At 45.1% G+C, this 72,089-nt stretch overlaps 2 protein-coding genes and 1 pseudogene across 3 annotated transcripts; 1 reads left to right on the top strand and 2 right to left on the bottom strand.

Moving 5' to 3' along the window:
- Positions 1-1,966: 1,966 nt before the first annotated feature.
- On the top strand, positions 1,967-10,842 carry LOC121567696 (28S ribosomal protein S22, mitochondrial-like). Of its 2 annotated transcripts, XM_041877917.1 has the most exons (8): positions 1,967-2,101; positions 7,136-7,296; positions 7,453-7,617; positions 7,827-8,054; positions 8,172-8,317; positions 8,480-8,588; positions 8,708-8,828; positions 8,873-10,842. In XM_041877917.1, the coding sequence occupies exons 1-7, from the start codon at positions 1,987-1,989 to the stop codon at positions 8,795-8,797; spliced, it is 1,014 nt and encodes a 337-aa protein (XP_041733851.1). In that variant the 5' UTR covers positions 1,967-1,986; the 3' UTR covers positions 8,798-8,828; positions 8,873-10,842. The 2 variants fall into 2 exon arrangements, with proteins under 2 accessions (XP_041733851.1, XP_041733850.1); XM_041877916.1 differs by having other exon boundaries at positions 8,708-10,842.
- A 3,015-nt stretch (positions 10,843-13,857) lies between these two features.
- Positions 13,858-29,077, bottom strand: LOC121568104 (annotated as a pseudogene).
- Positions 29,078-31,911: 2,834 nt separating this feature from the next.
- On the bottom strand, positions 31,912-34,920 carry LOC121568323 (retinol-binding protein 2). The gene is made up of 4 exons (XM_041878878.2): positions 34,744-34,920; positions 33,242-33,420; positions 32,363-32,464; positions 31,912-32,103 (listed from the first exon to the last, which is right to left on the bottom strand). The coding sequence occupies exons 1-4, from the start codon at positions 34,814-34,816 to the stop codon at positions 32,050-32,052; spliced, it is 408 nt and encodes a 135-aa protein (XP_041734812.1). The 5' UTR covers positions 34,817-34,920; the 3' UTR covers positions 31,912-32,049.
- Between the last annotated feature and the right edge of the window lie 37,169 nt (positions 34,921-72,089).

Consider the following 72,089-nt stretch of genomic DNA (forward strand, 5'->3'; position numbering starts at 1 on the left):
ATCAGAAATGCAGAAATCATTTTACCATCTCTCTCTCCCTCTCTCTCCTTCGCTCTCTCTCTCCCTCTCTCTTCTTCACTCTCCCTCCCTCTCTCTCCCTCTCTCTCCTTTGCTCTCCCTCTCTCTCCCTCTCTCTCCTTCGCTCTCGCCGTCCCTCCCAGGGCATTCAGTTGTGCGTAGCAGGATTAGAGCTGTCAGCAGGGCGACAGCTGCGTACATCTGGAGCCGTAGGCCCCTTACAGCTCAATCCTCACGTCATTTCATACAGCTTGCTACAGCTGCACCACTGTCTGCCCTGCTATACTCTGCCGTGCTACACATCACCTCATTACTGACAAACACACACCTTTACCCTGCTCTATCTTACATCCCCCATCTACTGTCCAGCCCTTCCCAGGGGGAAGGATTTATGTGTGACACATGCTGTTTTTGATGATGACGCACAGATAGGTAGCTCTGGTTTCATGACTGTATAATATGGTGGTGGCTTGTTTGTGTGTGTGTGTGTGTGTCTGTCTGTCTGTCTGTCTGTCTGTCTGTCTGTCTGTCTGTCTGTCTGTCTGTCTGTCTGTCTGTCTGTCTGTCTGTCTGTGTGTGTGTGTGTGTGTGTGTGTGTGTGTGTGTGTGTGTGTCTGTCTGTCTGTCTGTCTGTCTGCCTGCCTGTCTGTCTGTCTGTCTGTCTGTCTGTCTGTCTTCATCTGTCTGTGTGTCTGTGTGTGTGTGTGTGTGTGTGTGTGTGTGTGTGTGTGTGTGTGTGTGTGTGTGTGCGCACGCCGTGGGCTCACTGTGCGAGATAGCCACCTGGTCTGACATAATCCCTCTCTAGAAGGATCTTAGCAGTGATCAAGGCTTCACTCCTACATGTTACCAGGGACGACCAGAGAATGTCTGCCAAAGCTAGCTTATTCTTTCTCTCTGAATAGATACTCAACATCCAAAAACAGATTCTCTTTGGTTTCGCTCTCCTTCTATTGTGGAATACACTATAGTGTACAATCAAAATTAAATTGCCTACCATTATAGAACTTTCCATTCAGTTGCTGACTTATGGGTAAGAATAAATAATTATCTAATAATAATGTTTGTGACTTCCTTAAAGTTTTCATACAAAAATATTGCTCTGGAATCTATGCCACGATCATTTATTACTAAGAATGTTTCAAAAATACTTGGAGATAATTTTTCACGAACCAAATCATAAGGTGTTTGAGAGTAAATCTGTGCTAATATGCAACGTTAAGTGTGTTTTCTTCTACATGAGAAAGGGTTTTGTATGACTGCATGAGAAAGTGTGTGTGTTCCTATCATCTATCCAGACAGATTTCTCAGCTATCTATCAGACAATGCAGGAACACATTGTAACGATGGTGTAGGAATGTCTAGTACTCTGACTCAAAGCTATGCCTCAAGGATAAGCAGACATCACACGGCAGTGCAGAAAAACAACCAAATTGCTGAATATAGGAATATCTGAATTCTTACAGCAGACACAATTCTACCATGCCGAGAGAAGGCAAGAGACTTGTTGCTATTTTTTAAGCCTGGGTGCTAACATGTTGAGACCAATGACATCTAAAAGGAATATATTTTTTATTTTATTTATTTTAATAATGAGAAAAGACTGTGTATTGGTCAGACAAACATAATACATGTTTATGGTACTTACAATTTGAGGATAATACTAAATTCCTTATTCATTTGACATTTTAGTCATTCAGCAGACGCTCTTATCCAGAGCGACTTACAGTAGTGAGTGAATACATTTTTGTACTTACTCCAACCTAGGACTACGGTACATGTCAGAGTTTCATGAGCATCACCACTTTAACAACTTGCAAGTGGACACAGAAGAAATGATCAATTAGCGCCATCTGGTGAACATCCTTTAAAAAACACTCACACAATTGAAAGACTCCATCTCCCATGATTCCCCAATTTCTACGTCGTATGTAATAGGTGACGTCAGTCGACGAGGTGGCTACAAACATGGCCGCACGGTGCCTATTTAGGAGCTATTCTCGGGTCAAAAATGTCGACCAAAACACACGAATACTTGTCAGATGTAGCAGAAGGATGCTGTGCAGTGTACCGTCTGACAGCAGTAAGTCGTTTATTTACAATTTGTCGTCACACTGAGAAATGGGAGCTCTACAACTGACCTTGTAGCATGTGCAGCTATTGTTATCTACTGTTAGCTGCCTATGCGAAAACTTAGCTGTCGTTCACTTTTCAGCATTTGAATCACTTGAATGGTACTGGTAGCTAGTTGTTATCCTTGAAGCTATTTACACACATGTTGACAAGAACATACATCTATCCAGCGTTCAAAACTGGGAACTCGGAAAAGCATCATTAGCATTAATTTAGCATAAACTACTAGTGCTTTAAAGACTGTCAAATCATGACGTCAGTGATCTTCAGGTCGGAAAGACGGAGCTCTTGTTAGACGCCAGAGTTTTCGACATTTTCCGACTTGGAAACGATCTTTGCCATTCGGATTTCGTTTTTTATAATAATAATATGCCATTTAGCAGACGTTTTTATCCAAAGCGACTTACAGTCATGCGTGCATAATTTTTTTTGTGTATGGGTGGTCCCGGGGATCGAACCCACTACCTTGGCGTTACAAGCGCCGTGCTATACCAGTTGAGCTCCGAGTTACGAGTTGTCTTGAACGCTCGGATGTCGGAGATTTCCGAGATCTGGGTTCCCAGTGTGACAGCAATCAGACTCGGGGCATTTTACATTTACATTTTAGTTATTTAGCAGACGCTCTTATCCAGAGCGACTTACAGTTAGTGAATACATACATTTTTCATAGTGCCCCCCCACTAATTCCTATAATTTACACTGTTAAATAACAGAATGTAAGAACAATATTTTTTCTAAAGAAATGTTTCATTTTGTCATTATAATAAGGTTGGTAACAATGTGACAATATTTGTGGAAATCTGTTGCAGCTCAAGTCGACTACAAAACCCGCAATGCTCTCTCTATGGGCTGGCTGGCTAGCTAGGTAGCTAGCTAGCAAACGTAGTTACACACAATAGTACTAAAGTCAATATCAGCATGTGAAGTAGCTAGTTCGCTGTAAAATCGCCTAATCAAACTGCACTATCAATTTAGGAGTCTACAATCTCGCCATGTTCAACCTGCAGATCGATGTGCTTCGCAGAGTGGCGCCTGACATTCCCAATGGCACCCTGGACTGAAGAGGCAGACAAATATGAGAAATGTGGTGGACCCTCTGTTAAGTTACATGTTTTTCGAGGTAGGAGTATTGCAAAAAATATGATCAATGGCTCATTCATGAGAAGAAAACTTCCCACTTTATGACATCGGCCAGGATTGAAATCTGACATATGATAGACGTTTTCACGATCTAAAAGTCAAATTCCTATTATACTGAACAAAAAAATAAACGCAACTGTTTCAAAGATTTTACTGAGGTACAGTTCACATGAGTAAATTTGAAATAAATGCAGTAGGCCCTAATCTATGGATTTCACATGACTGTGAATACAGATATGCATCTGGTTGGTCAGATACCTTTCAAAAAATGGTCCTCACAATGGGCCTCAGGGTCTCCTCACTGTATTTTGGTGCATTCAAATTGCCATTGATAAAATGCAATTGTGTTTGTTGTCCGTAGTTTATGCCTGCCCATACCATAACCCCACCGCCACCATGGGGCACTCTGTTCACAACGTTGACATCAGCAAACCGCTCGCCCACACAACGCCATACAGGTGGTTGTGAGGCTGGTTGTAGGTACTGCCAAATTCTCTAAAATGACGTTGGAGGCGACTTATGGTAGAGAAATGAACATGACATTATCCGGTAACAGCTCTGGTGGACATTCCTGCGGTCACCATGCCAATTGCACGCTCCCTCAACTTGAGACATCTGTGGCATTGTTGTGACAAAACTGCACATTTGAGTGGCCTTTTATTGATGGAGTATCTTGGTAAAGGAGAAATGCTCACTAACGGGGAATGTAAACACATTTGTGCACAACATTTGAGAGAAATAAGCTTTTTGTGCATATGGAACATTTCAGGGATGTTTTATTTTAGCTCATGAAACATGGGACCAACAGTTTACGTGTTGCATTTATATTTTTGTTCAGTGTAACTTCCAGTGTAGTGAGAGCAGCTTTATCACAATACTACATCAGAATGGCCAAATGTCTGCCTGCTTGGATGGCAATAGCTCAGATACACATGAAGTGACCCTGGGAATCGATAGAACGTTGATCAGATATGCCCCAAAACAGTATAACATTCAAAATGGTTGAGTCTTTCCTTTTTAAGATCAAATCAAATGTTATTGGTCACATACACATTTAGCAGATGTTATTGCGGGTGTAGCGAAATGCTTGTGTTCCTAGCTCCAACAGTGCAGTAGTATCTAACCATTCACAACAATACACACAAATCTAAAAGGAAAATAATGGAATTAATAAATATATAAATATTAGGACGAGCAATGTCGGAGTGGCATTAACTATAATACAGTATATACATATGAGATGAGTAAAGCAGTATGTTAACATTATTAAAGTGACTAGTGTTCCATTTTTAAAGTGACCAGTGATTTCATGTCTATGTACATAGGGCAGCAGCCTCTAGGGTGCAGGGTTGAGTAACCGGGTGGTAGCCGGCTAGTGACAGTGACTAAGTTCAGGGCAGGGTACTGGGTGGAGGCCGGCTAGTGATCGCTATTTAACAGTCTTATGGCCTTGAGATGGAAGCTGTTTTTCAGTCTCTCGGTCCCAGCTTTGATGCACCTGTACTGACCTCGTCTTCTGGATGATAGCGGGGTGAACAGGCTGTGGCTCGGGTGGTTGACGTCCTTGATTTGTTCAGTGACTGGCTTCAATATAGCGACTTTTGTAACTCACCCAAAAATGCAGGGATACACTTTTTCCCAAAATCATTATCCCACTGGGCCAGAATGACCTCGGGCATGATCATTGGAGCAAGGCTTGAAAGACACGTCGCCGGAGCTACTTCATCCCTAAGTCAAAAATATACCTACAGTGGGGAGAACAAGTATTTGATACACTGCCGATTTTGCAGGTTTTCCTACTTAAAAAGCACGTAGAGGTCTGTAATTTTTATCATAGGTACACTTCAACTGTGAGAGACGGAATCTAAAACAAAAATCCAGAAAATCACATTGTATGATTTTTAAGTAATTAATTTGCATTTTATTGCATGACATAAGTATTTGATCACCTACCAACCAGTAAGAATTCCGGCTCTCACAGACCTGTTAGTTTTTCTTTAAGAAGCCCTCCTGTTCTCCACTCATTACCTGTATTAACTGCACCTGTTTGAACTCGTTACCTGTATAAAAGACACCTGTCCACACACTCAATCAAACAGACTCCAACCTCTCCACAATGGCCAAGACCAGAGAGCTGTGTAAGGACATCAGGGATAACATTGTAGACCTGCACAAGGCTGGGATGGGCTACAGGACAATAGGCAAGCAGCTTGGTGAGAAGGCAACAACTGTTGGCGCAATTATTAGAAAATGGAAGAAGTTCAAGATGACAGTCAATCACCCTCGGTCTGGGGCTCCATGCAAGATCTCACCTCGTGGGGCATCAATGATCATGAGGAAGGTGAGGGATCAGCCCAGAACTACACGGCAGGACCTGGTCAATGACCTGAAGAGAGCTGGGACCACAGTCTCAAAGAAAACCATTAGTAACACACTATGCCGTCATGGATTAAAATCCTGCAGCGCACGCAAGGTCCCCCTGCTCAAGCCAGCGCATGTCCAGGCCCATCTGAAGTTTGCCAATGACCATCTGGATGATCCAGAGGAGGAATGGGAGAAGGTCATGTGGTCTGATGAGACAAAAATAGAGCTTTTTGGTCTAAACTCCACTCGCCGTGTTTGGAGGAAGAAGGATGAGTACAACCCCAAGAACACCATCCCAACGTGAAGCGTGGAAGTGGAAACATCATTCTTTGGAGATGCTTTTCTGCAAAGGGGACAGGACGACTGCACCGTATTGAGGGGAGGATGGATTGGGGCCGTGTATCGCGAGATCTTGGCCAGAAACCTCCTTCCCTCAGTAAGAGCATTGAAGATGGGTCATGGCTGGGTCTTCCAGCATGACAACGACCCGAAACACACAGCCAGGGCAACTAAGGAGTGGCTCCGTAAGAAGCATCTCAAGGTCCTGGAGTGGCCTAGCCAGTCTCCAGACCTGAACCCAATAGAAAATCTTTGGAGGGAGCTGAAAGTCCGTATTGCCCAGCGACAGCCCCGAAACCTGAAGGATCTGGATAAGGTCTGTATGGAGGTGTGGGCCAAAATCCCTGCTGCAGTGTGTGCAAACCTGGTCAAGACCTACAGGAAACGTATGATCTCTGTAATTGCAAACAAAGGTTTCTGTACCAAATATTAAGTTCTGCTTTTCTGATGTATCAAATACTTAAGTCATGCAATAAAATGCAAATTAATTACTTAAAAATCATACAATGTGATTTTCTGGATTTTTGTTTTAGATTCCGTCTCTCACAGTGTACCTATGATAAAAATTACAGACCTCTACATGCTTTGTAAGTAGGAAAACCTGCAAAATCGGCAGTGTATCAAATACTTGTTCTCCCCACTGTATATTTACAATTTATCTTCATCCTCAGTTTGATTTCTGATCTTTAAGTACTGAGTCCATCTTAAGATTCTTTGGAGAACACGTAACAATGATGTAACAATCATTCCAGTAGTTGAAGATTGATAAGTGCAATTATGAAAAATATCTAGAATAATAATAATATGCCATTTAGCAGACGCTTTTATCCAAAGCGACTTACAGTCATGCGTGCATAAATTTTTAGGTATGGGTGGTCCCGGGGATCGAACCCACTACCCTGGCGTTACAAGCACCATGCTCTACCAATTGAGCTACAGAGGCTTGTATTCAGGAGAAGAAGGTTTGTACATACAATCTTTGGTTTGTACTTGGCGCCATTCTTCCTGTTTCTCGTCATCAGTGAGATCACTTCCTGTGTCAATATGCGCAGTGTGACTAGCTCTGATGCAGGTCGTACCTGCAGATCCGAGACCAGAGCTAGCTTCATCCATCTCTGAAGAGTCATTCATTTGTTTCTAGGTTCTCCAGATGCCCATGTGAAGCCCCAGTTTATGGATGCAGAGGTGCAGGACATCCTAACCAGAATCACAGGCTTGGACCTGGAGAAGGTGTTCAGACCCATCAAACAGGAGCTGAAGCCCCCCACGTACAAACTCATGACAGATGCACAGCTGGAGGAGGTACGGACACACACACAGTAGGTCAGATAGTTTGTCATGTAGAGTAGGGAATGGGTCTACAACATCTGCTGCAACATTCTGAAGATTTCAGTTGGCAGATGATATCTCTGTACAGCTAGTGTCAGTCTTGTTAATGTGTCAGTGTTTGTGTTGTAGGCGACCCAGAGTGCCAGAGAGCAGGCCCAGAGGCTGCTGAAGATGCCTCCAGTGCTGCCGGAGAGGAAGCCCATCAACGATGTCCTGTCTGAGGACAAGATCCTGGAGGGCATGGACACAGCCAAATACGTCTTCACTGACATCACCTTCAACATACCGCACAGGGTAGGAGAGAGAGGAAGAGAGTGTGTTTGTGTCCACCAACGTTATATTCAACATACACCACAGGCAAAGTGTGTGTAATGGTTTGTGTCCATCAACAAAAATGTTGGTTATCATTTACAATGATAATGCCTCAAACAATTTAGTGCTCATTTGTCTTCTCACTGTCAAGTTTGGTTCTCTCTTCCATGGTTGTCTCCTGGTGTTTCCAGGAGCGGTTCATAGTGATCCGGGAACCCACTGGGATTCTGAGGAAGGCATCGTGGGAGGAGAGAGACAGGATCCTGCAGGTCTACTTCCCTAAAGGGGCCCGCAGGCTCACAGCACCCCCTGTCTTCCAGGAGGAGAGCCTGAAGGTGGTGTTTGGCCAGGATCGTCATGAAGATGTGTTGGATCTGTGCCAGGTCCAGTTTGAACCTGACTCCTCAGAATACATCAGGGTAAAAGACCACTGCCTTCACACTCCTCAACAGGCTGTCCAGATGTATGGTTAAGTTATTATTACCCATTAGCAGTTAGTAAAACCCTCTCCCTATTGGCTGTGCTCTGTTGTCCAGGTGCATGCAGCTACCTATGAGGATCTAGAGAAGATGGGGAAGTATGATCTGCTACGCTCCACCAGACATTTTGGTGGCCTGGTCTGGTACCTGGTCAATGCCAGGAGGGTGGACGGACTCATCATAGACATGCTGCAGGAAGACCTGTGAGTGTCTGTGTGTGTTAGAGCAGGGGTTCCCAACCTTTCTCGGTTACTGTACCACCCCTGAAGTACCCCCTCATGTGCATTTTATCAGTTAGCCTATGGTCTCATTAATCTTCTCAAGTACCCCCTGTGGATAGGCCAAGTAACCCCAGGTTGTTCTAGGTTGCAGGATGCAGTGAGTCTGGTGGGTCTGTTCAACAAGGTCCATCCACACAGTGAGATAGCCCAGGAGGCCTCCAGCCAACAGGCTTCAGGACTGGACCTGCTCAAGGTGGGGCCCAATCAGCAGACACTAGTGTATCTCAGGACCTGATTGATAGGTTGATGCACCAGTAGCCATGATACCCAGTAAACCCTTTGTTTAACCTCTGTGTGTCTGTTCCTCACCAGATCTACGCCAAGCGGGAGTCCCAGAGGGCAGGATACATAGAGCTGGCCCTGCAGGCCTACGAACAGACCTCCGCAGAGAGCTCCGTCTGACCGTTCCATGCATCACCACACATAACCACAGGAGAGCTCCGTCTGACCGTCATGCATCACCACACATAACCACAGGAGAGCTCCGTCTGACCGTCATGCATCACCACACATAACCACAGGAGAGCTCCATCTGACCGTCATGCATCACCACACATAACCACAGGAGAGCTCCGTCTGACCGTCATGCATCACCACACATAACCACAGGAGAGCTCCGTCTGACCGTCATGCATCACCACACATAACCACAGGAGAGCTCCGTCTGACCGTCATGCATCACCACACATAACCACAGGAGAGCTCCGTCTGACCGTCATGCATCACCACACATAACCACAGGAGAGCTCCGTCTGACCGTCATGCATCACCACACATAACCACAGGAGAGCTCCGTCTGACCGTCATGCATCACCACACATAACCACAGGAGAGCTCCGTCTGACCGTCATGCATCACCACACATAACCACAGGAGAGCTCCGTCTGACCGTCATGCATCACCACAGGAGAGCTCTGTCACATCACAGCAGAGCTCCGTCTGACCGTCATGCATCACCACACATAACCACAGGAGAGCTCCGTCTGACCATCATGCATCACCACACATAACCACAGGAGAGCTCCGTCTGACCGTCATGCATCACCACAGGAGAGCTCTGTCACATCACAGCAGAGCTCCGTCTGACCGCCATGCATAACCACAGGAGAGCTTTGTCACATCACAGCAGAGCTCCGTCTGACCGTCATGCATCACCACAGGAGAGCTCTGTCACATCACAGCAGAGCTCCGTCTGACCGCCATGCATAACCACAGGAGAGCTTTGTCACATCACAGCAGAGCTCCGTCTGACCGTCATGCATCACCACAGGAGAGCTCTGTCACATCACAGAAGAGCTCCGTCTGACCGTCATGCATCACCACACATAACCACAGGAGAGCTCCGTCTGACCGTCATGCATAACCACAGGAGAGCTTTGTCACATCACAGCAGAGCTCCGTCTGACCGTCATGCATCACCACAGGAGAGCTCTGTCACATCACAGCAGAGCTCCGTCTGACCGTCATGCATCACCACAGGAGAGCTCTGTCACATCACAGCAGAGCTCCGTCTGACCGTCATGCATCACCACAGGAGAGCTCTGTCACATCACAGCAGAGCTCCGTCTGACCGTCATGCATAACCACAGGAGAGCTTTGTCACATCACAGCAGAGCTCCGTCTGACCGTCCCATGCATCACCACACATAACCACAGGAGAGCTCCGTCTGACTGTCATGCATCACCACAGGAGAGCTCTGTCACATCACAGCAGAGCTCCGTCTGACCGTCATGCATCACCACACATAACCACAGGAGAGCTCCGTCTGACCGTCATGCATCACCACACATAACCACAGCAGAGCTCCGTCTGACCGTCATGCATCACCACACATAACCACAGCAGAGCTCCGTCTGACCGTCATGCATCACCATGCATCACCACAGGAGAGCTCTGTCACATCACAGCAGAGCTCCGTCTGACCGTCATGCATCACCACAGGAGAGCTCTGTCACATCACAGCAGAGCTCCGTCTGACCGTCATGCATCACCACACCTAACCACAGGAGAGCTCTGTCACATCACAGCAGAGCTCCGTCTGACCGTCCCATACACCTCACACCCACAACAACAAACCAACGGTGCTGTGACATTATCTCCAATGGCCTGCCTATCCATGACCCAAACTTTCATCAACTGGACAGTTTCGGTAAGCAAAGAGAATAACTTTGTCCCTGAACTATGGAGCTCATATGAACCACTTGCAAGCCAAGTGTCCATTGGCAATGAATGGCATCAAAATGTGCACATAATTGGGGTGCGCCAAGCTTCAGTCTTCTATCATTTGGTGGAAGGGCACACGATGCAGTGCAGATATTCACTTATGCATTTCAACGTTGTCATTTGTCCATAACCTTAATCATACTGTATCTCAACATTGGATCTGACTGTAAGCTGTTTAATTATCATGATTTATGTACATACAAAATACAAATGTTTATATACATTCTCTCTCATTTATTGAATCTGAATTATTCCTAGGGCCTGATTCAGACAAACACTTGTCATCTTTATTGAGTTGATAACATTTAATTCCCTTTTCTAGACCAGTCATACAGAAAAGGGCATGATCTCAGACATACATAAGGCACTTGGATTCACATCTATAACAATGAAGTAGGTCCCCTATAAAAACAGAAAGGCATAAGGCACTAGACCAGGGTTCTTCAATTCCGGTCCTGGAGGGCCGAAACACTTCTGTTTTTTATTTCTACCTGGTAGTTAATTGCACTCACCTGGTGTCCCAGGTCTGAATTAGCCCCTGATTAGAAGGAGAGGATGAAAAACAGAGGTGTTTCGGCCCTCCAGGACCGGAATTGAAGAACCCTGCACTAGACTATGACAGAGCAGCATGCTTGCCAATACATTTAGGAGGTATACTGGAGACGAGCTCATCACCTGTGGAGAGGACCTAACCTAACTAATGAAAGATACCACTAGCTAACCAGGCTTGGGTCTAAGAGGTACTGTAGTGTAGAGAAGTAAACTATTCCCATCTTCTGTGAGGATAAGGCAAACATTTCAAACCCATGACCCCTCTGGTTCACACTAAGTGTCATTCTATACTGTAGGTCAATGTGACAGTTGGATGATTAGGTACTGTACAAAAGATTTCAAAACCAGGGTGTATTCATTAGTTGGATTCTGTTGCTAAATGTTTTGCAACGGGAAACGTTTACTCTAGGAAGCAAACAGAATGAAATGGGGAGGGACTTACCTGAATTTGTCCAATAGAAACTTGTTTTCCATTTGGAGGAAACTGTTTCCATTGCAAAAACATTTTGCAACAGACCAATTTTTTTGCTACGAAATCTGACTAATGAATACACCCCAGGGTTCAGCATTTGCGAAACCAGAAATTGATTTGACACAGTAAATATGTACCTGTTCAATAAGAAAGATAATTTTTGTTTCCCGTTTCAAAACATTTCCTGCGTTTGTTCCTAATGAATGGGACCATGTCCATCCCATTCTCACCCAAAGTATTCTACAAACTCCCTCGCATGGTGTTTCACAGTTCGAGTATAAAGACAGAAAGACTAACTCCTCCAGCCCACATTTCACCAGTTTCACTGTAAAGGTAAAAACATCCCCCCTCCCCCACACACACTCCCTTTCACTAGGAGTATGAACAACACTATGTATTTTTTGGTCATTTTAAGGACATTTCTCCACCAAGCCTTTCAGTCGTCTAAGAAGTCGTCGTCCAGGTTAAGGTCTGTGGTGTCCTCGTCCAGATCAAAGTTGTCCAGGTCCAGATCGTCAAGGCCCTGGAGGGAAAAGCAATGTATATGAGTGATGAGTCAGTGGAAGACTAGGTGTGGGCGAGGGTGAAGTACTTTGCTGGTACATTATGTTGTCCCTCAACATTCCTATAGAGTACATCATTATTCAATATCAAACATCAAAAGGTGATTTCCAATCTAGATTAGCATTCTAAATACTATGTAAGTCATGACAGGATGTTTAGACTCTGGTTAGGTTTACCTCCTCATCATTCCATTTATCATTCAGGTCCAGCAGGTCCATGGATGCTGCTTCTACCTCTACTGCTGCATGGGCTGCCTCCTCCACTCCTTTACCCTCTAAGGGGGCAGCTAGAGGGTCTGCAGGGCCTGGCTCTGGGCCTGGTGGAACCACCTGGGTAGGGGCTGGTAGGGGCTCTACTGCTGGGGCTGCTGCAGCCTGGTCCTCTACGGCTGGGGTTGGAGCTGGATCTATGGCTGGGGCTAGGTCTATGAGTGGTGCTGGGGCTAGGTCTATGACTGGTGCTAAGGCTATATCTATGAGTGGGGTTGAGCCGAGGGCTAGGGGTTAGGACAGGGGTAAGGTCTATGACTGGGGGTAGGACAGGGGTAAGGTCTATGACTGGGGTTAGGACAGGGGTAAGGTCTATGACTGGGGCTAAGACTGGGGTAGGGTCTAGGACTGGGGTAGGGTCTAGGACTGGGTTAAGGTCTAGGACTGGGGTAGGGTTTAGGACTGGGGCTAGGACTGGGGTAGGGTTTAGGACTGGGGCTAATAATGGGGTAGATTTTAGGACTGGGGCTAGGACTGGGGTAGGGTCTATGACGGGCTAGGACTGGGGTAGGGTTTAGGACTGGGGTAGGGTCTATGACTAGGGCTGGACTGGGGTAGGGTTTAGGACTGGGGTAGGGTCTAGGACTGGGGTAGGGTCTAGGACTGGGGTAGGGTTTAGGACTGGGGCTAGGACTGGGGTAGGGTTTAGGACTGGGGCTAGGACTGGGGTAGGGTTTAGGACTGGGGCTAGGACTGGGGTAGGGTTTAGGACGGGTAAGGTTGATGACTGGGGTAGGGTTTAGGACTGGGGTAGGGTTTAGGACTGGGGTAGGGTTTAGGACTGGGGCTAGGACTGGGGTAGGGTTTAGGACTGGGGCTAGGACTGGGGAAAGGTGGGTAAGGTTGATGACTGGGGTAGGGTTTAGGACTGGGGTAGGGTTTAGGACTGGGGTAGGGTTTAGGACTGGGGCTAGGACTGGGGTAGGGTTTAGGACGGGCTAGGACTGGGGTAGGGTTTAGGACTGGGGCTAGGACTGGGGTAGGGTTTAGGACTGGGGCTAGGACTGGGGTAGGGTTTAGGACTGGGGCTAGGACTGGGGTAGGGTTTAGGACGGGTAAGGTTGATGACTGGGGTAGGGTTTAGGACTGGGGTAGGGTTTAGGACTGGGGTAGGGTTTAGGACTGGGGCTAGGACTGGGGTAGGGTTTAGGACTGGGGCTAGGACTGGGGAAAGGTGGGTAAGGTTGATGACTGGGGTAGGGTTTAGGACTGGGGTAGGGTTTAGGACTGGGGTAGGGTTTAGGACTGGGGCTAGGACTGGGGTAGGGTTTAGAACTGGGGCTAGGACTGGGGTAAGGTCTATGGCTGTGGCTCGGACTGGGGTGGGGTTTAGGACTGGGGTAGAGTCTATGGCTGGGGCTATACTGGGGTAGGGTTTAGGACTGGGGCTAGGACAGGGGCTGGGTTTAGGACTGGGGCTAGGACTGGGGTAGGGTTTAGGACTGGGGTAGGGTCTATGACTGGGGCTAGGACTGGGGTAGGGTTTAGAACATAGAACAGTGATAATAGCATATTTTAATTGAGAATGACACAGTTGACAAATCACACTGAATGGTTGTGTCTAAACTAGTGGTTATGTAAGTAGGACTATATACAACAGCTGTGGCCATGTCCAGTATTCCTGTAGGTGTGAGATTCCAGACTTTACCTCTGGTTCAGCCGGCACTACTTTTGGAACATAGCCTGCAGATTCCTCCAGGACATTCCTATCCTCATTGGGCTGCAGAGTGGAGAGGCAGAGCAGTGAGTGGAGAGGCAGAGCAGTGAGTGGAGAGGCAGAGCAGTGAGTGGAGAGGCAGAGCAGTGAGTGGAGAGGCAGAGCAGTGAGTGGAGAGGCAGAGCAGTGAGTGGAGAGGCAGAAGAGCACAGTACCACATACAACAGTATTACAACAGTACTATTCCAAGTACAGGTACAAGACTTATACTATTATAATAAGCATTGTTATAATATTATTTATTTGACTAGAAAACAAGGGCAGAGGTATAAAGGCGTTATGGTAACTGTAAAGTACTGACTTGTCTCAAATGATTGACCTGTATTTTACTGGTGGTCGCACACATTGAGCACCTTCATCAGTGCATCGTATGTATCTATAGTGATCTGCTGGTATTGCACCACTAGGTGTCACTAATACACTACAGTAACATAACTACTGAACAAAAATATAAACGCAACATGCAACAATTTCAAAGATTTTACTGAGTTACAGTTCATATAAGGAAATAAGTCAATTTAAATAAATTCATTAGGCCCTAATCAATGGATTTCACATGACTGGGAATACAGTTGGTCACATATACCTTTAAAAAAACGTAGGCGTGTGGATCAGAAAACCAGTCCGTTTCTGGTGTGACCACCATTTGCCTCATGCAGTGCGACATCTCCTTCGCATAGAGTTGATCAGGCTGTTGATTGTGGCCTGTGGAATGTTGTCCTACTCCTCTTCAATGGCTGTGCGAAGTTGCTGGATATTGGCGGGAACTGGAACACATACACGTCGATCCAGAGCATTCCAAACATGCTCAATGGGTGACATGTCTGGTGAGTATGCAGGCCATGCAAGAACTGGGACATTGTCAGCTTCCGGGAATTGTGTACAGATCCTTACGACATGGGGCCGTGCATTATCATGCTGAAACCTGAGGTGATGGCGGCAGATGAATGGCATGACAATGGGCCTCAGGATCTTGTCACTGTATTTTTGTGCATTGAAATTGCCATCGATAAAATGCAATTGTGTTTGTTGTCTGTAGCTTATGCCTGCCCATACCATAACCCCACCGCCACCATGGGGCACTCTGTTCACAATGTTGACATCAGCAAACTGCTCACCCACACAACGCCATACACAAGATTTGTGGTTTTGAGGCCGGTTGGACGTACTGCCAAATTCTCTATAATGAAGTTGGAGGCGGCTTATGGTAGATAAATTAACATTCAATTATCTGGCAACAGATCTGGTGGACATTCCTACAGTCAGCATGCCAATTGCACCCTACCTCAAAACTTGAGACATCTGTGGCATTGTGTTGTGTGAATAAACTGCACATTTTAGAGTGGCCTTTTATTGTCCCCAGCACAAGGTGCACCTGTGTAATGACATTGCCGTTTAATCAGCTTCTTGATATGCCACACCTGTCAGATGGATAGATTATTTTGGCAAAGGAGAAATGCTCACTAACAGGGAAGTAAACAAATGTGTGCACAAAATCTAAGGGAAATAAGCTTTTTGTGCGTATGGAACATTTCTGGGATCTTTTATTTCAGTTCATGAAACATGGGCCCAACACTTTACATGTTGCATTTATATTTTTGTTCAGTGTAAGATGGAAAGAACATGTTCAATCAGGGTCGTGTTAAATAGGTATGAAACAGAAAAAAAATGCTCCAAAACATTTGCAAACGTTTTGCCACAATGTGCCAAAGATGTGTGTGTGTATCTACTCACGGTGATAAGGGGGTACTCTGCGGCGGGCCTCAGCCTGACGTGGGTCTCCTTCAGGTTGTCTTCGGCCAGGAAGGCCTCCTCTAGGCCGGAGAACAGGTTGCTGTAGTCTGTAGGTCGGCCAACGCATCAGCTGCCTTCTGATTCACCTTCCCCAGACTCTCCTTCCACAGCTTCACCACTCTGGAGGCACAGAGAAAGGAGGTCAGTACAGACACACATGCTGGCACAAAGACGTACACACACACACACACACACACACACACACACACACACAGTGCTGTGCAGGTTAGAGTTTCTGGAGGCAGCTCTGCAGAGTGGTCACTAGCTGGTATAGCCACAAAGTCATAAAATCAGATTTTAAACCTAATTCTAACCTTAACCATAATGCTAACCCAAATACTTAACCTTAAATTAAGACCCATTTTTTTTGTTTCAATAAATTTTTACAATATAGCCAATTTTGACGTTTCCGCTAGATGGGCCAGCTGCAATTGATCAGTTCTGCCTGCAGGGCAAGATTCATGATAATAAACGTCAACCTGCCAGTGCTGTACCTAGACACATGGCTGGACAGGTATGTTCTGCCTCTGGCAGCCGGCTGGTTTTAACGAGGAGCTCCAGACATTTGTCCAGTCTGGAAGGAATAAACAGAACAGAAATTTGGAGATAAAATGATTAATGATGAAACCAATGACATTGACACATACAGATCTAGATCATAAACTTATAAAGCGCACCAAGATCCAATAATGAATTATCAATGATTAAACGATAAGAACAATGTATTGACAGATGATGATGATGATGATGATGATGATGTACATAGAAAAGTTCAACCTAATCACCGGCCAGTACTCTCTGCTCACTCCTCCTCATCTCTCTCTGTAACATCCACCCCCACACCCTTCTCTCCCTAAACACACTTACTTCCCCTGGAGGAAATAGGTGAGGAAAGCCACGTTGGTCTTGCCGTCTCTCTCTGCCCCCTCTGCCAGCTTGCCCACCATGCTGGCGTTGCCCGAGGCTGTGGCCAGCAGCAGCAGCCCTCCATAGTCCTGGTCATTGTGCAGACAGTCCTGGGCCAGGCCAAACTGGCACTTAGTGGTGGCCAGCTCTGCCAGCTGCTTCCACTTCTGCTCCGACTGGAGGGCACCGTGCCAGGGAGAGATGAGAAGAGGATATGTGGAGAGAGAGAGAAAGGGAGGGGGAACAGGTAGGCCATGTTAGAAAGACATTCATCACAAACACAGAATAGAAGACATATTCCCTATGCTTTTGATTAGTTAAAAATATAAGATATATCATTTCCTACAGTTATTCTCATGTCATCTTATAATGTACAGTATGTCTCCAAATATGTATCCAAATTTGTCTCCAAATATCCACATTTGGCCCTACATTTCTCAATTATTACCTTGCATTCCAAGACTGCTATAATTCCCAGTTTGTCAACATTTTTCCCAGTCTTTCCCTTTACGTGATGTCTCACCTCGGCTTCTACAGCCAGCTGGTAGGTGATCTTCAGTTCTACTAGCTGCAGAGCCAACTCAAACCTGTGTTCTGAGTCTGTGGACACAGCCAGGGCCTGCTGCCTGAAACCCTGTAGAGAGAGAGAGAGATAAGAGAAAGGGTTACACACACACACACACACACACACACACACACACACACACACACACACACACACACACACAGTGTGTGTTAAGACACATACCAATGTAAAAATACACCCACCCTCCCAGTCTCACCTGTTTCTCTGGTCCTCATCTCTTTAGGGATTGTGGGCAGGATACTGTCGGCCATCCCAAAGTCCCTCCTCATTACAGCAGTCTGATGCTCCAGCATCGACACCAGCAGAGAGTAAGTGACGATGTTCAGCTCCTTATTTACATTGACATTTTAGTCATTTAGCAGACGCTCTTATCCAGAGCCACTTACAGTTAGTGAATGCATACATGTTTTTTTTGTGTTTTTTTCATACTGGCCCCCTGTGGGAAACGAACCCACATGCCTGCCGGCCAAACCCTCCCCTACCTTGGACGACGCTGGACCAATTGTGCGCCGCCCATGGGTCTCCCGGTCGCGGCCGGCTGCGACAGAGCCTGGACTCGAACCAGGATCTCTAGTGGCACAGCTAGCACTGCGATGCAGTGCCTTAGACCACTGATCCCCTCTTATCACCCAGGTACAGACGGTCATCCTTAGGGATGTAGCCCAAAAGGCACATTGTTCTATAGCAGACAGACAGGGAGTCAATACAACACCAATATTTTAGACCGACAGGTACAGTACATAGTTCTATAGCAGACAGACAGGGAGTCAATACAACACCAGTATTTTAGACCGACAGGTACAGTACATAGTTCTATAGAGAAAGGTTGGGTTGTTGTGGAGAGGGGTTTAGAGGAGGGTTGGGTCGTTGTGGAGAGGGGTTTAGAGGAGGGTTGGGTCGTTGTGGAGAGTGGTTTAGAGGAGGGTTGGGTCGTTGTGGAGAGGGGTTTAGAGGAGGGTTGGGTCGTTGTGGAGAGGGGGTTACAGGAGGGTTGGGTCGTTGTGGAGAGGGGTTTAGAGGAGGGTTGGGTCGTTGTGGAGAGGGGTTTAGAGGAGGGTTGGGTCATTGTGGAGAGGGGGTTACAGGAGGGTTGGGTCGCAGTGGGGAGGAGGTTACAGGAGGGTTGGGTCGCTGTGGGGAGGAGGTTAGAGGAAGGTTGGGTCGTTGTGGAGAGTGGTTTAGAGGAGGGTTGGGTCGTTGTGGAGAGGGGTTTAGAGGAGGGTTGGGTCGTTGTGGAGAGGGGGTTACAGGAGGGTTGGGTCGTTGTGGAGAGGGGTTTAGAGGAGGGTTGGGTCGTTGTGGAGAGGGGTTTAGAGGAGGATTGGGTCGTTGTGGAGAGGGGTTTAGAGGAGGGTTGGGTCGTTGTGGAGATGGGTTTAGAGGATGGTTGGGTCATTGTGGAGAGGGGGTTACAGGAGGGTTGGGTCGCAGTGGGGAGGAGGTTACAGGAGGGTTGGGTCGCTGTGGGGAGGAGGTTAGAGGAGGGTTGGATCGTTGTGGAGAGGGGGTTACAGGAGGGTTGGGTCGTTGTGGAGAGGGGGTTACAGGAGGGTTGGGTCGTTATGGAGAGGGGTTTAGAGGAGGGTTGGGTCGCTGTGGGGAGGAGGTTACAGGAGGGTTGGGTCGCTGTGGGGAGGAGGTTAGAGGAGGGTTGGATCGCTGTGGGGAGGGGGTTAGAGAAGGGTTGGGTCGCTGTGCGGAGGAGGTTAGAGGAGGGTTGGGTCGCTGTGAGTGGCTTCTCACCCTCTGCTTGTTGACAAGGATTGACCTGAGCTAGGTGCTGCCTGGACCTGCTATAATCTGTAAATGGCCACTTGTCTGAAAGTTGATCTGATCAAAAGTGGATTATTAACAGTTTAACTACTGTAGCCGACTCACATGTTTAGGCTGGATCTCAATGCGGCTGGACCAGTTCTGTGTTCTCCCAGTTGTAGAAGGCCAGACCATTCAATGACCTCATGCCCAGCAATAACCCACCATGGATACCTGTAGGGGATGACACATACATATAGTTAGTTATAACACATCAGCATATCATCTACATGTACCTGCATGCACACGCACACACACAGAGGGAGTCAGTTGACCAGATACTGGATCAAATCTGATGTGTTTGTCTCACCTTTTGCCCCAAAATCTGGTTTAAAAGACTTCTTCTCCTTGAAGTTCTTGAAGATTTTGTCCATGCTGGTGCTCTCCCGAGTAGCATACCTGCCATAGAAACAAAAGCGGTTAAGTCAGCCTGACCAGACTAAACCATGGATGGTCCATAGAGGACTTGTATGAGTGGTCAGGTTGCGGTTGACTTGACTTACTCTGAGGAGTCGTGGGCCCAGACAAACTCCTGTGCTGAACCGAAGCTCTTGTTCCTCAGGGCCATCGCAGTGTAGATAATGTACTCTCCATCCCCACACACCACCACAAACCTGCAGCACACACACACACATACACACACACACACACACACACACACACTAGTTAGTGTGTGATCAGACACCAGTGGAGGCTGCTGAGGGGAGGACAGCTCATAGTAATAGCTGGAATGGAGTCAATGGAATGGAATGGTATCAATCACATGTAAACCACTCCATTTCAGCAATTATGATGAGCCGTCCTCCCCCTCAGCAGCCTCCACTGACACACACACACACATATACTGTATATTTGTGGTCCTGTAAGGCTCAGTTGGTAGAGCATGACGCTTGCAACACCAGGATTGTGGGTTCGATTCCCGGGGCCACCCATAAATAAAAATGTATGCACGCATGACTGTAAGTCGCTTTGAGCATCTGCTACGCTAAATGACATACTGTGTGTGTGTATACAGTCGTGGTCAAAAGTTTTGAGAATGACACAAGTATTGGTCTTCACAAAGTTCGCTGCTTCAGTGTTATGAGATATTTTTGTCAGATGTTACTATGGTATACTGAAGGATAATTACAAGCATTCCATAAATGTCAAAGGCTTTTATTGACAATTACATTAAGTTTATGCAAAGAGTCAATATTTGCAGTGTTGACCCTTCTTTTTCAAGACCTCTGCAATCCGCCCTGGCATGCTGTCAATTAACTTCTGGGCCACATCCTGACTGATGGCAGCCCATTCTTGCATAATCAATGCTTGGAGTTTGTCAGAATTTGTGGGTTTTTGTTTGTCCACCCGCCTCTTGAGGATCGACCACAAGTTCTCAATGGGATTAAGGTCTGGGGAGTTTCCTGGCCATGGACCCAAAATGTCGATGTTTTGTTCTTAGATATCACTTTTGCCTTATGGCAAGGTGCTCCATCATGCTGGAAAAGGCATTGGTCGTCACCAAACTGTTCTTGGATGGTTGGGAAAAGTTGCTCTTGGAGGATGTGTTGCTACCATTCTTTATTCATGGCTGTGTTCTTAGGCAAAATTGTGAGTGAGCCCACTCCCTAGGCTGAGAAGCAACCCCACACATTAATGGTCTCAGGATGCTTTACTGTTGGCATGACACAGGACTGATGGTAGCGCTCACCTTGTCTTATCCTGACAAGGTGTTTTCCGGATGCCCCAAACAATCGGAAAGGGGATTCAGAGAAAATGACTTTACCCCAGTCCTCAGCAGTCCAATCCCTGTACCTTTTGCAGAAAATCAGACTGTCCCTGATGTTTTTCCTGGAGAGAAGTGGCTTCTTTGCTGCCCTTATTGACACCAGGCCATCCTCCAAAGGTCTTCGCCTCACTGTGCGTGCAGATGCACTCACACCTGCCTGCTGCCATTCCTGAGCAAGCTCTGCACTGGTGGTGCCCCGATCCCACAGCTGAATCAACTTTAGAAGACGGTCCTGGTGCTTGCTGGACTTTCTTGGGCGCCCTGACGCCTTCTTCACAACAATTGAACCTCTCTCGTTGAAGTTCTTGATGATCCGATAAATGGTTGATTTAGGTGCAATCTTACTAGCAGCAATATCCTTGCCTGTGAAGCCCTTTTTGTGCAAAGCAATGATGACGGCACGTGTTTCCTTGCAGGTAACCATGGTTAACAGAGGAAGAACAATGATTTCAAGCACCACCCTCTTTTTAAAGCTTCCAGTCTGTTATTCTAACTCAATCAGCATGACAGAATGATCTCCAGCCTTGTCCTCGTCAACACTCTCACCTGTGTTAACGAGAGAATCACTGACATGATGGCAGCTGGTCCTTTTGTGGCAGGGCTGAAATGCAGTGGTAATGTTTTTTGGGGATGAAGTTCATTTTCATGGCAAAGAGGGACTTTGCAATTAATTGCAATTCATCTGATCACTCTTCATGACATTCTGGAGTATATGCAAATTGCCATCATCATAACTGAGGCAGCAGACTTTGTGAAAATTAGTATTTGTGTCATTCTCAAAACTTTTGACCACGACTGTATACAGTACCAGTCAAAAGTTTGAACACACCTACTCATTCAAGGGTTTTTCTTTATTTTTACTATTTTCTACATTGTAGAATAATAGTGAAGACATCAACTATGAAATAACACATATGGAATCATGTAGTAACCAAGAAAGTGTTAAACAAATCAAAATACATTTTATATTTGAGATTCTTCAAAGTAGCCACCCTTTGCCTTGATGACAGCTTTGCACACTCTTGGCATTCTCTCAACCAGCTTCATGAGGTAGTCACCTGGAATGCATTTCAATTAACAGGTGTGCCTTGTTAAAAGTTAATTTGTGGAATTTCTTTCCTTCTTAATGCGTTTGAGCCAATCAGTTCTGTTGTGACAAGGAATAGCCCTATTTGGGCTATCTACAGAAGATAGCCCTATTTGGTAAAAGACCAAGTCCATGCTATGGCATGAACAGCTCAAATAAGCAAAGAGAAACGACAGTCCATCATTACTTTAAGGCATGAAAGTCAGTCAATCAAGAAAATGTCAAGAACTTTGTAAGTTTCTTCACGTGCAGTCGCAAAAACCATCAAGAGCTATGATGAAACTGGCTCTCATGAGGACCGCTACAGAAAAGGCTAAGTTCATTAGAGTTACCAGCCTCAGAAATTGCAGCCCAAATAAATGCTTCACAGAGTTCAAGTAACAGACACATCTCAACATCAACTGTTCAGAGGAGACTGCGTGAATCAGGCCTTCATGGTCAAATTGCTGCAAAGAAACCACTACTAAAGGACACCAATAAGAAGAAGAGACTTGCTTGGGCCAAGACACACGAGCAATGGACATTAGACCAGTGGAAATCTGTCCTTTGGTCTGATGAGTACAAATTTGTGATTTTTGGTTCCAACCCCCGTGTCTTTGAGACGCAGAGTAGGTGAACGGATGATCGCCTCATGTGTGATTCCCACCGTGAGGCATGGAAGAGGAGGTGTGATGGTGTGGGGGTGCTTTGCTGGTGATACTGTCAGTGATTTATTCAGAATTCAAGGCACACTTAACCAGCATGGCTACTACAGCATTCTACAGTGATACGCCATCCCATCTGGTTTGCACTTAGTGGGTCTATCATTTGTTTTTCAACAGGACAATGACCCAAAACACACCTCCAGGCTGTGTAAGGGCTATTTGACCAAGAAGGAGAGTGATGGAGTGCTGCATCAGATGACCTGGCCTCCACAATCACCCGACCTCAAACCAATTGAGATGGTTTGGGATGAGTTGGACCGCAGAGTGAAGGAAAAGCAGCCAACAAGTGCTCAGCATATGTGGGAACTCCTTCAAGACTGTTGGAAAAGCGTTCCTCATGAAGCTTGTTGAGAGAATGCCAAGAGTGTGCAAAGCTGTCATCAAGGCAAAGGTTACTACATGATTCCATATGTGTTATTTCATAGTTTTGATGTCTTCACTTTCATTTTACAATGTAGAAAATAGTAAAAATAAAGAAAAACCATTGAATGAGTAGGTGTGTCCAAACTTTTGACTGGTACTTTATATACACACACACTTTTTTACATTTGATGAGCAACTAGTACACACATGCACACAAACATGGTAGCACACGCACACACTGACCTGCCATTGGGGTTGTGCTGGATGGTCTGGGGATAGATCTCACAGCTGCCCATGTCTTTGACAGCCAGGGACAGCCTCTCTCCATCCTGTATCTCAGCCTCTCCCATGGCCTTCAGGTTGTCACCTCAGAGTGTTTGGCCCACATTATCTTACCGTTAGAGTCCATAGACATGGCTGGCTCCTCACGGCCCAACTGAGGGAGGGAGGGAGGGAGGGAGGGGGAGATGGGTAAGGGGGTGAGGAGAGAGTGGGAGGGAGGGGGGAGATGGGGAAGGGGGTGAGGAGAGAGAGGGAGGGAGGGGGGAGATGGGGAAGGGGGTGAGGAGAGAGAGGGAGGGAGGGGGGAGATGGGGAAGGGGGGTGAGGAGAGAGAGGGAGAAGAGGGGGGAGAGAGTGAAGAAGAGAAGGAGTGATGTTAAATCATAATATTTCAACTTGTGCTGAACATAGAACTTGGACATACATGGGTGATATGTAGGCCTCCAGAATCAAACTGATCCTGTATGAAAACAATACAAACATTCTATATGATTGCCAACAGTACTAATAATCTGATCACTGACACCACACTGTTCTAGATGTGAAGTTTAGAGTTTCCTTAAGTTGGTACCTTGATGATGATGCTGCCTTCATCATATCCCAGCGCCACACTGTTGGCGCCTCGCTGGCCACACACACACCACACACGCTCCATCCCATAGTTCAGTGTGTTCTCCAGGCGGTACGTGCTGGAATGCCAGACTCTCACTATGCCTGTATGTCCATTAGGAGACGAAAGATGGGAGGAGCGAAAGAGTTACATGTGAGAGGGTGGTCAAACATAAAGGATCCAGGGAAGACAGGAACTAGTCAACATGACAATAAAACACCATGTTATTACCATGGTACAATGTTACAACTGTAAAATGGTATTACTATGATATAACATAGGTAAACACTTTGTTATTCCATTCCAAAGGGATAAGGTAAACACTACACTACCCACCGTCCTCAGAGCCAGTGAGGATGATTGGCAGCTCAGGGTGAAAGCTGACACAGGACACATTCTGGGCATGGCCCTCTAGAGTTTGCACACATGTCTTATTCTGGAGGTAGTGGAGAGGAATAGAGTAGAATCAGTCAACTCAATATATATATGATCACTAGTACAGACGCGTAACACCTCAAGTGGTGCTTGTGTGTATCTTCTGATCTGGAAAGTGTGTGTGGTGTGCATATGCATATGTGTGTTTCATTCTGTGTTTGAGAGTGTGTGAAAAACTATGTGTACATGTGTATATAAACTGTGTGTACATGTGCATATAAACTGTGTACCTGGTAGTCCCAGATCTTGACCAGGTGGTCGTCAGCTCCTGATATAAGGTAGGGCTTGTCCCCTCCACTGTAGTAGTCAATACAGTTTACTCCTTTCTCATGGCCCTCCAGACTGAAGTTAGGGGTGGAAGAACCCAGCTGCCACACCTGCAACAGCCAAGGGCCAAATAATACGTCAGTGTATTACTGAAGTGCAGTGGTAACGACTTACAACAACTGTATATAATTCATGAAACATATATTACACATCTATAAGCACTTCAACATAATAATAATAATAATCAAACCAACAACTGTAGTGCTACAAGCACAAAGATGAGAGTGTGTGTGTGTGTGTGTGTGTGTGTGTGTGTGTGTGTGTGTGTGTGTGTGTGTGTGTGTGTGTGTACTGTATGTACCTTAATGGTCCTGTCCAGGGAGGCGCTGGTGAACTGGTTGTTGTCTTTAGGGTTGATGACAATCTGCATGACATAGTGGGTGTGGCCCTCGAATACCTGACCACACACCCACTTCCTGTCCCAGTCCCACAGCTTGATCAGCATGTAATCTGGACACACACACATGATCATGTTCACAATATTCTATGGTTGATGTTTGTAATTTATGTATGTATGTATGTATGTATGTATGTATGTATGTATAGAGAGCGAGAGAGCGTGAGAGAGAGAAAAAGAGACAGACAGACATAAACACAACATACCACTGCTGGTAAGGATATAAGGTTGTGTTGGGTGGACTGCGATGCAGCGGAGGTAGTCAGAGTGGGCCTCAAACGTGAGCTCTCTCCAGAGTGTTGTAGTTAAACACATGGATCTGCATGTCATCCTGGGGAGGACCAGAGAAGAGCGAGAGAGAGGGTGAGGAGAAGGTGAAGGGAGAGAGGGTGGAGAAGGTCAAAATATTGCATCATTCAGAGAGAGAGATATGAGAAAACACTGAACTCTGAATAGAATAGGATAGATAGATGCATTAAAAGCAGTTATAAGGGTGTTATAACACTTACTGCTCCAGCGATGACCCAGTGCTTCCTGGCCACAAACTTAGCCACTCTCACAGGCAGGTCACACACCTCAAATTTCTTCACCAGGGTCTACACAGACATGGGATTCAAACGAAGCATCAGCCTCATGGTCATCATCATCATAGAGAAACAATCCATTCATATTTCACTCAAGAACATAACCTGCAGCAAGGTCTACAATGAATGAATGAATAAGGGCTGAATCCTAACAAATGAAATGAGAATGAATGTCGTATACCTGTGTCTCGTGGTTCCAGACACAGACACTGCCATTGTACAGGCTGGCAATCATCCATGGTTTAGTTGGGTGCAGGTCCACACTCTTCACACGGTCTGATCGATCGGTCAGCTTCCGCTTGATGTCCAACCGGAGTGACTGAGAGGGACAGAGGGAGAGAACCCAATGTATTAAGTCATAATCTACCTCTTACTCCTCATTTAACCAATACAAGACACAGTATTCTATTTTGATATTAACCAGATGACTCTTTACTCCTATTTATATGCAGATCAGTTGAACGGGAACAAGAAATAAAACATCTGATTTGACAGAGACCAGATTTGAGACAAGTGTGTTTTGAAAGAAACTGGTAGGATGCACTTACCTTTTTAATGTCTGACTATCAATAAAACTTTAAGTATATCCGACCTCTAACAGCTATACGCTTGTAGGCCTACTGTAGATACAACGTTACACAAAGTGGAACCACATCAACTGTTCAGCGTGTGGAGCTGTTTAATATGGGGGCGTGTCTGTTTACTGAAGCTCATTCCACCACATTTGAGGTGCATGAATGACTTGCTCTGATCTGAAAATTCCCAGGAAGTAGCCATTTGCGATAAAGTAGTTTAGAAAAAAGTATTTATATAAAGTTGCAGATTGAAGTACTAGCATATTTTGTAACTGCTCTTAGATTACCAATTGATCGGAGTCTTCATGACTCTTTTGAATACCATATTGTTATTGTTACACTGTTGCCATTTCTCGAGTTTCTGCAATATCTTCAAATGCTCGATCATTCACAACTAGCAAGGCATAAGCTAATTCATTGGATGTGGTGTACATTTACGTTTTCAATCGGTTAACAATCGTAAAAAAAAGCAATACACCTCTCAATGAAAAATAATAGCCTACAGTGGGGAAAAAAAGTATTTAGTCAGCCACCAATTGTGCAAGTTCTCCCACTTAAAAAGATGAGAGAGGCCTGTAATTTTCATCATAGGTACACGTCAACTATGACAGACAAATTGAGAAAAAAAAATCCAGAAAATCACATTGTAGGATTTGTTATGAATTTATTTGCAAATTATGGTGGAAAATAAGTATTTGGTTACCTACAAACAAGCAAGATTTCTGGCTCTCACAGACCTGTAACTTCTTCTTTAAGAGGCTCCTCTGTCCTCCACTCGTTACCTGTATTAATGGCACCTGTTTGAACTTGTTATCAGTATAAAAGACACCTGTCCACAACCTCAAACAGTCACACTCCAAACTCCACTATGGCCAAGACCAAAGAGCTGTCAAAGGACACCAGAAACAAAATTGTAGACCTGCACCAGGCTGGGAAGACTGAATCTGCAATAGGTAAGCAGCTTGGTTTGAAGAAATCAACTGTGGGAGCAATTATTAGGAAATGGAAGACATACAAGACCACTGATAATCTCCCTCGATCTGGGGCTCCACGCAAGATCTCACCCCGTGGGGTCAAAATGATCACAAGAACGGTGAGCAAAAATCCCAGAACCACACGGGGGGACCTAGTGAATGACCTGCAGAGAGCTGGGACCAAAGTAACAAAGCCTACCATCAGTAACACACTACGCCGCCAGGGACTCAAATCCTGCAGTGCCAGACGTGTCCCCCTGCTTAAGCCAGTACATGTCCAGGCCCGTCTGAAGTTTGCTAGAGTGCATTTGGATGATCCAGAAGAGGATTGGGAGAATGTCATATGGTCAGATGAAACCAAAATAGAACTTTTTGGTAAAAACTCAACTCGTCGTGTTTGAGGACAAAGAATGCTGAGTTGCATCCAAAGAACACCATACCTACTGTGAAGCATGGGGGTGGAAACATCATGCTTTGGGGCTGTTTTTCTGCAAAGGGACCAGGACGACTGATCCGTGTAAAGGAAAGAATGAATGGGGCCATGTATCGTGAGATTTTGAGTGAAAACCTCCTTCCATCAGCAAGGGCATTGAAGATGAAACGTGGCTGGGTCTTTCAGCTTGACAATGATCCCAAACACACCGCCCGGGCAACGAAGGAGTGGCTTCGTAAGAAGCATTTCATGGTCCTGGAGTGGCCTAGCCAGTCTCCAGATCTCAACCCCATAGAAAATCTTTGGAGGGAGTTGAAAGTCTGTGTTGCCCAGCGACAGCCCCAAAACATCACTGCTCATGAGGAGATCTGCATGGAGGAATGGGCCAAAATACCAGCAACAGTGTGTGAAAACCTTGTGAAGACTTACAGAAAACGTTTGACCTGTGTCACTGCCAACAAAGGGTATATAACAAAGTATTGAGAAACTTTTGTTATTGACCAAATACTTATTTTCCACCATAATTTGCAAATAAATTCATAAAAAATCCTACAATGTGATTTTCTGGATTTTCTTTCTCATTTTGTCTGTCATAGTTGACGTGTACCTATGATGAAAATTACAGGCCTCTCTCATCTTTTTAAGTGGGAGAACTTGCACAATTGGTGGCTGACTAAATACTTTTTTTCCCCACTGTAAATCTACTGCCCTGAGCGGCGGCAGATCTTCATTCTAAATCTATGTTTTAAGTTCCTTACCATGTTTCCACGTCTGCGGGTAGTGTTTGCTCAAAGTGCCCGGCCACCCTGAGACACAAGTCGGGCTGGTAGACTGGTTTGGAGCGGAGAGTCTTCTTGGCGACGTGGATTCTATGGAGCTTCCTGGCTGCACTTCACAAGATCCGGTAGAGAACTTGTCCAGGCTGTACCTAACATGACCATACTATGCAGTCTGTATGTAGGTTACAGAGAAATGTATGGACGGATGCTGGCTACAGGCAAACTCAGGTAATTGCATGTAGGCTACTTACTCACCCCTTCAAAAAAGATATATATTAATAAAAACGAATAAATGAATGAATAATAAAGATAATAATTAATTTGAACATCTTAAACATTCACAAATGTCCTATTTGTACAAATTATCTCCCTGTTTCCTATGTGTATAAATACACTAACTTGATGACTGAATAGTTTGCAGATGTGTATTAGGCTTACCCTGTACAGTCCATGCAGAGATACATCCATGCTGGTGTTGCAAGAAGCACCTTCCAACCAACTAAGCAATCACATACTTGTGTGATAACAATTAGAATGTTATATGCTCCCAGCTCTATGCTTATGATGCTTTATGGTTGATGTGTTCTACTTTAAATCATTTAACTGCAGCCTCTGTTGAGGTTTTCAAATCAATCAGGTCTTGATAAGAAACCCTGGGTGGTGTGAGGAATCCTCTCCCAGTATTCAAAGTCCACACCTCCTCACTGTTGCATGTTCAAAGGTTCCGTAGACCTGGTGACCTGGTGTTCTGTCAATGATAATCACTTAGATCTGTCCTTGTGAAGTAGGAGAGAAGGTCGCAGGCCTTCACAACCCAACTGATTAACAACGTATACTGTACGCTATTCATATATGTCTTCTTCTGGTCATCTACTGTACAATGTACAATGTTTTCGATTGATAGTTCTGTACTCTCACAATAACATGCTAATTTGAGAAGTTACAGTATGTTATGTTTTTAAAAGTTAATATTGTTTGTGTTTATTTGCAAGTACTGTTACCTATGGTCAATATACACCCATATAAATATTCATTTACAGTTTTTCTCAATTGCTAAAACACTAAACCCTATTGTCTGAACCAAATGCTCAGTTGCCTGAACCCACTGATTGAATCAATCACTCTTTTGGCAAAACCATAAGCACTTTTCACCTGTTTAGACATAACTTGCCAACACATTTTCATTGTGATGCACCCGTGCTGCATAATGGTGAGCACAGGTGACAAAAGTCAAACACAATTAGAGCACATGTGTCACCACTTGAACACAACAACTCAAAATTGATCACACTTGTGGCTAATGATGTGAGGGAACATATACAGTAAGCCAGTTCAGAGAGCACTGGTTTGTGAGGCCCTACAATGGATAGAAATCTGAGAGGAAGAGTTCGTGTGAGAGGAGGTCGAGGTGTTCGAGGTGGTCAGCGAAGACAAAGAACAGTAATATCTGATGAAATCAGAGCTACTGTGATTGACCATGTTCTTGTCCATGGTATGAACATGAGGGAGGCTGGACAAAGGGTACAACCAAACATCAGTAGATTCACTGTGTCCACCATAATCCGAAGATTTAGAGAAGAGAACAGGTAATTACCTTTTTTTGACATTATAGTACAGTATGTAAATGTTGACAGCAATTACTGTATGACATACTATATACTGTACCACAGTATACTGTAAGTAAATATATGTTTCAGTACATCACTGTACCAATGTACTGTAGTATTGTAATGGAGGGTTGGTCTAACTGTTTGTAGGCCTAGTATTCCATGTATATTTTTTGTAACTCCATGTTCTCTTTTTGTAGAATTGAAAGACTGCCACATGGGGGTGGGAGGACAGGTATGTTCTCCCCACACCAAGAGACCCTAATTGTTGATATGGTCCGTGAGAACAATGCCATTAAACTGAGCTAAATTCAGCAGAAGATCATTGAGGACCATTAAAATTTTGAGGGTATCAACAGTGTCAGCCTCTACTGTTGATCGTGTCCTCAAGCGCAACAGACTGAGCATGAAACAGCTATACAGAGTGCCCTTTGATCGCAACTCAGACAGAGTCAAAGAGCAAAGATTCCAGTATGTACAGGTTGGCATATATCCAGACACATTCAATGTTGATTACTCTAAGTAGTGATTTACTGTAGTGGCCTAAATCACTTTTTCCGTATCACTTACAAAACTATATCTATTTCTACAGAGGGTTTTTCAACTGGATGCAATGGAAAGACCCCATCAATACGTCTACATGGATGAAGCTGGGTTTAATCTCACCAAAAGGAGAAGGAGAGGCCGTAATGTGATTGGCCATCGGGCCATTGTTGGTGTTCCTGGGCAGCGTGGTGGCAATGTCACATTATGTGCTGCCATCAGCAATCATGGGGTTGTCCACCATCATGCCAACCTGGGGCCCTACAACACTCACCAGCTCCTCATTTTCCTCAATCACATGCGAGATGCTTTGTTAGGGCAGCAGGATGAGCATCCCATCTATGTTGTTGTTTGGGACAATGTGAGTTTTCACAGAGCCCTCCAGGTTAGAGAGTGGTACAATATGAACCAAGGTTTTATCAATCTTTGCCTTCCACCGTACTCCCCTTTCCTAAACCCCATTGAGGAATTCTTCTCCTCATGGCGGTGGAAGGTATATGAACGCCAACCTTACACCAGGGTAAATCTCCTGCAAGCCATGGGACTTGCCTGTGGTGACATAGGTGTGGAGGCATGCCAAGCCTGGATACGGCATGCCAGGGTTTTTTTCCCCCGTTGCCTGGCCAGACAAAATGTGGCCTGTGATGTGGATGAAGTCCTGTGGCCTGACCCAGTACGGAGACATGATGCTGTGGCTGAGTAATGCACTTATTTGTATATTTTTGTACTTTATTTTTACATGGGCTTACTGTACACAAGTGGCAAACGCACAAGATTTCTGTTTGTTTTTACAAGTGCTACATGTAAATGCACAAGATTTCGGCACATTTAGCCTACAGTGAACAATAAACATTTATTTCTCCAGCTTCATGTCCTGAGCATTGTGTTTTCTATTTTTCTACGTAGTGTTTAGTGACTGTTCAGTAGTGTTTTTTATTTTGATTGACTCGGGGCACGATTTGACAACATAGTTCAGTTTTGAGCACAGATTGAACTGTTTTGAGGTGAAAGTTTGGTTTTGCAAGAAGAGTCTGAGGTTTTGTGAATGTAGCTTGAAAATTGGGTTTTGTGTTCACAGTTAAGAGAAAAGGAGAGCAGCTTTCAAGAAATGTGTCTTAGCAATCGAGAAAAACTGTAATTTATAGACCAAAGTCAATGCATCCCATCTGCTTGGGTTGAATTAAGTATTTATTAAATGTATGTACGATCACATCATAAATACATAACATAATTATGCAGGCAGAAACACATGAAGGTAATGTTACAATAAATAAGGTTATGTCAGATGTTTCAGGGTTTCTTCTTGAATACTTGTTTGCAGACTTTGTCTTCAACGTGGATCTCCTGAAAGAAGAAGAGATGGACAGAAAGACAATGAGACAATCAAATAACATAAACCCTTAAACTCAACTCTGGACCTCGAAGCCAGTTCCACTGCATTTTTTCATTGTTCCCCTTAGAGTTGAGTTTGGGGAATAGAGCTTCTGTTGTCTTAGGTATGAAGAACCTGTAATGTTCTGTATGTTCAAGTTGAAGTCTAGGACATTTCTCTCTCTCTCTTGTCTGTCTCTAACCCCCCTCCCTCCATCTTCCTCTCTCTCACCAGGTATAGCAGGTCTCCTTCTATCCAATGCTTCCAGCCACGGTTGGCCTTCTCTCCCTTCTGCACAGCCACCAACTTGTCTCCATCCCAGGTAACCAGTGTCTGAAGAACACACACATACACACACACACACACAACAGTCAGCGTACCGTAGACACACATTTGCCCAAATGCCCCACAGCTACGATATCAGGCCGGTAGCATAGACTAGACGTAACATAGTAAATGAAAATCTGGGACACTCAAATTAGTATATGTTACGTTTGGCATTGTTACATAAGACAGAAGGTTACTTAAGGCAAAAACAAAAGGAGGGTAGTTGGTCGGGGTGGATGAGTGGGCATATTACGTGAACGTCTGGCAACCGAAAGGTTGTGTGTACTAATTGTAATTCGTAACATATCATACGAATTGTAATTTGTAACATATCATACGAAATGGATGTTGGATATCCATAAATTAATACATACCATACCAAATGTAACATATCATACTAATTTGAGTGTCCCGGATTTTTGCTTGCTATGTTACGTCTACCCCTGAGTCCAGGCTGAATACATTTGTGTATGTTTCCATAAATCCAGGGTCAACAACCCACAGCAGTGCTTATGGCTGTCTATTGTTTTCTAATCTGAGAGAGACTGCACCAAACCTTTTAAGATGCTTGGATTGTGGGCTATGTGTGTGAGGGCTATGTCACCATACCATATGCATTAACAAACTCAGGGGAAAGCAGGAGATGAAAACCTATAAAAAATGGTGGAATAGACTAAAAGGAGAGAACATGATGGAGAGGGTAAAGGTTAGGGTTTGGAGCCGGTTAGGACTGAGTGCAGTGACAGTGTCTCTCTGACGTGGTCATAGTGGTTGTGGTCCTACCTGGATCGTCCTGTTGTCCAGTCCCTTAGTGACCTCCTCAAACTCCTCCCCGACGGTGAAGTTGACCTCGTAGTTCCTGAAGGTGCTCAAGGTTTTGGTCTCGAACTTGTCTCCGTTCTGGACGATCACCTTGGTCTGGGTCAGGTGGGCGGCGATCTTACGGGTGGCAAAGTCAATATCTGGAGGAAACACAGTGAAACAACAATGTAAACATTTAAAGATGTTCTGAGGGTAAAAGGGGGTGCAACTCCTCTCCCAGTCTTGTATTCAAAGTCAATATTAGGAAGGTGTTCCTAATGTTTTGTACACTCAGGATAAATATCAAGTGTGTTTTCATATAGATTGTGTTCACCTTGGTTGGAGAGTGAGGAATGTGTAGTATACATTTTATTGTGCTCCCTTGTGCATAAGCCACCAGTCCTCCTCTTCAGTTATGAGACTCCAGCTCAAGTCCTAGAATTAACATTCCACTCAGGCCAGCTCTGTTGACAGCTCTCATTCACTCTTTAAAAATGGCCTTGTACCAGCAATAGAGCTAAATAAGGTAAATGTGAGCCTGCAAAAGAGACCACCTCTTCCATTTTGATATTCATATTGCATTGGCCACAAAGTGTAAATTCAATTTCTACCCGTCTCTCTTTTTGATGAAGCTCTTTTATTCACCCATCCAAATATTTTTCTCCCTCCCATACGGATGTAATTTTCGATCCGCTCATGGAAATGAGAGAGTGGCACGGAATGAGACGCCTTGGATTTGTTTTTTGGGGGGATTTTCTGGGTTGAGCGGGAGGGATATGAATTGCAGATAAAGTCATGAATAATAAAATACTTGTGGTTGATCAACACCATGCTGAATGGATGGATAGGGGCCTTTGCTTGCCAGCAACATCCCGATGCTGCTTGGCAGAGCTCAGGATGAGATTTTTTATTCTCCGGAATGGGGAGGATAAAAATGCATAAAAGAGTAAATCTATTTTTATTCGACCTGGTAACAAGCAGAAGCCATTCCCACAAACAGTCGAGGTTAAGTCGCCATGACAGCAGCTCAATAAGTAAATGAAGCCGCACTGAATCCTTTCTCTCTCTCTCTCTCTCTCTCTCTCTCTCTCTCTCTCTCTCTCTCTCTCTCTCTCTCTCTCTCTCTCTCTCTCTCTCTCTCTCTCTCTCTCTCTCTCACTCACTCTCTCACACACACTCTCGCTGTCTATCACAATCTCACTCACTAACACACTTAAATAAAGTCTTTACACAAACGTTATCTCCGACATCCCCCTCTCTATCAGACACACTTGTGCACACACACACACACACACACACATTGACATATGCACATACGCACGCACAGACACACGCATGCACACACAACACACTCTTTCTATGTCAATTCCCTCTCTACTCTACACCCCTTCCCTCCCTCCCTCTCCACCGTCTCTCTCTGCATGTCTGTATCTCTCTGGATCTCGGGTCCCTATTTTCCAACAGACATTAGAAGAACAGCTTACCAATGGCCTTCATGATATCCTCAAAGTTCTCATTGGTGACCATCACCCATTGTCCGTTGAAGTCTGCAGGCATCTTGGCACCGGCTGGGTTTGTGTTACTGTGTATGCCCTGTATATGTCTATGGGGATTTTGCTCACACACACACACACACACACGCTGCAAGAGGTAGAGACATATTCTATGGGTCCAACCTTTTATATACAGCCTGTTTACATGTGGAACTGAGGGGCAGGGTTCAACTGATAACACTTTCTCTATTTCTTAGGAAGAGAAGGGGCGGGTGTGTGTGTGTGTGTTTCAAGTGTGGAGGCACTTAGCGTCAGCTAATCCACTGCCTCTTAACAGGCTAGCCGGATCACTTATTCATAGTAATGATGCAGACAGGAAACAAGATGGAGAGCACAAGTTAGAGCAATGAGAGCTAATTCCCCTGTTGCCTGTAAACACAGACACTAAAAAGCAATGCTGAGGAGAAGGTCAGAAAGTCATTTCCGTCTTCTGAAACAATAATAAATATAGACTAGGTTTCCAGTTCAAACACAGAATACACTGAGTGTTCATTTGACTATTTTCTTCATGTTAAGATACAGAGAAATAATGGGAGTCAAAGCAACACACTGGCATTTGCATTTAATCTGCAATCTAGCCTGGTTGCCAGATGTGTACATACTTTAGCCAACTCCTATGCTTTAGCTAAGGAAAACTGGCTAGGGATGGGATTAAAAACAAACAAAAGATAACTGTCGTAAGGTGCATTGTGTCCGTAAAATGTATATAGAGTATGTATAAGCTGGAAGTAGAAGCCTAAGTGTTGTTGTCCATTAGTTTACTCCAATTAGGGGAGGGGTGGGTAGGGTTAGGGGAAAATAATAAAGGAACATATATTTACAAAATATGTATATATATATTTACAAAAAAATATATGGGGGATTGGAAATGATGTAGACAATTATGTTGATGGAATCTACAATCTATCTGCACTATTAAAGCTGATCTATCCCCTAAAATAAAAAAATAAAAAAACATTGGGAAACTGGCTAAAGTATTACAGATCTGGCAATTACCTCTGTAGCTGTAAGTGGTTTGTGGTTGGATTTGCTTTGACTTTAATTATTCCTAATGAATTACAATATCCTACTGTATTTCTGACTTGAAATCCTTTCTCATAATCAATGCCAATGTAAATATGATTTGTGTGTGTGAGTGAGAGAGAGAGCTGATTACTTCGTTATCCCCATAATCTGCTGCACGAGATTTATCATATCAGCAAAGCAGATAGGAAGTGGAGGGAAGGGGGGAGTGGAGACAGAGGGACAGAGAGAGGGACAGAGAGAGACAGAGAGAGAGAGGGACAGAGAGAGGGACAGAGACAGAGACAGAGAGAGGGACAGAGAGAGGGACAGAGACAGAGAGAAAGAGAGGGAGGGACAGAGACAGAGAGAGAGAGAGAGGGACAGAGAGAGGGACAGAGACATCTTCCCCAATATTTGGAACCAAGGACTGATCACCCCATTCAATCAGGTCTTGATAAGAAACCCTGGGTGGTGTGAGGAATCCTCTCCCAGTCTTGTATTCAAAGTCAATATTAGGAAGGTGTTCCTAATGTTTTGTACACTCAGGATAAGTATCAAGTGTGTTTTCATATAGATTGTGTTCACCTTGGTTGGAGAGTGAGGAATGTATATTATACATTTTATTGTGCTCCCTTTTGCATAAGCCATATCTCAGACTGCCCATCTTAATATTTTATTGTTTTTATTAGCCAGTCTGAGATATGGCTTTTTCTTTACAGCTCTGCCTAGTAGGTCAACATCCCGGAGTCGCCTCTTCACTGTTGACATTGAGACTGGTGTTTTGCGGGTACTATTTAATGAAGCTGCCAGATGAGGACCTGTGAGGTGACTGTTTCTCAAACTAGACACTCTAATGTATTTGTCCTCTTGCTCAGTTGTGCACCGGGGCCTCCCACTCCTCTTTCTGTTCTGGTTAGAGCCAGTTTGCGCTGTTCTGTGAAGGGAGTAGTACACAGCATTGTACGAGATCTTCAGTTTATTGGCAATTTTTCGCTTGGAATAGCCTTCATTTCTCAGAACAAGAATAGACTGATGAGTTTCAGAAGAAAGTTATTTGTTTCTGGCCATTTTAAGCCTGTAATCGAACCCACAATTGCTGATGCTCCAGATACTCAACTAGTCTCAAGAAGGCCAGTTTTATTGCTTCTTTAATCAGCACAACCGTTTTCAGCTGTGCTAACATAATTGCAAAAGGGTTTTCTAATCATCAATTAGCCTTTTAAAATGATAAACTTGGATTAGCAAACATAACGTGCCATTGAAACACAGGACTGATGGTTGCTGATAATGGGCCTCTGTACGCCTATGTAGATATTCCATTAAAAATCTGCCGTTTCCAACTACAATAGCCATTTACAACATTAACAATGTCTACACTGTATTTCTGATCAATTTGATGTTATTTTAATGGACAAGAAAATGGCTTTTCTTTCGAAAACAAGGACATTCCTAAGTGACCCCAAACTTTTGAACGGTAGTGTATGTTTCCCATGCCAATAAAGTCCCTTGAATTGAATTGAGAGAGAAAGAGAGATCATGAGCTCATGAGCTCATGGGCTCCTGAGTTTTTCTGTAAAAAATATAATTGTAGTTGGATAAATATAGATAAACTTTGATTTTTTTTCCGCAAGGACTTATACAGGATTCTACCATCTACATCAAGACCTTCAAACCAAATCAAAATTCCATACCTAAAACATTGATTTTGGACAAAATTACCTGAAAGGATTCTTACTACCAAGGACTATCAAGAAAAAACTTCTAACAAACCAAAACCTGCAGAAGAAACACAGCGGAAACCTGGAAATACCATCCAACACAAAACTGAGTGAGGAATGTTCAGTCTGAAGCTACTTCTGAAGCCAAAATGTAAAAGACAATAATCTCTAGATAATTTTGTTATATAGAGCTTAGTAAATAAGGCTACTAAGCTACCAAGCTGCTAGGACAGAACAGACATGGCTGCAACTTCAATTAGCACTGAAGTGTGAAGTGAGAAGTGTGAAAACTCTTGAGCAGGAGAGTTTCACAGCCTCCCCCAACCAAATGCAGAGGCCTTTGAAGCCCCCTGCGCTATTGCTTATCCCTGTACACAGGTCATCACAGTACAGTTACCTCTTGGATATTAAAAATAACACTGCATGGAATAAGTACAAAAATAATCTCCTCAAGGACAATCCAGAGACACTATTTGCTGACTGCTAAAAGAGGGGAATGTAAGCAACTTAATTTTCCACACAGACCATCCCCTGGCATGGCACAGTGCTATAAGAGCACACTACCCCTATGTCAAGAGAGAGGGTATTGGACAAGGGTGGAAACTCAGAATACTAGACATTGAGGAAATTGAAACAACCTCTGTCAACGTGTACAAGTCTGGGACAGTAATGGTGCATGGCATCCTCAAGCAGTTCCAGCAGGACTTTTATGGGATCAAAGAGAAGGGCAGTAGGCGCAGTGGTCTAAGGCACTGCATCGCAGTGCTAGCTGTGCCACTAGAATCCTGGTTCGAATCCAGGCTCTGTCATAGCCGGCCACGACCGGGAGACCCATGGGGCGGCGCACAATTGGCCCAGCGTCGTCCAGGGTAGGGGAGGGAATGGCCGGCAGGGATGTAGCTCAGTTGGTAGAGCATGGCGTTTGCAACGCCAGGGTTGTGGGTTCGATTCCCACGGGGGGCCAGTATGAAAAATAAATAATAAATAATGTATGCACTCACTAACTGTAAGTCACTCTGGATAAGAGCGTCTGCTAAAATGACTAAGAAAGGAAAAGCTCTCTCTCGGTGACGACTCCCCCATCCTGAGTGAGTCTGATCACACCTCTTCAAACTGTCCTGCAGAGGAGGATATATACCCCCCCAGCACTGAACACACCCAGGTCCCACAGCTGCACTGCTCCTCCATTATTGAGAGGATAAATTCACAGAGCTGTAGAGAGATATGGTGGAGCTCAGAGAGCTAGTCCACACAATCCAGACAGAACAGACCCACAAAACAGACCCCCCCAACAAGACCCAGAGGGCTGAAGGTGGAGATGGACAGCTGTCTGAAAGAGCTGGCTGCACTCTGGACTGAGGTGAGAGAACTTAAGGAGGAGAGAGAGGAACACATGGCACAGCTAACAGCACTGAAGGAGGAGGTGAGAAAGCTGAGGTGTGACAGAGAGCAGGACACTCCCCCAGAGAAGCCAGCAGAACAGCCCACCTCAGACCCGGACCACAACCTCAACACCCCAATGGGACAGACAATACAGGACCCACCAACCCAACAGACCCTAGCCCCTCCTAACAGCACCCCTGTCAGCTCCCCCAATAGTCTTCCTGACAACCCCCACACATCCACTGAGGACACACAAAAGCCAGAAATTGTGTTCCTCATTGACTCAAGTGGCAAATACATTCAAGAGAATACACTTTTTCCCAAACACAAAGAGGCTAAACTCTGATGCCCAAACACTAGGCATGCCCTAGAGCTGTTGTCAGAGGACAGACTAGGGTCCCCCAGCCACATTATAATTCACACGGGCACAAATTACCTTAGGGACCAGCAGGAAAGGGTGCCCACAGCACTCAAGTGAGTGATTGAAAAAGCTTCTTCCACTTTCCCCAACGCACAAGTGGTTATCTCCAACCTGCTACCACGAAAATACATTCACCTTGCCACCATACAGCGGGTGAATGCAAGCATTTCCTGGGACTGTATCTCAAAACCTAATGCCTACCTGGCCCACCACTCCACCCTGGACTTGAACAGCCTTTACGACCAGGTCCACCTCTACAAGGCAGCACTCCCAACTTTTGCCAGGACCCTGAAGGACGTCACCCTCAACCGTAGCCCCAGCACCTCACACAGGAGCAACAGAGCAACGGACACCCCACCCAGACCAGCGAGACACCTTCCCAGAACTGCAAGACCTCCTCCCCAAGGACCTGCACTGAGAGAACCCACACCAAGAGGACCTACACCCAGACCACAGCACCACCAGCCACATCCCCACCCCAACCAGTCAATCCCCTCCCGAAACTAACCCTAGCCACACCCTATATAGCCCCCCCCCCAAACCAGTCTTATGCCCCTTCAATCCCTTCTAGACAACTTCCTGGACAAAACATTTCACTGTAATAATGAAGGTGTAAACTTGGCAGTAGAAAGCCTAAACAGTATATTTGACCTTACAGCTTTCCTATCAAATCAAAAAAATTCAAGCAGACAACCTAAGACAATTAACAACAATGGCAAATGGTTTGATGAAGAATGCAAAAACCTAAGAATGAAATTGAGAAACCTATCCAACCAAAAACCTGAGCCTACGCCTTCACTATGGTGAATCACTAAAACAATACAGAAATACACTACGGAAAAAGAAGGAACAGCACGTCTGAAATCAGCTCAATGTAATTGAAAAATCCATAGAATCTAACCACTTCTGGGAAAATTGGAGCACACTAAACAAACAACAACACGAAGAGTTATCTATTCAAAACGGAGATGTGTGGATAAACCACTTCTCCAATCTTTTTGGCTCTATAACAAAGAACAAACAGAAAAAACATATACATGATCAATTACAAATCTTAGAATCAGCTATTAAAGACTACCAGAACCCACTGGATTCTCCAATTACATTGAATGAACTACAGGACAAAATACAAACCCTCCGACCCAAAAAGGCATGTGGTGTTGATGGTATCCTTAATGAAATGATAAAATATGCAGACCACAAATTCCAATTGGCTATACAGTGAGGGAAAAAATATAATTTTAATGGTAGGTTTATTTGAACAGTGAGAGACAGAATAACAACAAAAAAATCCAGAAAAACGCATGTCAAAAATGTTATAAATTGATTTGCATTTTAATGAGGGAATAAGTATTTGACCCCCTCTCAATCAGAAAGATTTCTGGCTCCCAGGTGTCTTTTATACAGGTAACGAGCTGAGATTAGGAGCACACTCTTAAAGGGAGTGCTCCTAATCTCAGTTTGTTACCTGTATAAAAGACACCTGTCCACAGAAGCAATCAATCAATCAGATTCCAAACTCTCCACCATGGCCAAGACCAAAGAGCTCTCCAAGGATGTCAGGGACAAGATTGTAGACCTACACAAGGCTGGAATGGGCTACAAGACCATCGCCAAGCAGCTTGGTGCGAAGGTGACAACAGTTGGTGCGATTATTCGCAAATGGAAGAAACACAAAATAACTGTCAATCTCCCTCGGCCTGGGGCTCCATGCAAGATCTCACCTCGTGGAGTTGCAATGATCATGAGAACGGTGAGGAATCAGCCCAGAACTACACGGGAGGATCTTGTCAATGATTTCAAGGCAGCTGGGACCATAGTCACCAAGAAAACAATTGGTAACACATTACGTCGTGAAGGACTGAAATCCTGCAGCGCCCGCAAGGTCCCCCTGCTCAAGAAAGCACATGTACAGGCCCGTCTGTGACCCCAAGAACACCATCCCCACCATCAAACATGGAGGTGGAAACATTATGCTTTGGGGGTGTTTTTCTGCTAAGGGGAAAGGACAACTTCACCGCATCAAAGGGACGATGGACGGGGCCATGTACCGTCAAATCTTGGGTGAGAACCTCCTTCCCTCAGCCAGGGCATTGAAAATGCGTCGTGGATGGGTATTCCAGCATGACAATGACCCAAAACACACGGCCAAGGCAACAAAGGAGTGGCTCAAGAAGAAGCACATTAAGGTCCTGGAGTGGCCTAGCCAGTCTCCAGACCTTAATCCCATAGAAAGTCTGTGGAGGGAGCTGAAGGTTCGAGTTGCCAAACATCAGCCTCGAAACCTTAATGACTTGGAGAAGATCTGCAAAGAGGAGTGGGACCAAATCCCTCCTGAGATGTGTGCAAACCTGGTGGCCATCTACAAGAAACGTCTGACCTCTGTGATATGCCAACAAGGGTTTTGCCACCAAGTACTAAATCATGTTTTGCAGAGGGGTCAAATACTTATTTCCCTCATTAAAATGCAAATCAATTTATAACATTTTTGACATGCGTTTTTCTGGATTTTTTTGTTGTTATTCTGTCTCTCACTGTTCAAATAAACCTACCATTAAAATTATAGACTGATCATGTCTTTGTCAGTGGGCAAACGTACAAAATCAGCAGGGGATCAAATACTTTTTTCCCTCACTGTACACATATGGACGAGCGATGTTAGAGCGGCATGGACTATGATACCGTAGAATAGTATAGAATACAGTATATACACATGAGATGAGTAATGCAAGATATGCAAACATTATTAAAGTGGCTATTGTTCCATTTCTTAAACCTCTTCATCACGAGGTTCCCCATATCCGGGGTGCTCCTCCCGCAATCTCAAACAATGGCATAGTACGGTTTTTAAACATGTGTGAATACCTGAATGTTATACACTACTGGAACGAGAAGCGTCTCAACTGTGAATCTAGCTAAACTGTTATGTTTACAGTAATGTACATGATGTTTCTGCCATGGTATGTTTACATTAATATGCATGATGTTTCTGCCATGGTATATTTAAAGTAATGTGCATGATGTTTCTGCCATTGTATGTTTACAGTAATGTGCATGATGTTTCTGCCATTGTATGTTTACAGTAATGTGCATGGTATGTTTACAGTAATGTGCATGATGTTTCTGCCATGATATGTTTACAGTAATATCCATGGTATGTTTACAATAATGTGCATAATGTTTCCATAGTATGTTTACAGTAATGTGCATGATGTTTCTGCCTTGGCTCATAGTCATTTAGTATTCCTAATGTGACCTTGAGCTCATAAACACTGCATTAAGACAATAGATAATGCATGAGTTTGGTGTAGAGTGAACCCAGCCACAATCCTATTCCATTAATACATGCAACCAACAACAGCTGAACAACGTCTCTGCATAGATTGTGTTGTATGTACTGGACTCCTGACTGCACAATTAATTTACCTGCGGGGACAGTCAAGTTGTAATTGAATTCAAATTGAAATGGAGCAGTTATTTACAACCCCCGATTATTGCATTTGCATCACATCAAAATAACAGTTTGACAGTTTTACTGTGATGTGAATTGATGTCTTGAGTTGCTTTGAAGGGGACAAAGGTTGATGTCTGAAATATTTTATCATCCCTCTGATAAGATCAAAAGAACACTATTATCATCTGAACTTTCACCCCAGCATTGCCACGTAACTTAGTAAAGTGCACAGAACGGAATTGTTGTCATTCAACTGAGGAAGAGTTTCTTAAACCTAGTACTGACTGAGTAACCTAGCTCTTCCCTTGTTCTGCTTTATTTCCAAATCACAAGCCTGCAGAATCCCCATCCAATTACTTAACCCTCTACTGCACATCGTTGCCCACAGGCAACAGAAAACCTTTTCGATTGGCGAAATGAGCCTATTCGAGCAGTTAGAATCATACCTACTAATAGTGAGGACAGTGGGCTTGAGGACAGGGACAGTGAGGAAGAATGGACCCCATAATCAGGTTTAAGAGACAGTTAAATACTCGTTTATGTCCAACTTGTATTTTCTTATGAAAAGAGTGCTTGTTTCTATTCTGTTTCACTTAATACATGTTCTGAAACGATCCGATTTTCCTTGGTGTTTTAGTACCCTTATGGCACAGTGTTGCCCTGAGGCAACCCAAAAAGATTCTGGGTGTGGGGGGTAAAAGTTAATGTTTTTATTATTGATACAATATCAGAAAGCCTAAATCTTCCAAGGAAATAGGATGGAATATATATATATATATATATATATATATATATATATACAGTGGGGAAAAAAAGTATTTAGTCAGCCACCAATTGTGCAAGTTCTCCCACTTAAAAAGATGAGAGAGGCCTGTAATTTTCATCATAGGTACACGTCAACTATGACAGAGAAAATGAGAAAAAAATATCCAGAAAATCACATTGTAGGATTTTTTATGAATTTATTTGCAAATTATGGTGGAAAATAAGTATTTGGTCACCTACAAACAAGCAAGATTTCTGGCTCTCACAGACCTGTAACTTCTTATTTAAGAGCCTCCTCTGTCCTCCACTCGTTGCCTGTATTAATGGCACCTGTTTGAACTTGTTATCAGTATAAAAGACACCTGTCCACAACCTCAAACAGTCACACTCCAAACTCCACTATGGCCAAGACCAAAGAGCTGTCAAAGGACACCAGAAACAAAATTGTAGACCTGCACCAGGCTGGGAAGACTGAATCTACAATAGGTAAGCAGCTTGGTTTGAAGAAATCAACTGTGGGAGCAATTATTAGGAAATGGAAGACATACAAGACCACTGATAATCTCCCTCGATCTGGGGCTCCACGCAAGATCTCACCCCGTGGGGTCAAAATGATCACAAGAACGGTGAGCAAAAATCCCAGAACCACACGGGGGGACCTAGTGAATGACCTGCAGAGAGCTGGGACCAAAGTAACAAAGCCTACCATCAGTAACACACTACGCCGCCAGGGACTTAAATCCTGCAGTGCAAGACGTGTCCCCCTGCTTAAGCCAGTACATGTCCAGGCCCGTCTGAAGTTTGCTAGAGTGCATTTGGATGATCCAGAAGAGGATTGGGAGAATGTCATATGGTCAGATGAAACCAAAATATAACTTTTTGGTAAAAACTCAACTCGTCGTGTTTGGAGGACAAAGAATGCTGAGTTGCATCCAAAGAACACCATACCTACTGTGAAGCATGGGTGTGGAAACATCATGCTTTGGGGCTGTTTTTCTGCAAAGGGACCAGGACGACTGATCCGTGTAAAGGAAAGAATGAATGGGGCCATGTATCGTGAGATTTTGAGTGAAAACCTCCTTCCATCAGCAAGAGCATTGAAGATGAAACGCAGCTGGGTCTTTCAGCATGACAATGATCCCAAACACACCGCCCGGGCAACGAAGGAGTGGCTTCGTAAGAAGCATTTCAAGGTCCTGGAGTGGCCTAGCCAGTCTCCAGATCTCAACCCCATAGAACATCTTTGGAGGGAGTTGAAAGTCCGTGTTGCCCAGCGACAGCCCCAAAACATCACTGCTCTAGAGGAGATCTGCATGGAGGAATGGGCCAAAATACCAGCAACAGTGTGTGAAAACCTTGTGAAGACTTACAGAAAACGTTTGACCTGTGTCATTGCCAACATAGGGTATATAACAAAGTATTGAGAAACTTTTGTTATTGACCAAATAATTATTTTCCACCATAATTTGCAAATAAATTCATTAAAAATCCTACAATGTGATTTTCTGGAAAAAAAAATCTAATTTTGTCTGTCATAGTTGACGTGTACCTATGATGAAAATTACAGGCCTCTCTCATCTTTTTAAGTGGGAGAACTTGCACAATTGGTGGCTGACTAAATACTTTTTTTCCCCACTGTATATATATAATATATATATATATATATATATATATATATATATATATATATATATATATATATATATATATATATATATATATATATATATACGCTACCAGTCAAAAGTTTGGACATACCTACTTACTATTTTTTACATTGTAGAATAATAGTGAAGACATCAAAACTATGAAATAACACATATGGAATCATGTAGTAAACAAAAAAGTGTTAAACAAATCAAAATATATTTTATATTTAGAATAAGCCACCCTTTGTCTTGATGACAGCTTTGCACACTCTTGGCATTCTCTCAACCAGCTTAACCTGGAATGCTTTTCCAACAGTCTTGAAGGAGTTCCCACATATGCTGAGCACTTGTTGGCTGCTTTTCCTTCACTCTGCAGTCCGACTCATCCCAAACCATCTCAATTGGGTTGAGGTCGGGGGATTGTGGAGACCAGGTCATCTGATGCAGCACTCCATCACTCTCCTTCTTGGTCAAATAGCCCTTACACAACCTGGAGGTGTGTTGGGTCATTGTCCTGTTGAAAAACAGACGGGATGGCGTATCGCTGCAGAATGCTGTAGTACACATGCTGGTTAAGTGTGCCTTGAATTCTAGATAAATCACAGACAGTGATAACACCTCCTCCTCCATGCTTTACGGTGGGAAATACAAATGCGGAGATCATCCGTTCACCCACACCGCGTCTCACAAAGACACAGCGGTTGGAACCAAAAATCTCCAATTTGGACTCCAGACCAAAGGATACATTTCCACCGGTCTAATGTCCATTGATCGTGTTTCTTGGCCCAAGCAGGTCTCTTCTTCTTATTGGTGTCCTTTAGTAGTGGTTTCTTTGCAGCAATTCGACCATGAAGGCCTTATTCACACAGTCCCCTCTGAACAGTTGATGTTGAGATGTGTCTGTTACTTGAACTCTGTGAAGCATTTATTTGGGCTGCAATTTCTGAAGCTGGTAACTCTATTGAACTTATCCTCTGCAGCAGAGGTAACACTGGGTCTTCCATTCCTATGGCGGTCCTCATGAGAGCCAGTTTAATCATAGAGCTTTTATTTTTATTTATATTTATTTCACCTTTATTTAACCAGGTAAGCCAGTTGAGAACAAGTTCTCACTTACAACTGCGACCTGGCCAAGATAAAGCAAAGCAGTGCGATAAAAACAACAACACAGAGTTACATATGGGGTTAAAAAAACATAAAGTCAAAAAATACAACAGAAAATATACATACAGTGTGTGCAAATGTAGCAAGTTATGGAGGTAAGGCAATACATAGGCTATAGTGCAAAATAATTACAATTATTATTAACACTGGAATGATAGATGTGCAAGAGATGATGTGCAAATAGAGATACTGGGGTGCAAAAGAGCAAAATAAATAACAATATAGGGATGAGGTAGTTGGGTGGGCTAATTTCAGATGGGCTGTGTACAGGTGCAGTGATCGGTAAGGTGCTCTGACAACTGATGCTTAAAGTTAGTGAGGGAGATAAGAGTCTCCAACTTCAGAGATTTTTGCAATTCGTTCCAGTCATTGGCGGCAGAGAACTGGAAGGAATGGCGGCCAAAGGAGGTGTTGGCTTTGGGGATGACCAGTGAGATATACCTGCTGGAGCGCAGACTACGGGTGGGTGCTGCTATGGTGACCAATGAGCTAAGATAAGGTGGGGATTTGCCTAGCAGTGATTTATAGATGGCCTGGAGCCATTGGGTTTGACGACGAACATGTAGTGAGGACCAGCCAACAAGAGCGTACAGGTCACAGTGGTGGGTAGTGTATGGGGCTTTGGAGACAAAACGGATGGCACTGTGATAGACTACATCCAATTTGCTGAGTAGAGTGTTGGAGGCTATTTTGTAAATGACATCGCCAAAGTCAAGGATCGGTAGGATAGTCAGTTTTACGAGGGCATGTTTGGCAGCATGAGTGAAGGAGGCTTTGTCGCGAAATAGGAAGCCGATTCTAGATTTAACTTTGGATTGGAGATTCTTAATGTGAGTCTGGAAGGAGAGTTTACAGTCTAACCAGACACCTAGGTATTTGTAGTTGTCTACATACTCTAGGTCAGACCCGTCGAGAGTAGTGATTCTAGTCGGGTGGGCGGGTGCCAGCAGCGTTCGATTGAAGAGCATGCATTTAGTTTTACTAGTGTTTAAGAGCAGTTGGAGGCTACTGAAGGAGTGTTGTATGGCATTGAAGCTCGTTTGGAGGTTTGTTAACACAGTGTCCAATGAAGGGCCAGATGTATACAAAATGGTGTCGTCTGCGTAGAGGTGGATCTGAGAGTCACCAGCAGCAAGAGCTTGATGGTTTTTGAGACTGCACTTGAAGAATCTTTCAAAGTTCTGGAAATGTTCCATATTGATTGACCTTCATGTCTTAAAGTAATGATGGACTGTCGTTTCTTTTCTCTTTGCTTATTTGAGCTGTTCTTGCCATAACATGGACTTGGTCTTTTACCAAATAGGGCTATATTCTGTATACCACCCCTACCTTGTCACAACACAACTGATTGGCTCAAATGCATTAAGAAGGAAAGAAATTCCACAAATTAACTTTTAAGAAGGCACACCTGTTAATTGAAATGCATTCCAGGTGACTACCTCATGAAGCTGGTTGAGAGAATGCCAAGAGTGTGCAAAGCTGTCATCAAGGCAAAGGGTGGCTATTTGGAAAATCTCAAATCTCAAATATATTTTGATTTGTTTAACACTTTTTTGGTTACTACATGATTCCATATGTGTTATTTCATAGTTTTGATGTCTTCACTATTATTCTACAATGTAGTAAAAATAAAGAAAAACCCTTGAATGAGTAGGTGTGTCCAAACATTTGACTGGTACTGTATATACATTTTAAAATCAGAATGTGTACAGTAGAGGGTTCATATTAATTAGGTGATTATATTTGCCTATTTCACACATGTACAAGTGTGTATTAATACACATGCGTGAATAGACACCCTCAGAGAGTGGGGTCATAGCCAGGTTCTGACCCTGGAGCAATTAGGGTTAAGTGCTTAATGGCACATAGACACATTTTTCACCTTGTCAGCTCGGGGAGTCAAACTAGCGACCTTCTGGTTACTACCCCAACACCATAACCGCTAGGCTACCTGCTAGCCGTACCGTATTTTGTGCAATAGCCTCCTACTTTTTGTTGCAGACTGGGCTCACCAGCAACTTCAATGCCAAACATGGATTGTTCTATCTTTTAACCACACGAGGGTGGTATTGTAACACGGAAAACAAGTCCTTTTTACTTGTCGTCGTATGCTCTTCACATGCTCAGACTTTCTATCGCTCTGTCTCACTCTCATACACAGATACGCACACACGCACACACACACACATGCCACACCGCCAGAACGTCTTCCTCCATCAATCACTTTATCAAGGCCATCTGTGTATGGTGGGTGGGCCAGGGTGAGTTGATTATAGGGCACAAAGCCTTTCAGCCCACTCTACATATTCATGGTCTAAAACAGGAGTCTGCTTTCATAACCCATCTAATGGACTGGCTGCAAATTTGACATCTCTCTCTCTCTCTCTCTCTCTCTCTCTCTCTCTCTCTCTCTCTCTCTCTCTCTCTCTCTGTACATTATAGAAAGCTTTTTTTCCCATCTCTTCACTTCCTGCGTATTTCTCTCTGTCTTTGTGTTTCTTCTTGCTAGCTGTGTTGCGGCTTTCGTTTTGGAAGCATCAAAGATCATTGGTGTAAAGTAACTAAGTAAAAATACTTTATAGTACTACTTAAGTATTTTTTTGCAGCGGTAACTTTACTTTACTATTTATATTTTTGACCATTTTTACTTTTACTCCACTACATTCCTAAAGAAAATATGTACATTTTACATCCATACATTTTCCCTGACACCCCAAAAACACTTGTTACATTTAGAAGGCTTAGCAGGATAACGTGGTCATTTTTTAAATGTTCTTCTTTATGTTTAAGAGAGCTGTTCTGTGGCCACCCACGGTCTCCCTAATAGAAATGTTATTCTAGCTGTGCGCTCAGATGCCACAATGACAATCAAAGGTCTCCAATGTGCCGGTACAGTACAATAGAACAGAATTTCTTTCATTCTCAGGAATGCAGGAGGCTGGTCCAAAATCATCAACTTTCAACTGCTCTATGCCCCATCAGAGAGGTCTGACATAGCTGTAGAAAGCCAAAGTTTTCATAGTACATGCACATGCGCACACACGTACACATGCGCACACACGCATGTATAGATGTAGGATCTTAATTTGAGCCAGTTTGCTACAGCAGGAAATGTGAATTGTTATGTGGATTATAATTCATGGCATTTTTTTGAAGGGGATGATAATTCTTTCATTAGGGCAAATCAAGTCTGACAATTTAAATTCAAAATTATAAACTTTAGAAGGCTTTTAAAACCACAAATATACTACAAGTTTGCATTTTCTGATGTGCAGGAAAATTCTCAGCAAGAAAAGTGATCAAATTAAGATCCTACATCTCTATGTGTGTGTCTGTGTGTGTATGTCTAAAAGAGAGGGGGACGATTGGCAAGAGACTAAAGTGGGAGTGGTTCACATAATATTTCTGTGTCATTTCAAAGGCTAAAACATTATGGGGCCATACGAACATAAGCAACCATTTCAAGTTAAATGCATTCTCCAGCTCAAAATGCGTATCAGCCAATTAAAATCGTTGATTTACTTGCATGTGACAGAACGCTAAATTGTAGCTGGTCCCAGCTGCATCAGCCTATCACAGATCTTAGATTTCATTCCCACTAACCAATGGCATTTCTTTAAATAGGTCAACCTTGGCCACTAGAGGGATATTTTAAACCTACAAATTCAAATGAAGGCAATATCTCAATTTCATACTCCTCGCGTCAAATAATGCACATGTGACAAAGCAGATGATTATAAAAATGCATATTAAATATTGTAGGCCTACATTTAGGTGTACACGTCCATGTAATATAGCCTATGCGATATGCTTATTAGGGAATAGCAGGGTGTTTGTGTGCAAGACTGAGGTAGCTCCTTAAATTTTGGAAATTCATTCTTAATTTTCAAGCTGTTGGTTTTAGGTTATGCGTCTTTTCAACACACTACAATACATGTACAGTGCCTAGCAAAAGTATTCATCCCCCTTGGCGTTTTTCCTATTGTGTTGCGTTACAACCTGTCATTTAAATTGATTTTTATTTGGATTTCATGTAATGGACACAAAATAGTCCAAATTGGTGATGTGAAATTAAAATAATAACTTGTTTCAAAAAAATTGAAATAATAAATAACGGAAAAGTGGTGCATGCATATGTATTACCCCCTTTACTATGAAGCCCCTAAATAAGATCTGGTGCAACCAATTACCTTCAGAAGTCACATAATTAGTTAAATAAAGTCTACATGTGTGCAATCTAAGTGTCACCTGATCTGTCACATGATCTCAGTATATATACACCTGTTCTGAAAGGCCCCAGAGTCTGCAACACCAAGCACTGTGAAGACCAAGGAGCTCTCCAAACAGGTCAGGGACAAAGTTGTGGAGAAGTACAGATCAGGGTTGGGTTATAGAAAAATATCAGAAACTTTGAACATCCCACGGAGCACCATTAAATCCATTATTAAAAATGTTAAAGAATATGCCACCACAACAAACCTGCCGAGAGAGGGACCCCCACCAAAAATCATGGACCAGGCAAGGAGGGCATTAATCAGAGAGGCAACAAAGAGACCAAAGATAACCCTGAAGGAGCTGCAAAGCTCCACAGCGGAGATTGGAGTATCTGTCCATAGGACCACTTTAAGTCATACACTCCACAGAGCTGGGCTTTACGGAAGAGTGGCCAGAAAAAAGCCATTGCTTAAAGAAAAAAATAAGCAAACATGTTTGGTGTTTGCCAAAAGGCATGTGGGAGACTCCCCAAACATATGGAAGAATGTACTCTGGTCAGATGAGACTAGAATTGAGCTTTTTGGCCATCAAGGAAAACACTATGTCTGGCGCAAACCCAACACCTCTCATCACCCTGAGAACACCATCCCCACAATGGAGCATTGTGGTGGCAGCATCATGCTGTGGGGATGTTTTTCATCGGCAGGGACTGGGAAACTGGTCAGAATTGAAGGAATGATGGATGGCGCTAAATACAGGGAAATTCAATTGAGAATTGAAGTAATGATGGATGGCGCTTAATACAGGGAAATCCAATTGAGAATCTGTGGTATGACTTAAAGATTGCTCTACACCAGCGGAACCCATCCAACTTGAAGGAGCTGGAGCAGTTTTGCCTTGAAGAATGGGCAGATGTGGCTAGATGTGCCAAGCTTATAGAGACATACCCCAAGAGACTTGCAGCTGTAATTACTGCAAAAGGTGTCTCTACAAAGTATTGACTTTGGGGGGGTGAATAGTTATGCACGCTCAAGTTTTCTGTTTTTTGTCTTATTTCTTGTTTGTTTCACAATAAAACATATTTTGCATCTTCAAAGTGGTAGGCATATTGTGTACATCAAATGATACAACCCCCCCAAAAAATCCATTTTAATTCCAGGTTGTAAGGCAACAAAATAGGAAAAATGCCAAGGGGGGTGAATACTTTCGCAAGCCACTGTAAATCTACATTTCAAAAAGGGGGGAACTCATGTGAGATTCAAACCCTTGCCTCAATCTGCAACATTTACATTGACTAGGCACTTTACACAGAGAGCTATTTTACCAGTCAGTCAAACACACGATAGTTGCTTTGATGATCAGAACGTGCTGTTGGACTGAGGTATGTTAAGGACGCTTCCATGAACAAGTGTTGGAACATGTCCAACTATGTTGACGATTTTATTTGGTTGATGCAGAACTTGTGGCAGGATATAATCAGTAGCACTTGTTGAAGTTAGCATAGGGCTAACGTGTGCCATGTTATCTGATGGGACAAGCTACAATTTAGCATTCTGTCACTTGCAAGTAAATCAACAATTTTAATTGGCGGATAAGCATTTTGAGCTGGAGAACCCATTTAACTTTAAATTGTTGCTTATGTTGGCAAATATGACCCTGCTGTGAATAGTCCTTAGTCTGTTGTTATGGTTATTCTGTTTTTATTCTGTAGGTGTCTGATGTCAAATCCAGTCCAGTCTTTATGTTTACATTGCACTACTTTGCTATCTCCATCTCAAGCTTACTCACACATAATGATATAGTTATGGCATTTTGTACTGCATACTCTGTACTGAATACTGTATTTGACTGTAGTCATAAATACGGATGTTACGAGTATGTCCATCACATTCATTTAACACATCCAACACAATTGTGTAACAGCAGGATTGTGTTTGTATGTATTTTCAAAGCCAGCAAGCCAATAAGCCTCAGCAACTTGTGCCAGCTATTTGTATTTATTATGGATCCCCATTAGCTGCTGTAGGACCTGCCTTGTTGATAGTGCTGTTAAGAAGGTAGAGCAGCACTTTATTATGGAGCTACTGTTGTAGCAATATGTTTTGACCATGACAGTTTACAATCCAGGGTTACTCCAAGCAGTTCAGTCAACTACATTTTCTCAATTTCCACATTATTTATTACAAGATTTAGTTGAAGTTTAGGGTTTAGTGAATGATTTGTCCCAAATACAATGCTTTTAGTTTTAGAAAAATGTAGGACTAACTTATTCCTTGCCACCCACTCTGAAACTAACACCAACTCTTTGTTAAGTGTTGCAGTCATTTCAGTTGCTGTAGTAGCTGACATGTATAGTGTTGAGTCATCCGCATACATAGGCACTCTGGCTTTACTCAAAGCCAGTGGCATGTCATTAGTAAATATTGAAGAATGTAATGGGCCTAGACAGCTGCCCTGGGGAATTCCTGATTCTACCTGGACTATGTTGGAGAGGCTTCCATTAAAGAACACCCTCTGTGTTCTGTTAGACAGGTAACTCTGCATCCACAATATAGCAGGTGGAGTAAAGCCATAACACATATGTTTTTCCAGCAGCAGACTATGATTGATAATGTCAAAAGCCGCACTGAAGTCTAACAAAACAGCCCCCACAATCTTTTTATCATAAATTTCTCTCAGCCAATCATCAGTCATTTGTGTAAGTGTTGTGCTTGTTGAATGTCCTTCTCTATAAGCATGCTGAAAGTTTGTTGTCAATTTGTTTATTGTAAAATAGCATTGTATCTGGTCAAACACAATTCTTTCCAATAGTTTACTAAGGGTTGGTAACAGGCTAATTGGTCGGCTATTTGAGCCAGTAAAGAGGGCTTTACTATTTTTAGGTAGCTGAATGACTTTTTCTTCCCTCCAAGCCTGGGGGCACACACATTCTAGTAGGCTTAAATTGAAAATATGGCAAACAGGAGTGGCAATATCGTCCGCAATTATCCTCAGTAATTTTCCATCCAAGTTGTCAGACCCCGGTGGCTTGTCATTGTTGATAGACAACAATACTTTTTTCACCTCTTCCACACTCACTTTACGGAATTCAAAATTACAATGCTTGTCTTTGATGTGTAGTGTCAGCAATTGATGCTGGCATGTCATGCCTAAGTTTGCTAATCTTGTCAATGAAAAAAATCATTAAAGTAGTTGGCAATATCAGTTGGTTTTGTGATGAATGAGCCATCTGATTAAATGAATGATGGAGCTGAGTTTGCCTTTTTTCCCAAAATTTCATTTAAGGTGCTCCAAAGCTTTTTACTCTTATTCTTTATGTCATTTATCTTTGTTTCATAGTGTAGTTTCTTCTTCTTTTCATTCAGTTTAGTCACATGATTTCTCAATTTGCAATACGTTTGCCAATCGGTTGTGCAGCCAGATTGATTTGCCATTCCTTTTGCCTCATCCCTCTCAACCATACAATTTTTCAATTCCTCATCAATCCACCAGGATTTAACCGTTTTTACAGTCATTTTCTTAATGGGTGCATGCTTATTAGTAACTGGAATAAGCAATTTCATAAATGTGTCAAGTGCAGCGTCTGTTTGCTCTTCATTACACACCACGGACCAACATATATTCTTTATATCAACAACATAGGAATCACTACAAAACGTATTGTATGACCTCTTATACACAATTTTTGGCCCAGCCTTTGGAACTTTGGTTTTCCTAGATATGGCTACTATATTGTGATCACTACATCCAATTGATTTGGATACTGCTTTCAAACAAATCTACATGTTGATGATTTAATTCCTGTGCAGTTTGTAACTACCCTGGTAGGTTGACTGATAACCTGAACCAGGTTGCAGGCACTGGTTACAGTTTGAAGCTTTCTCTTGAGTGGGCAGCCTGATGAAAGCCAGTCAATATTTAAATCACCCAGAAAGTATAGCTCTCTATTGATATCACCTACATTATCAAGCATTTCACACATGTTATCCAGATACTGACTGTTAGCACTTGGTGGTCTATAGCAGCTTCCCACCAGAATGGGCTTTAGGTGAGGCAGACACACACACACACAAACGATTCAAGCAGCACACAGCCAATTGATTTACACATATTGAAGTGGATTTAACAAGTTACATCAATAAGGGATCATAGCTTTTACCTGGATTCACCTGGTCAGTCTATTTCATGGAAAGAGCAGGTGTCCTTAATGTTTTGTATACTCAGTGTATGTGAAAACAATTTCTTAGACACATACTTTCCGATTTCCCAAACTCACTTCCTTCTTTCTCCCATTACTTGCGATGCTCACACTTTGAAATCCACAAAGAGGGGGAGGTGCTAGATGGTGATGGACTGAGAGATCAGCCAAATAAAAAGGGTGGCTGTTATCGCCACTCCTGCCATAGACTGCCATTCAAGTCCCTTTCTGAGGGGACTCAGAAAACAGACGTGAGAGCCGGCTGGTGGAGGAACAATACAAATACCCAACCCCACCTGCCCAAACACACACACAACCCAACACTGGCAATCAAAGCCTATTACATAACCCAACAATGGCAATCAAAGCCTAATACACAACCCAACACTGGTAATCAAAGCCTATTACATAACCCAACAATGGCAATCAAGCCTAATACACATCCCAACACTGGTAATCAAAGCCTATTACATAACCCAACAAAGGCAATCAAGCCTAATACACAACCCAACACTGTCAATCAAAGCCTAATACATAACACAACACTGGCAATCAAAGCCTAGTACATAACACAACACTGAGCAATTATGCATGATGGCAATCCATCTCTTTCTCACCCCCTCGCCCTCTCCGTCTCAACCCCCTCTCTCCCCCTCACCTCCATCCATCCATCCACCTCTTTCTCACTGTCCTCTGGCAGGTAGCCTAGCGGTTAAGAGCATTGGGTCTGTAACCAAAAGGTTGCTGGTTTGAATCCCAGAGCCGACTAGGTGAAAAATCAGTCGATGTGCCCTTGAGCAAGGCACTTAACCCTAGTTGCTCTGAATGAGAATGTCTGCTAAATGATGTAAATAAAGGCCCTAGTCTAACCTGAGTGTTACCCATAATTCAATAAGCTGCACTTAGTATGTTTTCGCCCATCAAGAGGGAAAGGCATTTGCGGAAGGTTAAAGCGTTGAAGACAAAATAGCCCCTGTGATGACTGCAATTATGTAATTTTCACTCTGACACTACACAAAGAAAGTAAAGTCTAGATTGTTTGGAGAATTAGCCTGCCAGCGTGACACGCCAATAACGAGCAGGGCAGCAAGCCACGCCGGAGAGGCCCAGATTGTTTTGTTGCTTGGAGCCCATTTTCTCTGAGCCTCATGGTTCTCTTAAGAGACAGATAGTCTGTGTTATTAGTGGAAGGGCTAGAAGCACTGTTTAAGAATGCTGGGCCAGAATGCGGACTCACATCACTCATCACTAAAAAGGCAGAGATAAAGGAGGGGAGGGAGGGAGAGAGGACGGAGGGAGGGGGGAGAGAGGACGGAGGGAGGGGGGAGAGAGGACGGAGGGAGGGGGAGAGAGAGAGGAGGGAGAGGAATGTGTGTTTGTGTAAGGCAGAAAAGTATAAGGAAAGTTCAGCTGCACAAAATAACATGTTTTCCTTTTTGTGTTTAAATCTACCCATCACCCCCCCCTCTCTTCTCTCTCTCTCACTCTCTCTCTCTCTCTCTCTCTCTCTCTCTCTCTCTCTCTCTCTCTCTCTCTCTCTCTCTCTCTCTCTCTTGTCTCTCTCTCTATCTCTGTCTCCCTCTCTCTCTCTGTCTCTCTCTCTCTCTCTCTCTCTCTCTCTCTCTCTCTCTCTCTCTCTCTGTCTCTGTCTCTCTCTCTGTCTCTGTCTCCCTCTCTCTCTCTGTCTCTCTCTCTCGTTCTCTTTTTCTTGCCACCTCCCCCTTTCTTTTCTCTTTTCTTTTCTTTTCCATTCGTTCTCTCTAGAGGCCTGACCAGCTGAGGTCTTGGCTGATGCAGGTGTGTGTGGATGTTCTTCACACAGAACTAATATCACCTCAGCTGCTTCCTCTTTCTAACTTCTATTAACCTCCACCACCTCTGCCTGACCCATCCTTCCCAGTGCAGTAGCTACCAACAATATTGTTTACACACATATCTTACTGGTGTACCCAGGTGTGTGTATGGCCTAGGCTAGAGCCAAAACAGTCCCCACCCACTCTAAGCCACTAATAGGCCTGTCAATCACATTACAGTCACACCTGTCAATCACGTTATTATACCACAGTGGGTTCAGTGGTATCTGAAGGTTGTTGATAGATTCCTATTACTCCTTTGGAAGAAGGAAATAAGAAAAGGAAAGAGTGAAACCCACAAGGCGAGCGATAAATGTGAAAAGGACAGAGTGAAACCCACAAGACGAGCGATAAATGTGAAAAGGACAGAGTGAAACCCACAAGGCCAGCGATGAATGAGAAAAGGAGAGAGAGACCAGAAGAGTGAAACAGGGAGGCAAGGAAAGCCCTGCTGGGCAGAGTTCATTAAAATTCCCATCTCCTCACCAGCAGGAGTCCCAACTAGCAGCACTCCAAAGGCCCACAGGGCAGAGGGCTGTGTATGTGTTTGGTTGTATGATGTAGTACAGTCGAGTGCCTCCTCCACTTCCTCATCTTCATCTTCCTCCTCTCTTAGATGAAGATCTTCACTGTAAACAGAGCATAGAAATAGGTTTACACCCAATCATCCATGAAGCCCTTTCCATCACTCCACACCTTCTTCCCTCTCCTTCCATCACTCGCTCTCCCCTCCCCTCTCTCTCTATTCTCCATCACTCCACACCTTCTTCCCTCTACCTCATCTCTCTTCTCTTCCTCCCTCTCTCTCTATCTTCCATCACTCCACACCTTCTTCCCTCTCCCTCCATCACTCTTCTCCTCCTCCCTCTCCCTCTCCCTCTATCCTCCATACCTTCTTCCCTCTCCCTCCATCACTCTTCTCCTCCTCCCTCTCCCTCTATCCTCTATCCTCCACATCTCCTTGTCTCGCCAATCGTCTTCACTCGTTCCTCAACCCGCTCAAAGAAAAGCCAGGATTTAAAAAGCTTTTGTGCTTCAAACTGTTTTTCTTCCATTACAAAATGAGGCCAAAGCAATTAACCTGTTTCATACTATTCATCTCCTCCCAAAAAACAAAACAAGTCAATTTGTCCCCAGCAACAGGGACCTCGGTTTATTAGTTCCATGCAAACTGAGTTTAATTTTTTTTTAAAGGCGTCTTATAGCCAATGTTCCAATTAGCCGAATGCCATCTTAAATCTTAATGGGCACCGAAAATGTGGCTTCATTAGCTATGCAAATGAGTTGAGCGCTGTGTGTGTGTGTGTGCGTAATGACTAAAGCGCTATAATAAAACAGACAACATAAATAAACAGGTTTAACAGAGGGGAACCGTTTCTTCAGCGCTCTAAACCTACCAGTTCCCCCGCTGGGCTAAACAAGGAGCTACAACAACGCATCTGAAACACTTAACAACAAGAAGCAGAACGTACATATGCAAAGTGGCCGCGTTAGAAAGAGGATTCTACAGTATGTTTATGTTTAGGTGTTTGGAGTTTGGCCAGAGAGTGGAGAATTATCACAAGCTGTGCTGATGGTCCTCTGTAGCTCAACTGGTAGAGCATGGCGCTTGTAACGCCAGGGTAGTGGGTTCAATCCCTGGGACCACCCATACGCAAAAATGTATGCACGCATGACTGTAAGTCGCTTTGGATAAAAGCGTATGCTAAATGGCATATTATTGATGTGATGACGGTGGTGAGATTTGTAACAGCTGTTTGTTGAGGTTCCAAGTGAGAGAATAAATGAAAGTGATGAGTACTGATGAGTGGATCGAGGCAAAGATGAACAGAGCAAAGTACAGAGATCCTTGATGAAAACCTGTTCCAGAGCGCTAAGGACCTCAGACTGGGGCGAAGGTTCACCTTCCAACAGGACAACGACCCTAAGCACACAGCCAAGACAACGCATGAGTGGATTCGGGACAAGTCTCTGAATGTCCTTGAGTGGCCCAGCCAGAGCCCGGACTGGAACCCGATCGAACATCTCTGGAGCGACCTGAAAACAGCTGTGCAGCAACGCTCCCCATCCAACCAGACAGAGCTTGAGAGGATCTGCAGGGAGGAATGGGAGCAACTCCCCAAATACAGGTGTGCCAAGCTTGTAGCGTCATACCCAAGAAGACTCAAGGCTGTAATCGCTGCCAAAGGTGCAACAACAAAGTACTGAGTAAAGGGTCTGAATACTTATGTAAATGTGCTATTTCAGTGGTTGTTCTTTGTTTTCTTTGCAAAAATTTCTACAAACCTGTTCATACATTGTCATAATGGGATATTGTGTGTAGATTGATGAGATTAGTATTTTTTGTAATCAATTTTAGAATAAGGCTGTAGCGTAACAAAATGTGAAAATGTGGCTTTGTGATGGCCACTCCAATACCTTGACTTTGTTGTCCTTAAGCCATTTTGCCACAACTTTGGAAGTATGCTTGGGGTCATTGTCCATTTGGAAGACCAATTTGCGACCAGGCTTTATCTTCCTGACTGATGTCTTGAGATGTTGCTTCAATATATCCACATAATTCTCCTTCCTCATGATGCCATCAATTTTGTGAAGTGCACCAGTCCCTCCTGCAGCAAAGCACCCCCACAGCATGATGCTGCCACCCCGTGCTTCACGGTTGGGATGGTGTTATTCGGCTTGCAAGCCTTCCCCTTTTTCCTCCAAACATAACGATGGTCATGATGGGCAAACAGTTCTATTTTTGTTTCGTCAGACCAGAGGACATTTCTCCAAAAAGTACGGTCTTTGTCCCCATGTGCAGGTGCAAACCGTAATCTGCCTTTTTTATGGCTGTTTTGGAGCAGTTGCTTCTTCCTTGCTGAGCGGCCTTTCAGGTTATGTCGATATAGGACTCGTTTTACTGTAGATATAGATACTTTTTTACCTGTTTCCTCCAGCATCTTCACAAGGTCCTTTGCTGTTGTTCTGGGATTGATTTGCACTTTTCACACCAAAGTACATTCATCTCTAGGAGACAGAACGCGTCTCCTTCCTGAGCGGTTTGAGGGCTGTGTGGTCCCATGGTGTTTATACTTGCATACTATTGTTTGTACATATGAATGTGGTACCTTCAGGCATTTGGAAATTGCTCCCAAGGATGATCCAGACTTGTTGAGGTCTACACATTTTTTTCTGAGGTCTTGGCTGATTTCTTTTGATTTTCCCATGATGTCAAGCAAAGAGGCACTGAGTTTGAAGGTAGGCCTTGAAATACATCCACAGGTACACCTCCAATTGACTCAAATGCCTATCAGAAGCTTCTAAAGCCATGACATCATTTTTTTGAATTTTCCAAGCTGTTTAAAGGCACCGTCAACTTAGTGTATGTAAACTTCTGACCCACTGGCATTGTGATACAGTGAATTATAAGTGAAATAATCTGTCTATAAACAATTGTTGGAAAAATTACTTGTGTCATGCACAAAGTAGATGTCCTAACCGACTTGTCAAAACTATCGTTTGTTAACAAGAAATTTGTGGAGTGGTTGAAAAATGAGTTTTAATGACTCCAACCTAAGTGTATGTAAACTTCCGACTTCAACTGTACCTAAATGCCTTATATCATTTGATACTGTACTTACTGTAAAGTCAGACTGTCAGAAGCGACGTGTATGTGGTGAGTAAAGTCAAGCGCAGGACACAGAGATACTAGCAGACGTACTTTACTAACCAGGACACAGAGATACTAGCAGACGTACTTTACTAACCAGGACACAGAGATACTAGCAGACGTACTTTACTAACCAGGACACAGAGATACTAGCAGACGTACTTTACTAACCAGGACACAGAGATACTAGCAGACGTACTTTACTAACCAGGACACAGAGATACTAGCAGACGTACTTTACTAATAGTAAAGAACAAACAAAAACCTCCGAACCGGGAGGAAAAACACAACACACGTAATACGACAAGAGCGATGCCGATACCGCCTAGACACAAACAATAACACACAAATACCAAACGTGAGACATGGGTAAATGTAGGATCTACAATCAAACATAATAGACAACAGGTGTAACCACTCAAGACAGAACAAGACAAACACCGAAACATCGATCAGCAGTAGCTAGTACTCCGGGGACGACGAACGCCGAAGCCTGCCCGAGCAAGGAGGAGGAGCAGCCTCGGCAGAATCCGTGACAGTACCCCCCCCTTGACGCGCGGCTCCAGCCGTGCGCCGACCCCGGCCTCGGGGACGGCCAGGAGGACGCGGAACAGGGCGAGTCGGATGACTCCGGTGGAACTCTGTCAAGAGGGAGGGACCGTACCCCTCCCACTCCAAGAGATACTGCAGACCCCCCATCCGTCGTCTCGAATCCACGATGGAACGGACTGAGTACGCCGGAGCCCCTTCGATGTCTAGTGGGGGCGGAGGAGCCTCTCGTATCTCATTCTCCTGGAGTGGACCAGCTACCACTGGCCTGAGGAGAGACACATGGAACGAGGGGTTAATGCGGTAATTTATGGGCAGTTGTAACCTATAACATACCTCGTTCAATCTCCTCAGGACTTTAAATGGCCCCACAAACTGCAGACCCAGCTTCCGGCAGGGCAGGCGAAGGGGCAGGTTTCGAGTCGAGAGCCAGACCCGATCTCCAGGTGCATAAACGGGACCCTCACTGCGGTGGCGATCGGCGCTCGCCTTCTGCCTACTGATAGCCCGCTGCAGATGGACATGCGCAGCGTTCCATGTCTCCTCCGAGCGCCGAAACCACTCATCCACCGCAGCAGCCTCGATCTGGCTCTGATGCCAGAACCGGCTGATACCCCAACACACACTGAAAAGGAGTAAGATTAGTGGAGGAGTGGCGAAGTGAGTTTTGTGCTATCTCTGCCCAGGGGATATACCCCGACCACTCCTCCTGCCGGTCCTGGCAATAGGACCTCAGAAACCTACCCACATCCTGGTTTACTCTCTCCACCTGCCCATTACTCTCAGGGTGAAAACCCGAGGTAAGGCTAATCGAGACCCCCAAACGTTCCATAAACGCCCTTCAGACTCTAGAGGTGAACTGGGGACCCCGATCAGACACTATATCCTCAGGCACCCCGTAGTGCCGGAAGACGTGGGTAAACAAGGCGTCGGCCGTCTGTAGGGCTGTAGGGAGACCTGGCATTGGAATGAGACGGCAGGCCTTAGAAAACCGATCCACAACGACCAAGATCGTGGTATTCCCATGGGAGGGGGGAAGGTCCGTGACAAAGTCCACCGATAGGTGAGACCACGGCCGTTGTGGAACGGGTAGAGGTTGTAACTTCCCTCTGGGAAGGTGTCTAGGCGCCTTAATAATAATAATAATAATATGCCATTTAGCAGACGCTTTTATCCAAAGCGACTTACAGTCATGCGCGCATACATCCCTGTGCATGGGCGGTCCCGGGGATCGAACCCACCACCTTGGCGCCACAAGCGCCGCGCTCCACCAGCTGAGCGTACACTGAGTGCACACCGAACAGGAAGAAACGTAAACCCTCACGTCCTTAGCCAAGGTGGGCCACCAGTACTTCCCGCTAAGGCAGTGCACCGTTCGACCAATACCCAGATGACCAGAGGAGGGTGACGTGTGAGCCCAATATATCAGTCGATCACGGATCTCGAGCGGCACGTACTTCCGCCCCTCTGGACACTCAGGAGGAGTAGGGTCTGTACGTAACGCCCGCTCGATCTCCGCATCGACCTCCCACACCACCGGTGCCACTAGACAAGACTCCGGAAGTATGGGAGTGGGCTCAATGGACCTCTCCTTTGTGTCATATCGCCGGGACAGGGCGTCTGCCTTCACGTTCTGTGACCCTGGTATATACGTGAGCTTAAATACAAACCGGGCAAGAAACATGGCCCACCTAGCCTGACGAGGGTTCAGTCTCCTCGTTGCCCGGATGTACTCCAGGTTACGATGGTCAGTCAGAATGAGGAAAGGGTGTTTAGCCCCCTCAAGCCAATGCCTCCACACCTTCAGGGCTTGAACCACCGCTAGCAGCTCCTTGTCCCCCACGTCATAATTACGTTCCGCTGGACTGAGCTTCTTAGAATAAAAGGCACAGGGACGGAGTTTAGGAGGCGTGCCCGAGCGTTGAGACAGTACAGCACCAATCCCCGCCTCGGACGCATCCATCTCAACTTGGAACGCCAAAGAGGGGTCCGGATGTGCCAGCACCGGAACCGAGGTGAACAGGTCCTTCAGATGTCTAAACGCCCTGTCCGCCTCAGCCGACCACTGCAAACGCACCGGGCCCCCCTTTATCAGGGAGGTGATGGGAGCTGCTACCTGTCCAAAACCCCAGATAAACCTCCGGTAGTAATTGGCAAAACCCAAAAACCGCTGCACCTCCTTAACCGTGGTGGGAGTCTGCCAATTACGCACGGCTGAAACGCGGTCAATCTCCATCTCCACCCCTGACGCGGACAACCGATGTCCCAGGAAGGAGATGGACTCCTGGAAAAAACAGGCATTTCTCCGCCTTCACATACAAGTCATGCTCCAACAGTCTACCCAACACCCGACGCACCAGGGACACATGCTCGGCTCGTGTAGCGGAGTATATTAGAATGTCATCAATATACACCACTACACCCTGTCCATGCAAATCCCGGAAAATCTCGTCCACAAATGATTGGAAGACTGAAGGAGCATTCATTAACCCGCATGGCATGACGAGATACTCATAGTGACCCGAGGTGGTACTAAATGCTGTTTTCCATTCATCTCCCTCCCTAATGCGCACCAGGTTGTAAGCGCTCCTGAGATCCAATTTTGTGAAGAATCGCGCCCCGTGTAATGACTTCGTCATACTCGCAATCAGAGGGAGAGGATAACTGTATTTAATGGTAATCTGATTGAGACCACGGTAATCAATGCACGGGCGCAAACCCCCATCCTTCTTCTTCACAAAAAAGAAACTCGAGGATGCAGGAGAAGTGGATGGCCGTATGTATCCCTGTCCCAGAGATTCGGTGACGTATGTCTCCATAGCCGCCGTCTCCTCCTGAGACAGAGGATACACATGACTACGCGGAAGTGCAGCGCCTGCCTGGAGGTCTATCGCACAATCACCCTGTCTATGAGGTGGTAATTGAGTCGCCCTCTTCTTACTGAAGACGAGTGCCAAATCTGTATACTCAGGAGGAATGTGCAGTGCGGGCATTTGGTTCGGACTTTCCACCGTTGTTGCCCCTACGGAAACACCTATACACCGCCCGACACACTGATCAGACCACTCCCTGAGAGCCCTCTGTTGCCATGAAATATTGGGGTCATGAGATATTAACCAGGGAAGCCCCAACACCACGGGAAACGCAGGAGAGTCAATCAAATACAACTGTATAATCTCCTCATGACCCCCCTGCGTCTTCATCTTAAGTGGTGCTGTGACCTCCCTAATCAATCCCGACCCCAAAGGGCGGCTGTCTAGGGCATGGATGGGGAAGGGCACATCAACTGGTATAAGAGGAATCCCTAACTTATACGAGAAACTGCGATCAATAAAATTCCCAGCTGCGCCTGAATCGACTAGCACCTTATGCTGGGAGTGAGGAGAAACCTCGGGAAACACAACTTGGATACACATGTGTACAACAGAGAGCTCTGGGTGAGTGGGGCGCTTACTCACCTGGAATGACTCATCAGTGCGTGGCCTGCTGCCTCGATCCCTAGGAGACCCTCCCCAGCACCGAACCGCAGCGTGTCCTCTGCGGCCACAGTTGGTGCAGGGGACGGCCTCTCTCCTGGTCTCTCTCTTCTTCTTTCTAGCACCAGCACCCCCGAGCTCCATAGGGCTCGGCTCGGAGGTGCTGGGGGATGGAATGGACGGTCCCAGCTCCGGACATCCGTGGGTAGCCAACAGGGTATCCAGACGAATCGACATGTCCACCAGCTGATCGAAACTTAGGTTGGTGTCCCTGCAGGCCAACTCTCGGCGAACGTCCTCCCTTAGGCTGCACCTATAGTGGTCGATGAGGGCCCTCTCATTCCATCCCGCATTGGCAGCCAGAGTCCGGAAATCCAGTGCGAATTCCTGCGCGCTCCTCTTCCCCTGTCTGAGGTGGAACAGACGCTCCCCCGCCACTTTCCCCTACGGGGGATGATTGAAAACCGCCCTGAAGCGGCGGGAGAACTCCGCATAACTGACTGTAGCGGCGTCTATTCCCCTCCACTCGGCGTTGGCCCACTCCAGTGCCTTGCCGGACAGACAGGAGATGAGGGCGGAAACGCTCTCGTATCCCGAGGGCGCCGGGTGGATGGTTGCCAGGTAGAGTTCTACTTGAAGCAGGAAACCCTGACACCCGGCCGCGGTGCCATCATAAGCCCTCGGGAGCGAGAGCCGAATCCCACTGGACTCCGGAGATGGAACGATGGGTATGGCTGATGGTGGTGGTATTGTTGGAGGAGGTGTGGGCAAACCTCCTCTCTCCCATCGGCTCAAGGTGTCCATCACCTCTTGCATGGCGGTGCCCAGTCTCTGGATCATGACGTCTTGGTGGATTACGCGCTCCTCCAGTGATCCCGTTGGCACCGCTGATCCTGCTGACTCCATGTAGGGTGTGTTATTCTGTCAGAAGCGACGTGTATGTGGTGAGTGAAGTCAAGCGCAGGACACAGAGATACTAGCAGACGTACTTTACTAACCAGGACACAGAGATACTAGCAGACGTACTTTACTAACCAGGACACAGAGATACTAGCAGACGTACTTTACTAATAGTAAAGAACAAACAAAAACCTCCGAACCGGGAGGAAAAACACAACACAACAATACGACAAGAGCGATGCCGATACCGCCTAGACACAAACAATAACACACAAATACCAAACGTGAGACATGGGTAAATATAGGATCTACAATCAAACATAATAGACAACAGGTGTAACCACTCAAGACAGAACAAGACAAACACCGAAACATCGATCGGCAGTAGCTAGTACTCCGGGGACGACGATCGCCGAAGCCTGCCCGAGCAAGGAGGAGGAGCAGCCTCGGCAGAATCCGTGACACAGACACTTTTGGTCATTCATAAGGCAGAATGATGTAAACAGGAAATTATCACTCACAGCTAAAACAAAGAAACATTAAAGACGTAAAAAAATAAAACTACATGAAGTTTCAAAAACTCCAGCAATGCAATAACATTAAACATTACACAGGTCTGTGAATAGGGTATTTTGTCCATAAGCTGACGGACGAATGGTTATTTCCTCTCTTACTGCTGGAGGTACTGCATGTTGTTTCCAACCTTAAAGTAACAACAAAGAAAGTTAACAGGTCTGTTAGGAAATGCCTTTGTTGGATAAGGGCATTTCTGTGCTGCCCCAGAAACTCTAAATGGGAAGATGGGAAACTCCATTCAATTTGTATTATTATATTCCTCTTTCATTTACAAATCTCATGACGTGACTATGAGACATGGCTGTATATAGAGGGATTTGTATTTAGCTGAGCCTGCTAGCTAGCTAAATCTGAAGTCACCGAAGTTATTTGAAATCATGATTTAGGTATCTACAGTATATAATCTAACTCAACACTTAACTACTACAAACTAATTTAAATTACTATAAATAAAGGTTAACTAACTTGTTTATCGCTGTCCAGTGGCAGCACAAGTGGGGAATTTGATTTGCGAACTCGTCACATGATCAGCGTCTCGTCAGCAACACTAAAAAAGTACTTCCTTTTTCTAAATTGTCTAAATACAATTCCCCCACGTAATAGTAGAAAAGTGTCAATTACCATTCATGATATATAAAAATAATTCTCTAAACATTAACAATGATTCATATTTATTCATATTTGGAATAGGTCAAATAAAAGCCCCCAATGCGAATCATTGTATATGGAATACATATTGGCTAAGAGCAAGGACTATTCTGGGTGCAGCAGTAAAATTATTGTAGGGAATATCTCAGTAGTGTCACGACCCGGTGCAAGAAACAGTCACTAATAATTGTCAGAACCCAGAGGATGAGGCAGACACAGCAGTACTAGAGATGGTGGTTTAATTAAAGAACAAAATCTTCAGGCAAAGGAACTAAATCCACAATGTCCAAAAATAAAGCCAAGAGGCACAAAGAGGAAAACCTCCAAAAAACAAAAGAAACTCCACAAAGTGGTAAAAAACAGCAGGGAAAAACAAACCTCAAAAGACTACTCAAACAAAACACAAGAACTAAACCAGAGAACCTCTGGAAAATCCCACCAGATAAATATTTATATAAAACAAGGCTTGGGCTGGGGCTGGGTGCTAACTACAAACACTGAGCAAGGAACTGAGGAACACACAGGGTTTAAATACTAACAAGGGAATGACCAACAGGTGCAAACAATAATTAGAGCAAGAAAAACAAAAAGGTACAAAAAAGGTGCAATGGGGACATCTAGTGACCAAAACCTGAACAGTCATGGCCAAAACCTGACAGAATCCCCCTCCTAGGAACGGCTCCTGACGTTCCTACCAGCCTTCTCAGGGTGGAGGGCCCTGAACTGACGAATGAGGTCAGGGTCCAGTATGTCCTTGGCAGGAACCCAGGAGCGCTCCTCGGGACCGTAGCCTTCCCAGTCCACCAGATACTGCCAGGACCGCTGCACCCGGCGGGAATCCAGTATCCGGTGGACGGTATAAGCCGACTGGCCACCGATGACACGGGGCGGAGGGGGAGGTCTGCCTGCCGGGATAAGGGGAGAAAAAACAACAGGTTTTAATAAAGAAATGTGAAATGTTGGATTGATCTTAAGGGATCTGGGTAAGTGCAGGCGAAAAGTAACGGGATTGACTCTCCTGGCAATCTTAAAGGGACCGATGAACCTCTGGGACAGCTTGCGAGACTCCACCCGTAGTGGTAGGTTCTTAGTTGAGAGCCATACTCTCTGGCCGGGGTACAGGGTAGGACCGGGACGGCGACCTCTGTTGGCTTGTCGTTGGTACTGCTGAGAGGAACGCAGAAGATTAAGACGTGCCTTCTTCCACGTAAGCCGACAGCGTCTGATGAACCTCGAGGCTGAAGGCACTCTGACTTCTGCCTCCTGGTCCGGGAACAATAGAGGTGCATAGCCAAACTGACACTCATGCGGGGACATACCAGTGGAGGAGGAGCACAAGGTGTTGTGCGCGTACTCGGCCCAAACAATGAAGGATGACCAAGTGGACGGGTTGTTGGAAACCATGCATCTGAGGGTGGTTTCCAGCTCCTGATTCATCCTCTCAGTTTGGCCATTGGACTCCGGATGGTACCCTGAAGATAAACTGGCCGTGGCCCCTATGAGTTGGCAGAAGGCCTTCCAAAACCTTGAGGCGAACTGGGGACCTCTGTCGGAAACCATATCTTGCGGAATCCCAAAGACTCGGAACACATGGTTAATCACCAACTCAGCTGTTTCCTTGGCAGAAGGTAATTTGGTCAAAGGAACAAACCTGGCCGCCTTAGAAAACCTGTCGATGATGACTAGGATCGTAGTATTACCATGGGACGGAGGAAGGCCAGTAATAAAGTCCAACGAGATATGGGACCAGGGTCGGTGGGGAATAGATAGAGGGTGAAGGAGTCCTTGAGGGCGGAGGTGAGAAGATTTGCCCTGGCAGCACACGGAACAGGCCTTGATGAAAGTGGCAACGTCTTCTTTTATGGTGGGCCACCAGAACTTACGCTGGATGAACTCCAAGGTGCGGCCTACGCCCGGGTGACAGGTGAGGCGAGAGGAGTGCCCCCACCGAAGGACTTGGGACCTTGCTGCCTTGGGAACAAACAACCGATTAGCAGGACCTCCTCCAGGGCCCGGTTCGATGGCTTGAGCTTGTTTCACGGTATCCTCCACTTGCCACGAGATCGGAGCCACGATCTTAGCGGCCGGAAGGACAGTCATGTCAGTATCTTCTCGAATGGCAGGAGAGTAGATTCGTGACAAGGCGTCCGGTTTGAGATTCTTCGACCCGGGTCTATAGGTGAGGATAAACTGAAATCGGCTGAAGAAAAGAGACCATCGAGCTTGTCTGGCGTTCAACCGCTTCGCCTGCTGGATATACTCCAGATTCTTGTGGTCCGTAAGCACTTGAAACGGTTGAGAAGCCCCCTCGAGCCAGTGTCTCCATTCCTTCAATGCCATCTTAACCGCTAGGAGTTCACGATCCCCCACATCGTAATTCCTCTCGGCCGGGGTAAGCCGGTGAGAGAAGAAGGCGCAAGGATGAAGCTTCTTGTCTTCACCCCTCTGAGACAGGACAGCTCCAACCCCAACCTCTGATGCGTCTACCTCCACCACAAAAGGTTCATCCGCCGTTGGTAGTGTCAGGATGGGAGCAGAGAGGATGCGCTGCTTGAGTCCTTGGAAGGCCGTCTCAGCTTCTCTTCCCCACAGAAACCTTGTGTTGCCACCCTTGGTTACCGCCGAGAGAGGGGCTGCCACCGAGCTGAAGTTCTTGATGAACTTGCGGTAAAAGTTGGTGAAGCCCAGGAAACGCTGAACTTCCTTAACGGACTTGGGGGTGGGCCAATCCGCTACCGCCTCTACCTTCTTGGGGTCCATCTGGACTCGTCCGGGTTCCACTATAAATCCCAGGAATTGTACTCGAGAGGAATGGAATTCACACTTCTCCGGCTTAACGTACAAATGGCTGTCTAGGAGGCGTTTGAGCACTTGTCTGACATGCTTAGTGTGTTCTTGAAGGGAGCTCGAAAAGATGAGGATGTCATCCAAGTAAACAAACACAAAGATGTTAAGCATATCTCTAAGCACATCGTTTATGAGCGCTTGGAACACAGCCGGAGCGTTGGTCAGGCCGAAGGGCATCACCGAGTATTCGTAGTGACCAGTAGGTGTGTTGAAAGCGGTCTTCCACTCGTCCCCGGGTTTGATCCGCACAAGATGGTATGCGTTCCGCAGGTCAAGCTTAGTGAAGACAACTGCTTCCTGGAGCAGCTCAAAGGCTGTGGCCATAAGGGGTAGCGGGTAGCGGTTACGGACGGTTATGGCATTGAGTCCCCGGTAGTCGATGCAAGGTCGTAATCCACCGTCTTTCTTGGCCACAAAGAAAAACCCTGCTCCCGCCGGCGAGGTAGATGGACGCATGAGGCCTGCTGTCAGAGCGTCCTTGATGTAGGTATCCATAGCAGCTCGTTCGGGAGGAGAAAGGGAAAAGATCCGACCCCCTGGGAGGGCAGGTCCCCGGCAACAGGTCGATGGTGCAATCGTAAGGTCTATGGGGTGGTAGTTTGGTGGCCCTCTGTTTGCTAAATACCAGTTTGAGGTCATGGTAACACTCGGGAACTCGGGACAAGTCGATGGATTCTAGAGACTCGGAAGGAGAACTCTGGGAACTCGGGAAGATACAAGTGGCTTGGCACGTAGGACCCCACTGCTTGATAGTGCCCACAGACCAGTTGATGTGAGGGTTATGGCTGTGAAGCCAGGGATAACCAAGGACGAGAGGAAACTCGGAACAGGAGATCAGATGAAAGTTCATCACTTCCTGGTGTTGGGAAACTGAAAGTCGTAAGGGGGTAGTGGCACGAGTGACAAGTCCAGATCCCAAAGGACTTCTATCCAACGTAGTAACCCTTATGGGGTCACTTAGAGGTTCAGAAGGAACGCCATTCTCCTTCGCCCAGATCCCATCCATGAAGTTACCTGCGGCTCCAGAGTCTACCAAGGCTTGAAGAGAAAACTCGTGGTCGTCCCAGGAAATGGTAACTGGAATGAGCAGGCGGGAGTTGGATGGATGGGAGGAGGTTATGTTTCCCGTTACAGTCCTCCCAGGCCTGCACGGGAGAGTGCGTTTCCCTGGAGCCCGGGACACGTGGAGCGGAAATGGCCCGGTTTGCCGCAATATAGACAGCATCGCTCCCTCATCCGGCGGTCTCTCTCAGCCTGGGAGATGCGTCCAACCTGCATGGGTTCTGGTGGAGCCAGCGAGGATAAAGGTGGAGACTCGGAGCTGGAACCGATAGGAGCTAGGGTGAGCGGTCTATGGTTTTGTTCTCTCTCTCTCAGACGCTGGTCTATGCGTGAAGCCAACTTGATAAGGGACTCGAGGTTGTCCGGTGGTTCCCGAGTGGCCAGTTCATCTTGGATGGTGTCAGAAAGACCCTTCAAAAAACACACTGTGAGCGCCTCGTCGTTCCAGCCACTTGCTGCTGCCACAGTGCGGAACTGGATGGCATAGTCCGTCACGCTGCGCCGACCTTGGCGGAGAGTCAGGAGCTGTTTGGCTGAGTCAGGGCCGTTGGTAGGACCTTGAAACACTCGCTTGAATTCTTCAGCAAAGGTAGAGTAGCTGGCACAGCAGGGACTTTGGGCATCCCACACAGCAGTAGCCCAGGCTAGGGCCTTTTCCGACAGCAGGGTGATGATATATGCTATCTTGGACCGGTCGGTGGGAAACGACGATGGTTGCAGCTCAAAGGAGAGAGAACATTGGGTGAAAAACCCCTTACAAACACTCGGATCCCCTGAGAACCGTTGGGGAGGCGGCAGACGAGGTTCAGCCAGGGGATTAACTGCCAGGGGCCCTTGAATCGGATGAACTGGAGCAGAAGCGGTTGCCGGGGAAAGTCGATCCGAAATCTGCTTTATGGAAGTCAGCATCTCTGACAGAAGTTGAGAATGTCTAGCCATTAAGGCCTCTTGCTGAACCAGAGCAGCCTCGTGGCGTTGGACAGTCCCCCTCATGGTGGGACAGCATGGAAAAAGATCCTGGGTACTGGCTGCCTCTGTGTTCATAATAATGGCTCAGTGTTTCTGTCACGACCCGGTGCAAGAAACAGTCACTAATAATTGTCAGAACCCAGAGGATGAGGCAGACACAGCAGTACTAGAGATGGTGGTTTAATTAAAGAACAAAATCTTCAGGCAAAGGAACTAAATCCACAATGTCCAAAAATAAAGCCAAGAGGCACAAAGAGGAAAACCTCCAAAAAACAAAAGAAACTCCACAAAGTGGTAAAAAACAGCAGGGAAAAACAAACCTCAAAAGACTACTCAAACAAAACACAAGAACTAAACCAGAGAACCTCTGGAAAATCCCACCAGAGAAATATCTATATAAAACAAGGCTTGGGCTGGGGCTGGGTGCTAACTACAAACACTGAGCAAGGAACTGAGGAACACACAGGGTTTAAATACTAACAAGGGAATGACCAACAGGTGCAAACAATAATTAGAGCAAGAAAAACAAAAAGGTACAAAAAAGGTGCAATGGGGACATCTAGTGACCAAAACCTGAACAGTCATGGCCAAAACCTGACAAGTAGGGTCTGTAGAATTTATATATGGTGTCATTTCATGGAGATTTGAATAATACGGAGTGTTGCTGGCCTTTTACTCCTCCCATTCCATTGGCGGCCGAATCACATCAGATGTGAGTTTACAGCACTACAGAAAACCCGCTAATCAATCAACAGTGCTCACTCAAAAATTTA

Source organism: Coregonus clupeaformis, chromosome 6, assembly GCF_020615455.1.
Source record: "Coregonus clupeaformis isolate EN_2021a chromosome 6, ASM2061545v1, whole genome shotgun sequence".
In the NCBI taxonomy this organism is placed as follows: domain Eukaryota; kingdom Metazoa; phylum Chordata; class Actinopteri; order Salmoniformes; family Salmonidae; genus Coregonus; species Coregonus clupeaformis.

Bases quoted from the DNA above. Each gene is read 5' to 3' on its own strand.
- LOC121567696 (XM_041877916.1), top strand. From the start codon at position 1,987: ATGGCCGCACGGTGCCTATTTAGGAGCTATTCTCGGGTCAAAAATGTC. The intron at 7,618-7,826 runs GTAGGAGAGAGA...TGGTGTTTCCAG, and splicing joins CCTTCAACATACCGCACAGG to GAGCGGTTCATAGTGATCCG. The intron at 8,589-8,707 runs GTGGGGCCCAAT...GTTCCTCACCAG, and splicing joins CAGGACTGGACCTGCTCAAG to ATCTACGCCAAGCGGGAGTC.
- LOC121568323 (XM_041878878.2), bottom strand. From the start codon at position 34,816: ATGCCTGCAGACTTCAACGGACAATGGGTGATGGTCACCAATGAGAAC. The intron at 33,421-34,743 runs GTAAGCTGTTCT...TGTTTCCTCCAG, and splicing joins GGATATCATGAAGGCCATTG to ATATTGACTTTGCCACCCGT. The intron at 32,104-32,362 runs GTGAGAGAGAGG...TTCTTCTTTCAG, and splicing joins AAGGAGACCTGCTATACCTG to GAGATCCACGTTGAAGACAA.